This window comes from Macaca nemestrina, chromosome 5 (assembly GCF_043159975.1).
Source record: "Macaca nemestrina isolate mMacNem1 chromosome 5, mMacNem.hap1, whole genome shotgun sequence".
NCBI classification, from domain to species: Eukaryota; Metazoa; Chordata; class Mammalia; order Primates; family Cercopithecidae; genus Macaca; species Macaca nemestrina.
This window is the reverse complement of record NC_092129.1, coordinates 154301798-154372886: the sequence shown is the minus strand read 5'-3', so window position 1 is coordinate 154372886 and position 71089 is coordinate 154301798. Positions and strand designations below refer to the sequence as shown.

At 46.5% G+C, this 71089-nt stretch overlaps 1 protein-coding gene, 2 long non-coding RNA genes and 2 pseudogenes across 4 annotated transcripts; 2 read left to right on the top strand and 3 right to left on the bottom strand.

Moving 5' to 3' along the window:
• Nucleotides 1-1078, top strand: part of LOC105481091 (HLA class I histocompatibility antigen, alpha chain G-like) — a 3552-nt pseudogene extending 2474 nt beyond the window's left edge.
• Nucleotides 1079-2664: 1586 nt separating this feature from the next.
• Nucleotides 2665-3954, bottom strand: LOC139363074 (PR domain zinc finger protein 2-like; annotated as a pseudogene).
• Nucleotides 3955-32688: 28734 nt separating this feature from the next.
• Nucleotides 32689-41910, top strand: LOC105472066 (uncharacterized). 2 transcript variants are annotated; one of them, XR_011622987.1, is made up of 3 exons: nt 32689-33010; nt 35280-35408; nt 37854-41910. It is a non-coding gene; the product is annotated as an uncharacterized lncRNA (long non-coding RNA). The 2 variants fall into 2 exon arrangements; XR_011622988.1 differs by having other exon boundaries at nt 34107-35408.
• An 849-nt stretch (nt 41911-42759) lies between these two features.
• Nucleotides 42760-65239, bottom strand: LOC139363082 (uncharacterized). The gene is made up of 7 exons (XR_011622986.1): nt 63819-65239; nt 60073-60198; nt 57529-57761; nt 56417-56533; nt 46526-46669; nt 46307-46386; nt 42760-44688 (listed from the first exon to the last, which is right to left on the bottom strand). It is a non-coding gene; the product is annotated as an uncharacterized lncRNA (long non-coding RNA).
• Nucleotides 65240-65255: 16 nt separating this feature from the next.
• LOC139363071 (patr class I histocompatibility antigen, B-1 alpha chain-like) lies at nt 65256-70619 on the bottom strand. The gene is made up of 10 exons (XM_071096022.1): nt 70524-70619; nt 69783-69894; nt 69224-69323; nt 68824-69093; nt 68305-68580; nt 67115-67390; nt 66896-67012; nt 66421-66453; nt 66231-66278; nt 65256-66063 (listed from the first exon to the last, which is right to left on the bottom strand). The coding sequence occupies exons 1-7, from the start codon at nt 70607-70609 to the stop codon at nt 66897-66899; spliced, it is 1236 nt and encodes a 411-aa protein (XP_070952123.1). The 5' UTR covers nt 70610-70619; the 3' UTR covers nt 65256-66063; nt 66231-66278; nt 66421-66453; nt 66896.
• Nucleotides 70620-71089: the final 470 nt, after the last annotated feature.

Sequence of the window (71089 nt, the reverse complement as noted above, 5' to 3'; positions counted from 1 at the left end):
AGAAGCACAGATTTATCACCTTGATGATTGTAGTGATGGGGACCTGATCCCAGTAATCACAGGTCAGGGGAAGGTCCCTGGCTGAGGACAGACCTTAGGAGGGCAGTTAGTCCAGGACCCACATCTGCTTTCTTTGTTTTCCCTTATCCTGCCCTGGGTCTGCAGTCACACATTTCTGGAAACTTCTCTGGGGTCCAAGACTAGGAGTTTCCTCTAGGGCCTCATGGCGCTGCCACCTTTCTGACCTCTCAAAGGACATTTTCTTCCCGCAGATAGAAAAGGAGGGAGCTACTCTCAGGCTGGAAGTAAGTATGAAGGAGGCTGATCCCTGAGATCCTTGGGATCTTGTGGTTGGGAGCCCATGGGGGAGCTCACTCAGGCAATATTTCCTCCTCTGGCCATATCTCCTGTGGGCTCTGACCAGGTCCTGTTTTTGTTGTACCCCAGGCAGTGACAGTGTCCAGGGCTCTGATGTCTCTCACGGCTTGTAAATGTGAGACCCTGGGGGCCTGATGTGTGTGGGTTGTTGGGGGGAACAGTGGACACAGCTGTGCCATGAGGTTTCTTTGACTTGGATGTATTGAGCATGTGCTGGGCTGTTTCAAGTGTCACCCCTCACTGTGACAGATATGAATTTGTTCATGAATGTTTTTCTGCAGTCTGAGACAGCTGCCCTGTGTGGGACTGAGTGGCAAGATTTGTTAACTCTTTCCCTTTGTGACTTCAAGAACCCTGACTTCTTTTTCTGCAAAGGCATCTGAATGTGTCTGTGTTCCTGTAGGCATAATGTGAGGAGGTGGGGAGACTAGCCCAACCCCATGTCCACCATGACCCTCTTCCCCACGCTGACCTGCATTCCTTCCCCCATCACCTTTCCTGTTCCAGAAATGGGGCTGGGATGTCTCCATCTCTGTCTCAACTTTATGGTGCACTGAGCTATAACTTCTTACTTCCCTATTAAAATTAGAATCTGAGTATAAATTTACTTTTTCAAATGATTTCCAAGAGAGGTTGATGGGTTAATTAAAGGAGAAGATTCCTGAAATTTGAGAGACAAAATAAATGGAAGACATGAGAACCTTCCACGGTACACGTGTTTCTTGTGCTGATTTGTTGCAGAGGAGGAGACTAGATGGGGCTGTGCACAGTGGGTGCTCAGGCCACCATGAACTTTATGTGGTCACTGCTCAGCTGGGTCATCTTTGCTGCTCTATTGTCCTTGGCCCTTCAGTAGAACCTTGTCCCACCAGGACCTGTGATCACAGGTGTTAGGCAGGAATCTAGACCCAACATGGCGGCGTTACCCGGCGTAGCAGGCCTTTTGTTAAAGACTCCCTTCACCCTTGTACACACCCGCAGACTTACATGCGTCAGAGTTCTGGCTGGGCAACCACACTCCCCCATGACCTGCAGCTCACCTGCATTCCACAAGTTCCTAAACAGCAGTTTCGGTTGACAGTTTCCAAAGATCCCTTCCTCATGACCCTTACTCAACTCCTGCCCTAGTAGTTTCAAGACCCCCCAGTGTTTGCAAAACCAGCTTCCCTACCTCTCAGGCTATAAGAAGCCCCTCAGCGCTAATTCCTTGGCCGGCACCTTTGGACCGAGAAACCTCACCTGCGAGTCCTAATAAAGGCTATTCTCACTGCCATTTGCCTTGTGTCTTTGTTCCCGGTTTTGGCTCCAGCTTCAGTTTACCTTTACAACAGGGACTTGGATATCACCCAGGGTGGCCCCTACACATAGAAGTTCCTGTGTTATCAGAAGAAAAATTTTCAGACCCCTATACCTCTTCCCCTCTTTCCAGGTCTCTTTCAATTGTATTTCCATCTTTTCCCCAACCTTCTTCTTTTTTTTTTTTTTCTTTTTTTTTTTTTTTTTGAGACTGAGTCTCACTCAGGCTGGAGTGCCGTGGCGCCATCTCGGCTCACTGCAACCTCCACCTCCTGGGTTCAAGTGATTCTCCTGTCTCAGTCTCCCTAGTAACTGGGACTACAGATACGTGCCACAACGCCCAGCTTATTTTTTGTATTTTTAGTAGAGATGGAATTTCACCACATGAGACAGGATGGTCTTGATCTCCTGACCTTGTGATCCGCCCACCTCTGCCTCCCAGAGTGCTGGGATTACAGGCATGAGCCACCAAGCCTGGCCTCCCCAACATTCTTAAAGGAAGCAGATTCTGAAACTTCCAGAGGAGAGGTGCCAGAGTTTTTCATCATAGGTTATTTTCTATTGGAACTCCTCTTCTGCTCTCTCTCCTACTCTTCTTCCTGCCCTGAGTTGTGGTAATCCTAGTGCTGGCTCCAATCCAAACTCATGGATTTGTAAAGCAGAGTCTAATTTAGATTCACATGTGGTTGGATAATTGGACCCATAAGCCTAGGGTTATCTTTCCTGAAGAGAAATATATGTTTGTGTGCTGCAGTGTGCAGGAGGGTTGGTGTGGGAGGAGGGAGGGAGGGAGGACACAAAAGTAGCCCTGGCAAGAAAAGCACTGGTGCATTTATGTCCACATGAGATAATATTGTTCTGTAGCTGCTACAAAATGACATTTGACCTGAGGTCATATTAATAAAGGTATTGCCTTTAGAATAGGGAGGTGCTCTGCAGTGATCATCCATTCAACTGACATTTGTTGTCTGCTAGGGATATGACTGCTTTTGCATTTAGAAAACATCATTAAAGTAAAAACAGAATCATTTCTGTCCTTGTGGTGTATACGTTCTAGATGCAAGCTTGTCCAACCCGTGGCTCTCGGGATGCATGTGGCCCAGGACAGCTTTAGAATGTGACGACTTTTTTGTTTATTTGTAGTGGCAGATATCATGAAAATTATCCACGCACCTTTTTTTCTTTTCTCTATTTTTTTCTGCTCATCAGCTGTCATTAGTGTATTTTTTTGTGTAGCTCAAGACAACTCTTCCCATGTGAACCAGGGAAGACAAACGATTGGACACCTTTGTAGGCAGATGATAGATATAGTATAAGCAGAGTAGGAACAAAAAATGCTTGAGTGAGAAGGTGGCAAGTGCTGTGTGGCAGGTGATCCAGAGTGTGGGCTGTGGGGACAGGGAGGTGGCTGTTGTGCTGGGTGGTCAGCATGGGCCTTGTTGCAGATGTGACCTTGGAGTAAAGATTTGAGGGATGTGAGGAGTTGTCCACAGGGATGCCTGGGAAAGTTCTTTTCAGGCAGGGAACCTTCAGTGCAGATGCACTAGGGCAGGAAATTGTCTGTGTTCCTGGAAGGATGAAGAGGTCAGAAGGGTTGAACAGAGAGAAACTGAAATGAGGTCAGAGGTGTGGACAGAGCAGGTAGCCCTGGAGGATGTGGGAAGGGTGTTGACCTTTGCTCTGAATGACATGGGGAGTTAGAGGACAGTGTTGAAAAGTGGGACATGGTAGGACTTATCCTTTGAAAGCTTCTCTCTGGCTGCTGTGCTGAGAACAGAATTGAGAGGTGGGGGACGAGTGAGGCAGTGGGGAAAACAGTGGGAAAGGAGTGGAATATTCCAGAATGGAGATGTTGCTTACCTTGACTGGGGTGTGACAGGGGAAATAGTGGGAAGTGAAGGGATTCTGGATGAATGTGAAGATGGACTTCACAGCACTTGCTAATGGATTTATCTGTGGTGTGAGAAGAAGAATCAAGGGCACCCACAGTGTTGGACTGAGTGGGCAGAAGGGTGGAGCTGCTGTCAGTGGAGATGGGGAGACTCTGGCAGGAGCATACAGAGGAGAGGGCGTCGCAGGCATTCAGTGGAGGAGACATCTACGAGGAATGCAGGTGAGGGGCCCAGATGCCTCTGCAGCTACAGATTCATCATCCAATCACTCTCCTACTTCCACCAGCCCTGTGTCTCAGAGCCAGAGCACTGATTCTCCCCTGGGCTGTCTGCACAGGCAGGTGAAAGTCAGGGAAGTTACGGTCTGCTGTTGGTTATAATAAGTCACAGATTATTGTGCTTTCTTAGATAATTAAAGAAATAATAAGATAATTTTTAACTAGAACACTTATTGAGAAGACCACAATAATGCAAAGATTTTATTCATCTAAAGAAGGCAACATAAGAAAAATAGTTGAGCAAGAAAGAGATAATATTAGAAGGCAGCAAATGACAATGTACAGACTTAAACCCAATGAGGTCAACAATTACATTAAACATAATGGACTCAGACACTCCAATTACAAGACAAATAGTGCAGAGGGGTAAAAATAAATAAGTAAATAAATAAATAACCGTAGGCTATTGACAAAAGCCATAATTTCAGTAGAAGGTACAGAAAATTGAAAAGGATAGAAAAGAAATACCAGACAAACATTCATGAAAAACCACATGGAGATGTCATGTAGAAAAATTACAGGACATGGGTCTCCTGAGACATAGAGCACATGCAGACAGCTCACACTGTGTTTTTCCTTTTTTTCAGAGACAGGGTCTGTTGCCCAGGCTGCAATGCAATGGTGATATCATACCTCACTGTAACCTCAAACTCCTGGGCTGAAGCAATTCTCCTGCCTCAGCCTTTCCAGTAGCTAGGATGACAGGCATGTGCCGCCACAGCTGCTATAATGTCTCATTTTCTCATTTGCTGTGGTGTGATCAAGGAAACAATATCGTGCCATGTATTTGACTTGCAGCAGGTACATAACAAATGTCAGGTGAATGAAGAAATAAAACCATTTAGTAATCCAAGCCATATGCACATTTACATTTTACAGGTGAGGAGCAACATCCCAGACAAGTAAAATAAACTGATTTACAATATCCAGAGCAGAATCGAGAACACATTCCCTGTGCTAAAGGAATCAGAGCTCTACCAGGGGTCATAGCAGGTATCATGCAAGTCAGATACGCTAATTACTAGAATTGGAATTGATACATTTTGAGATATAGTAAACAAAGGGTTTGGGAGGATTAATTGAATGCAGAAATAAAGGAAAAAAATAGATTTGTTTAAAAGATGGATAAAGTCTTTAAAGAAACAACTTTTTTTTAAAGTGACGTTATGTGGACCAAAGCAGAGATGAGCTCAAGTGTCAGGTGGGAAAATGCCTAAGTACAGCTTCCAGACCCAAGGGAGAACCAAAAATCCTGGGACGTTTTCGGTTGTCATGTGGGGATTGGTGGGAGGGGGTGAGTGGGGGTGCTGCCGGCAAACTTCCCACAATGCACAAGGCAGGCCGCGCCACAAGAGAGTCTCTGTCCCAAACTGTTAATAGTGCTGCTTTTGAGAAACCCGCCCCAGAGGTAAGTGCTGTAGTGTCCTCACCATTTCACCGATTAAGAAACTGAGGCACCAGGAAGAAAAGTGTCAGTAGGACCAGAGCTGCAGGTTGAATCCGGGCCACCTGGCTGTAGGGTCTTGGCTCCCCTGATTAAGTCAGGGACCCGGGAGCCGACCACAAACAATCCCAGGTGCGTGGTGCCTTCATGGTCTGTGGGCGCCCCCTGGTGTTGACACTGGGCCTGTGGCCAAATGAGGCTTGAGAGAAAAGGAAACACAGCTTTGGGTAGCGGGATAATCCTTCGGGCTCTCCAGATTTCAAGCCATGACTGACACTGAGAAAAAATAATGTCCGCCTTAATTATCTGTCCAACCTTGTTTTTCCCAGTCCCGTCCAGTTCCCTCCATCGACTCCATCAACATCAGTACCTGCCAGATGCCCGGTACCCACCATGTGAGGAGTGAAAAGGCCCCAGGACTAAAGGACAAGATGAGGTTCCACCCAGTCATCCCTCCCTTCCTAGAGCTCTAGCTCTGTGCCTTTAGTGTTTAGGCTCTTAACCTGGGGTCCGCGAACCCACTTTCCTGTGACACTGCATGCAGAAGTGATGTTACATGCACACATGACTTCATTACAGGACATTGGATATTAATATTCATCAGATCAACGGGGGGCCCAAGACACCACTCTTCCCCCAACAGTTTGTGATCCTCTAAATTAAAGAAAGGGTAGAGATTGAGGGAGGCCCTAACTCCAAATCTTCTACCACTTCTAGGGAAGTGCTGAAAAGAAGTGCAAAGTACTCAACCCGCCCTGGGGATACACCGGGAAAGCAGAGGTTTGATGGATTTCAAATTCCATCAAAGAAATACAATTTTGGCAAAATATCCAAGTCACTTTTCTAAGCCCCGGGCAGCAGCTCAAAAGAAACAACATCAAAAACAAAACAAAGTATCAGCCCAGGTGAAATCATTGAAGCTATAAAACTTTGTGAGACCTGTAGTTACAGAGGACAATTCAATTTAGGGGTGCAGCAGAAAACCCCTACCTCATATAGTGTGGGGAAAAGAAAGAGAGATCAGACTGTTACTGTGTCTATATAGAAAGAAGTAGACATAAGAGACTCCATTTTGTTCTGTATTTGAGATGCTGTTCATCTGTAACCCTACCCCCAACCCTGTCCTTGCAAGAGACATGTGCTGTGGTGACTCAAGGTTTAAAGGATTTTGGGCTGTGCAGGGTGTGCTTTGTTAAACAAGTGCCTGAAGGCCGCTTGCTAGTTAAAAGTCATCACCATTCTCTTAATCTCAAGTACCCAGGGGCACATACACTGCAGAAGTTCGCGGGGACCTCTGCCTAGGAAAGCTAGGTATTGTCCAAGGTTTCTCCCCATGTGATAGTCTGAAATATGGCCTCGTGGGAAGGGAAAGACCTGATGGTCCCCCAGCCTGGCACCCGTGAAGGGTCTGTGCTGAGGAGGACCAGTACAAGAGGAAAGAAGGCCTCTGGGCAGGTGAGATAGAGGAAGGCATCTGTCTCCTGCCCGTCCCTGGGCCATGGAATGTCTCCGTGTAAAACCCGATTGTATGTTCTATTTTTTTTTTTTTTTTTGAGACGGAGTCTGGCTCTGTGGCCCAGGCTGGAGTGCAGTGGCCAGATCTCAGCTCACTGCAAGCTCCGCCTCCCAGGTTTATGCCATTCTCCTGCCTCAGCCTCCCGAGTAGCTGGGACTACAGGCGCCCGCCATCTCGCCCGGCTAGTTTTTTGTATTTTTTAAGTAGAGACGAGGTTTCACCGGGTTAGCCAGGATGGTCTCGATCTCCTGACCTCGTGATCCGCCCGTCTCGGCCTCCCAAAGTGCTGGGATTACAGGCTTGAGCCACCGCGCCCGGCCTGTATGTTCTATTTACTGAGATAGGAGAAAACCACCTTAGGGCTGAAGGTGGGACGTGCAATGCTGCTCTTTATGCACTAAAAAGGTTTATGGAGATATTTGCATATGCATGTCAAGGCACAGCACTTTTCCTTAAATTTATTCATGTCACAGAGATCTTTATTCATATGTCTTTCTGCTGACCTCCCTACTATGATCCTATTGTCCTGCCACTTCCCTTTTTCTAAGATGGTAAAGATAATGATCAATAAATACTAAGGGAACTCAGAGACCGGTGCTGGCGCGGGTCCTCTGCATGCTGAGCGCCAGTCCCCTGGGCCCACTTTTTCTTTCTCTATACTTTGTCTCTGTGTCTCATTTCTTTTCTCAAGCCTCTCCTTCCACCTAAGGAGAAACACCACAGGTGTAGAGGGGCAGGCCACCCCTTCAATATAGGGGGGACCTTCAGCAGTGCATAGTGAGGCCGCTGCTGTGTAAAAAGATAGAATCTCCTTGATTCCTGATGTTTACATTTACTACTCACTTCTTTGACTTTTTAGATGCCAATTTCACATTCGACATCTTTCAGTTATTTTCCTTACTGTATCTAAGCAGAGGATTTCAACTTGTTTCTGAAGCAGAAAACCAGGGACTGGTTATGAGCTATCACCCCACTTTGTGGCTCTCTTATGCAATAAGCACAAGAGATTGTGGGCCAACAGAATTTGTAGCAAGGTAAACATAAACCCTTCATTTCAGCCTCTTTGTCTGGTGATGTTCTAGTCTTGCTCCAGTCTTAACATTTTAAAACATATAATTTTGCTCAAATTTCATTTTATAGGAAGTCATATATATTCATTTCTGTTGGGTTTGTCAGTGAAAGCCTTCTGAAAACAACTGTGGAGGAAAGACAGGTAAATAAATGCATGGTGCTCCCATGTGTTAGTGCTCACTGCATCTCACCAATGTGTTGAAAGGACACAAAGATAGATGTGTACCCGCCCCTCTCGCTACACTCTTTGTTCTGCTTTCTAATCTCTGCACGTACCAGAGGTTTCGTAAGTTCTGTAAGTACATGTTTTTCTTTCTGAGGCCAGGTCACAAGGAATGTTTAAGTAAGATAGCCAGGTCACAAGGTGTGTTTAAGCAAGATAGCCATAAACTGCTTGTGCAACCTGACGCAATATAATTAACTGCCTTTGTGTAGAACTGCTCTTCCGCCTCAAGGGTTGTACTGAAATATCAGAAATGGCAGGAACCAATCATAGTTTGCCAAATCGCTTTGTTCAAACTCCAGCCAATCATACCTCTAATTTGTATAATGATTCTATGCCTACTTTCCTTAGACTATATAACATTGTTCGGAGCTGAGTGGGGGAGCTCTCCTGCCCGTCTCGTTTCGCGAGTGAGGGAGAGTTCCAGGTTCGAACCTGTAATAAAAATCCTTGCTACTTAGCTTTGACTCTGGACTCTGGTGGTCTTCTTCGGGGAATAAACGGTCTGGGCATAACAAATGGGGGCTCGTCCAGGATTTCCCCCAAGCCCACCAGACCCCCAAGTCAATGGATCTTAATCTGTAGGTAAGCTGGCTTTGTCACTGTCTCCGTCTTTGCCTCTGTCTGTCTCCCTGAAATTTCGCGAAATCCGTAATCTGTAATCTGTATTGGTCTGTTTTGTAAGTGGCATGGTCTTGGCGGACGCGCTAAAAGACAGCCACTCGGGACTGGTGGGAGACGTCCCCCAGTGCCCATCTGGGGGCCTCCATTCTTGGTTGCCCCATCTGACTCAGGTCGGAAGTCCGACACGCGCTCGCGAAGGCTCATCATTTCTCACTGTCTGTCCGTTATTGTTAAGTGTTAAGTGTAAGTCCAAAACGAAACAAAACCTTTTCTTCCCCTTCCAGGACCGGACCTGTCGGATACTCCCCTCTGCTTCACACTCATTTTCGTCCCTCCTTCTCTTTGTAGGAGCAATCCAAAGATAGGCAACAACCAGAGCTCGCCGCTCTCACTCCTTGTTACCAATTTTAAGGATGTGAAGGCTCGGGGGCGTAACTTAAGCGTAGAACTAAAGAAGGGAAAGCTACTTTCTGCCATTCAGAGTGGCCCTCTTTCGGCGTAGGGTGGCCCTCCGAAGGAACTTTCTGTCTCTCTATTATTACTAAGGTAAAAACTAAGATTTTCCTGCCAGGGCAGTCAGGACATCCCGATCAAATTCCTTATATTCTAGTGTGGCAGGATCTTGTGGAAAACCCACCGCCCTGGATAACTCCATTCATCCCTGAGCCCTGCAAGGTCCTAGTAACGCGACCTACAAGACAAAGGACTCCCTCTGCTCCCTCGGCCCCTGTGCTGCCAGACAGCCAGGACTCCCTCACGTTAGAACCCACACTTCCCCCACCATATCCGCACCTTATCCCGCAGGACCCAGTCCCCCAGGGTGGTGCTTCCATAGAGGGAAACGGAGAAGCGGAAGCAGCCGAGAGCGAAAGTAACCCAGGGGGGCCAGCCGGCTGAACGCAAGGCCGCGTACAGCGGGACCAAGCTTCCCGACTCCCTGACTCCACCGTAGCCCTGCCTCTCAGAGAAATAAGATCGCTCGATGATACCGGGCTCTCCTGTCTCATGTATTGGCCTTTTTCCACTAGTAATTTATACAATTAGAAGTCCCAAAATGCTCGGTTCTCAGATAATCCCAAAGATCTAACTTCGTTGTTAGACAGTGTCATGTTTACTCACCAGCCGACCTGGGATGACTGTCAACAGCTCCTCCGAATCCTGTTCACAATGGAGGAGCGGGAAAGAATCCAAGTTGAGGCCAGAAAACTGGTTCCAGGAGATGACGGCCAGCCAACTGCAAATCCTGACCTCATTAATGCGGCTTTTCCTTTGACCCGGCCCAGATGGGACTACAACACGGCAGAAGGTAGAGGACAACTGCTCATTTATCGCCAGACTCTAATGGCGGGTCTCCGGGCTGCAGCTCGCAAGCCCACCAATTTGGCTAAAGTATATTCTGTGTTACAATGTAAGACAGAAAGCCCCGCTGTGTATTTAAAGAGATTAATGGAAGCCTTCAGACAGTTTACCCCTATGGACCTGGAAGCACCGGAAAATCAGGCAGCAGTAGTAATGTCCTTTGTAAACCAGGCAACACCAGATATTAAAAGAAAACTCCAGAAATTAGAAGGTTTAGAGGGAAAGCAGATTCAGGACCTCCTTCAGATGGCCCAGCGAGTTTATAATAATAGGGATACTCCAGAAAAGAAACAGTTCAAGGCAACCAAAGAAATGACCAAAGTCTTAGTAGCAGCTTTCCCCCAGGCAGGGAATGGCCAAAGCAGAAAGCAGAAAAAGCAAGGCTCTAGGCAAGGATTAGAAAAGGATCAGTGTGCTTATTGCAAGGAATGTGGTCACTGGATTAAAGACTGCCCAAAGAAACGGAGACCAGCTAACCCTACCTCCGTGCTCGTTACCCAGGACTCTGACTAGGGGGGATGGGGTTCGGACCCCCTCCCCGAACCCAGGGTAACTTTGCAAGTGGAGCGGTCCCCAGTTCGCTTCTTGATCGATACTGGGGCGGAACGCTCAGTCCTAACCAAACCAATTGGAAAAATGTCTAAGAAAACATCCTGGGTGCACGGGGCCACAGGCATCAAAAAATACCCCTGGACAACCCAGAGGACTGTAGACTTAGGAATGGGAAAAGCCTCCCATTCCTTCCTAGTCATCCCAGAGAGCCCCTGCCCTCTACTAGGGAGGGACTTGCTGACAAAAATGGGGGCCCAAATCCACTTTGAGCCAGAAGGGCCCAAGATAACTGATTCCCAAAACAGGCCAATATCTATCCTGACTGTCACCTCAGAAGATGAGTACAGACTCCATCAAGAGCAAAAGCCCCCCGATCAGGAAATTGACTCTTGGCTCCAGCGTTTCCCGAAGCGTGGGCAGAAACTGGGGGCTTAGGGCTAGCTAAACATCGACCTGCCATATTTGTGGAAGTTAAGCCAGGGACGGACCCGGTTCGAGTTCCGCAATATCCTATGCCCCTGGAGGCAAGAGAAGGAATTACGCCCCATATCCGCCGACTCCTAGACCAGGGAGTCCTACGGGCTTGCCACTCATCCTGGAATACTCCACTGTTACCTCTTTGTAAACCCAACAGTACAGACTACAGGCCAGTACAGTATTTAAGAGAAGTTAATAAAAAGGTCATGGACATACATCCCACTGTGCCCAATCCATACACCCTTCTGAGTGCTTTACATCCTGAAAAACAGTGGTATACCGTTCTTGATCTAAAAGATGCTTTCTTCAGCCTTCCTCTGGCTCCCAAAAGTCAAGAACTCTTTGCATTTCAATGGACAGATCCTGAGAGGGGCATCAACGGTCAGCTAACATGGACCAGGCTGCCACAAGGGTTCAAGAACTCGCCAACTCTGTTCGATGAAGCCCTTCATGAAGATCTAGGTGAGTACAGGTGGCAACACCCTGAAATAACTCTTTTGCAATATGTTGATGATCTCTTAATAGCGGCCAGGTCCCCGGAAACTTGTGTTCAAGGGACTGAGGACCTCTTGAAGACTCTGGGGGAGCTAGGCTACCGAGCCTCAGCAACAAAGGCTCAGATCTGCAAGTCAGAGGTAACTTATCTGGGGTACCTATTAAAAGGGGGGCAACGCTGGCTAACCAAAGCCCGAAAGGAAACAGTCCTACGCATCCCTAGACCTCAGTCGACATGGCAAGTGAGAGAATTCCTGGGGTCGGCAGGGTTCTGTAGGTTATGGATACCCGGATTTGCTGAGTTAGCCAAGCCCCTATACCAGGCAACAAAGGAACGGCAGCCCTTCAATTGGACGGAAGAGGCTGAGCTGGCCTTTCAACAAATCAAAACTGCCTTGTTATCAGCCCCCGCGCTGGGGCTCCCTGATGTCTCCAAGCCCTTCCACTTATACGTAGATGAAAGTAAGGGTGTTGCAAAAGCCATGTTAACACAGTACCTAGGCCCCTGGCAGAGGCCAGTTGCCTATTTGTCAAAAAAATTAGATTCAGTGGCTGCTGGCTAGCCACCCTGCCTGCGGATAATCACGGCGACTGCCCTAATGGTCCGAGACGCTGATAAACTTATCATGGGGCAAGAGTTGTGTGTTATAACCCCGCATGCCATTGAAGGCGTCCTCCGGCAGCCGCCGGACCGATGGATGAGTAACGCCTGGCTCACCCACTATCAAGGACTGCTGTTAAACCCCCTCAGAATAACTTTTCTGCCCCCAACCTCTTTAAACCCTGCTTCACTGCTGCCAAATCCAGACTTAGACGCCCCATTCCATGAGTGCACTGAGATACTGGCTCAGGTGCATGGGGTGCGGGAGGACCTGCAAGATCGTCCGCTCCCCGACACAGAACTCATCTGGTTCACTGATGGCAGCAGTTATGTCCACCAAGGCCAGTGGTATGCAGGAGCGGCTGTAACGTCAGAGACTGAGGTAATCTGGGCGGAACCCTTGCCTCCAGGGACATCGGCCCAAAGAGCCGAACTGATAGCACTCACACAGGCCCTCACCCTAGGGGCAGAGAAGAAACTAACAGTATACACGGACAGCTGCTATGCTTTTGCTACTGCGCACATACATGGGGCCATCTACAGAGAGAGGGGACTATTAACAGCCGAAGGCAAAGAAATAAAAAACAAGCAAGAGATCCTAGCTCTATTAACTGCTTTGTGGAAACCAAAGAAATTGGCTATCGTACATTGCCCTGGGCATCAGAAAGCAACTACGCCAATTGCTCGAGGCAACTTCTTAGCCGACCAAACTGCAAGGAGCATAGCAAAAGCTCCCAGTCAGCTCCTCGCGCTCCAGCTCCCCGATCCTGCCCCGCGAAAATTGCCATGTTTTCCCGACTATACTGAACAGGATCGCGAATGGATGGACACGCTTCCCCTAAAACAGGTTCCAAATGGGTGGTGGACTGATATAAATGACCAAACCATCCTGCCAGAGAAATTAGGACGGCAGGTGTTGGAACACATCCACCGGACAACTCACCTGGGTGCCCGGCGAATGATAGACTTAATCAGGCATGCCAAGTTCAGAATCAGGCGCATAGCTGAACTGGCCAGCGATGTCACAACAAATTGCAAAGCCTGCCAACTGAACAACGCTTGCCCCCAAACCCAGACCGCTGCAGGAATTAGGTGTAGAGGAACTAGGCCTGGTACCTATTGGGAAATAGACTTTACTGAGATAAAGCCTGGAAAATATAGGTATCAGTACTTACTTGTCTTTGTAGATACTTTTTCAGGATGGACAGAAGCGTTCCCAACTAAGAGAGAAACTGCTCAGGTTGTAGCAAAGAAAATTTTGGAAGAAATCCTCCCCAGGTATGGCTTTCCCGTCCAGATAGGGTCAGACAATGGACCAGCCTTCGTTGCTAAGGTAAGTCAGGATTTGGCTTCCATTCTTGGGGCAAATTGGAAATTACATTGTGCTTATAGGCCCCAAAGCTCAGGACAGGTAGAAAGGATGAATCGGACTCTAAAGGAGACCTTAACTAAATTGACCATGGAGACTGGTGCTAATTAGGTAGTACTTCTCCCCTACGCTCTTTTCCGGGCCTGAAATACCCCTTACAGACTGGGCCTCACACCATATGAAATCATATATGGCAGACCCCCACCCCTGGTCCCCAGTCTAAAAGATGACTTACTCAAACCTGAAACTGAAAATGTCTCTGAGCTCTTGTTCTCCTTACAAGCCTTACAGAAAATTCACCAGGAAATTTGGCCCAGACTACGAGAACTGTACGAGGCAGGACCTCCGCCGACGCCTCATCCGTTCCAGCCGGGAGACTGGGTCCTAGTCAAGCGCCACCGGCAAGAAACTCTTCAACCCAGGTGGAAAGGACCACTGCAAGTACTCCTGACTACTCCCACCGCTCTCAAGGTAGAAGGCATCGCTTCGTAGATCCACTACACACACGTCAAACCAGTAGACCCAACATCCGACCTTCTCGGGCCGTCTGGAGCACCGGTTACATGGACTGTAGACAAAGCTAAGAACAATCCCTTAAAGCTAACCCTGCGCCGTCATCCCCATAGCCGTAACCATGTCTAGCTTACCTATGCTTTTATGCCTTATGCATCTGACTCTCCTCACTGCTGCGCCGTCTAATCCCTATGTCTGGAGGTTCTGGCTCTATGAAAACAAAACTCATCCTGGGGAAACCCCCCAGGCGGGTAAACTGCTGGCTAGTGCAGACTGCCCCCCCTCAGGGTGTAATACTATAGTTTACCTCAATTTCACTAGGTTCCAGATTGCCCAACCAGCAATACCCATGATCTGTTTTGAATATGATCAAACTGAATATAATTGTAAAAATTATTGGTGGCACCAGAGTGCAGGTTGCCCATATAGCTACTGTAAGACGCACTCTGTCCGATACTGGAGAGAACAACAAGGGTGGTATTTTTACAAAACTGAGTCTCCCGTCACTTACACTTGGATAATTAGAGACCCATAGGACTCTCGGTGGACAACCCCACAACATGGGGGAGTATATTACTCATCAACTAGTACCTGGCCCAGTAGCCGTTTATATCTGTGGAGAAGTCTAGTCCAGATTCAACCCTTAATCCATACACAAATCCACAGGCAAGAAACCAAGCTATCACAAGACTTGCAGCCCTTCTCCTGGCTAACCCTACTACAGGAAGGGCTAGCATTCGCCAACCTCACCGGTTTAGGCGACCTGTCCTCTTGCTTTATGTGTGCAACCCTAGGAAGACCACCATTAACGGCTGTTCCTCTATCCTCCCCTCCCACAAACTATACAGGTTTTAACTCGTCAATAGTCACGATACCCGATGTGGCCCTGTACCGTGACCCATACCAAGAGAAATACCCCTATTGTTATTCGGCATTTAGCAAAAGCCTCTGTAACCAATCGGCTACATACCCTAATAGTCCCATATATGCTCCCCCTGCTGTGTTCTTCTGGTGTAATATGACTCTGTTAAAGACTCTGTCCAAAAGCATCTCTGACGGACAGTTGTGTATCCCTGTTACCCTAGTTCCCCGACTGACACTGCTAACCCCGGCAGAGTTCATAGGCTGGGCAGGGACCGCCCCAACTAAAACTGTGCGACATAGACGAGCAGTTTTTCTACCACTAATTGCCGGAATATCCTTAACCACCTCTGTCGTCGCAGCGGGGTTAGCAGGAGGGGCCCTACAACACTCCATGATAGAAAACGACAAGCTGTTACAACAATTCTCTGTTGCTATGGAAGACTCCGCCTATTCCCTAGCCTCCCTTCAGCGGCAGCTCACCTCCCTAGCACAGGTCACCCTTCAAAACCGCAGAGCCTTAGACTTACTCACGGCTGAGAAAGGAGGTACCTGTATGTTCCTCAAAGAAGAATGCTGTTTCTATATAAATGAGTCAGGGTTAGTTGAGGAAAGAGTCCAACACCTACACAAACTAAGCTTAGAAATGAAAAAGCAACAATTCACTACAGCCGCTAACAATTGGTGGAGCTCTTCGATGTTTTCCCTTCTGGCACCCCTTTTAGGCCCCCTAATGTCTTTACTACTTCTATTCACTATAGGCCCCTGTGTGGTAAATAAAATTTTACAATTTGTCAGAGAAAGGTTTGATACCATCCAACTAATGGTCCTCCGTAGCCATCACCAGCCTCTCCTGCACCCAGAAAGTGAGGCTACATTATAAGACTCTAGAAATCCAAGATTGGACATCCAGTTACTTATGGGAGGGGGAAATGAAAGGACACAAAGATAGATGTGTACCCGCCCCTCTCGCTACACTCTTTGTTCTGCTTTCTAATCTCTGCACGTACCAGAGGTTTCGTAAGTTCTGTAAGTACATGTTTTTCTTTCTGAGGCCAGGTCACAAGGAATGTTTAAGTAAGATAGCCAGGTCACAAGGTGTGTTTAAGCAAGATAGCCATAAACTGCTTGTGCAACCTGACGCAATATAATTAACTGCCTTTGTGTAGAACTGCTCTTCCGCCTCAAAGGTTGTGCTGAAATATCAGAAATGGCAGGAACCAATCGTAGTTTGCCAAATCGCTTTGTTCAAACTCCAGCCAATCATACCTCTAATTTGTATAATGATTCTATGCCTACTTTCCTTAGACTATATAACATTGTTCGGAGCTGAGTGGGGGAGCTCTCCTGCGCGTCTCGTTTCGCGAGTGAGGGAGAGTTCCAGGTTCGAACCTGTAACAAAGATCCTTGCTACTTAGCTTTGACTCTGGACTCTGGTGGTCTTCTTCGGGGAATAAACGGTCTGGGCATAACAGTGTCAGCCCCACTGCAACACATGGTGCATCAACAAATGGTGCTGGAAACCTGGATATCCACATGCAAAAGAATGATGCTGGACAAAATTCATGCCCTTCCATTACACCCTTTTCAAAAATCAAGTCAGAATGACTCAAAGAACTAACCTTAAGAGTTGAACTTGTAAAACCCTTAAGAAAGCACTGAGGAAAATCTTATGGACATTAGAATTGGTAGTGGTTTCTTGGCTGGTGACCAAAAGCACAAGTAATAAAAGAAAAATGACAATCAGACTTCATCAAAATGTAAAAACTTTTTTGCATCAAAGGACACTATTAAAAGAGTCAAAAGAAAATGCACAGAATAGGAGAAACTATTTGCCAATCATATATCTGATAAAGAATTAATATCCAGAATATGTAAAGAACTATAAATCAACAATAGCAAAACAATCTCATCCAAAAATTGGTGAAATACATGAATAGACAATTATCCAAAGAAGATATACAATAAGGACATAAAAATAAGGAATTCCAACAAGGACATAAAAATATGGTAAACTTCACTAGGCCAAGTGTTGAAGATGTGGAGAAATGGGAACACTTGCACACTGCTGGTGAGAGTGAACAGTGGTGCAGCCACCATGGAAAACAGTATAGTGGTTCCTCAAGAAAGTAAAAATAGAATTACTGTATGAGACAACAATTCCACTTTTAGGCATATCGTCAAAAGAACTGAAAGCAGGACCTCACACAGATATTTGCACACTCAGGCCCATAGCAGCACTATTCCCAGTACCCAAAAGGTGGAAGCAACCGAGTGTCCATTGAGGATGACGGGATAAACGACCCACGGTGCACATACACATGGAATATTATTCAGCCTTAAAAGCGAATAAAATTCTGATTGAATGAACCTTGAAAGCACTGTAAGTGAAATAAGCCAGAAATAAAAAAACAAATATGATATTTTTCTTATATGAGGTAGCTAGAATAAGCTAATTCATAGAAACGGAAAGCAGAATAGCGGTTACCAGGGGATGGGCAGTTACAGTTTAACGGGTACAGTTTCTGTCTGGGAAGATGAAAATGTTCTGGAAATGGATATTGGTGGTGGTTACATAACACTGTAAATGTGTTTAATGCCATCAAACTGTATACTGAAAAAATAGTTGAATGGTAAATTTTATATTATGTGTCAGGCCTCTGAGCCCAAGCCAAGCCATCGCATCCCCTGTGACTTGCAGGTGTATGCCCAGATGGCCTGAAGTAACTGAAGAATCACAAAAGAAGTGAAAATGCCCTGCCCCACGTTAACTGATGACATTCCACCCCAAAAGAAGTGAAAATGGCCGGTCCTTGCCTTAAGTGATGACATTACTTTGTGAAAATCCTTTTCCTGGCTCATCCTGGCTCAAAAAGCTCCCCCACTAAGTATTCTGTGACCCCTACTCCTGCCCGCCAGAGAACAACCCCCCTTTGACTATAATTTTCCTTTACCTACCCAAATCCTATAAAACGGCCCCACCCTTATCTCCCTTCGCTGACTCCTTTTTCGGACTCAGCCCACCTGCACCCAGGTGAAATAAACAGCCATGTTGCTCACACAAAGCCTGTTTGGTGGTCTCTTCACACGGACGCGCATGACAGTATGTTTGTTTTACCACAATTTTAAAAAATGTATCAACACTAAATCCAATCACAGCTCTCATCGAGATTTTTTAATACTGGTGTTTCAACATGCACATTGCCGCTGTGGAGGGGAGGTCCTTGGAGTTCTTATGCCACCATGTGCTTTTGTGTCACTCCTCAGCCACTTTTGAATTGTGCTTATGCATCACATTCCTTATCTGCTAAGCACTTTCAAGAAAGTTATTCATATGGTCAAAATTCATCAAGCACCTAACTTGTTCTTGGGGCTGTACTCTATGGAGTTGATCTCAGAAAAAAGAATCAAATTCGTTGGACCTCATAGATGGCACAGGTGGGGGGTTGGAATACGGGTAAGGAAATCATAACACAACATGTTACAGTACTTTATATTATTTTTTCCTTTGAATGCTACATTATTAATATTTTATAATGACTACTGGCAGGTACCAATGATTACAAATTAAAATTTCTGCTTTCTTTCTCTGTTTCTTTCTTATATATTTCTCTGTCTTTGTAAATATTTTTAGACTGAGCATTTTGGAGATAGTCCAACAGTTTCATTTATACGATGATATTTTGTTTTACTCTTATTCCTTAAAGAGAGATTTGCCAGCCACAAACTTCTGGTTGGACATTGGTTTTCTCTCAGCTCTCGATCATTATGCCTCTTCCGGCTGCTGTGGCTGACAGGGAAAAATCGATTACATCTTAAACCAGTTGCTTCTTAGATGATCTGTGTTTCTTCTGTGGCTACTTTTAAGATGACCGTTTCCCTTTAACATCTGAAGTTCCAGTGCAGTGTGAGTAAATGTGGATCTCTTCATTCACAGTGCTGTGTATACATTTGCTTCATCTTTACCCATAACATTTTTATGGAATGCCTCATACATTTACTCACTTTTTGATATGTAGGAATTTGACTAGACTAATGTTAAATCTCATTTGACCACCATGTACACTGTGAAATCTAAAATAATGGCCCCACAAATATCTCCAGACCCTAAGCCTCATCATCTTTAGATATGTTACCTTCCAAAACAAAAGAGAATTTGCCAATATGATTAACAGGATGGACCTTTATTTGGGGAGATTATCTTGGATTTTCTGGGTGAGCCCAATCTGATCCTGAATCCTTAAAAGTAGAGATGACTGAAGAAATGTGGGTCAGATGGAGTGTTGAATTTCTTTTACAGTAATTTCTTCATCTACTAAAATATGGTCATCTCTGTTTTTAATTCTTTAAGTGGTGAAATGCATTAAAAGATTTACAGTTTATATATTATTGCATTCTTGGAATACATAACTTGGTCAAGATAATCTGTTCATTGCACACAGGTAGATATAGTCTATTAATATTTTTCTCAGGATTTTCACACATAATTACATAAAAGTGAATTTCCTTTAATAATCTTTCCTTATTGATTTCCTAGCTGATTCTAGAACCAATGTTATTCACGCCTAATAAAATTTGAGTTGTTTGGATTTTCCTTTGTTTCCCTATATATCTTTAATATTTTATGTAAGTCCAGTATATATTTGATATATGAGCGTACTTACAAAACTGGATATGTTCGAAGGGAAATAGAATATTTACAATTGTTTTAACTTGTTTACTTGTAGTAAGTCTTTCTGTTGACAAAATTTTTTTCAGTTTCAAGACTCTTTAAATTTCTCCTATATCTGCAGTGGTATATTTGTCTGTTATGACACTGTCTTGTTCTTAATTAGCATTGCCTGTTTTATTTCTCCGTTCAATGAACAGCTGCTTTTGGCAGGCTGGGTTCTCAGCAGTGGCAGCTGCCAGGTCAGCCTTGGTGAGTCGAGTCAGTTGCTGTGCCCATGCAGTGTCCATCCCAGCCACCACGGCCACTTTGTGCACAGACTCCGTGAGCAAGCCCTGTGCGGCTGAGTGGCATCGTCCATCAAGCCATCTTGCCCATCTGATTACAGGGAGTCCCAGCCCCTTTGAGCCCCTCTGTTAGGCATCCATGTGCAACCAGTATCATCACAGGCTCTGTACATAGCAAGAGGCGTATGCAGACCCCTCTACTCTATCTCCTAATTTTTCCATCTTTATTTTTCCCAAGTTCCTGACTGGCAAGCCGATCCATGAGCCACTGCCCATGATTCATTCACTCATGCACTATTGGGGCATCATTTCACACCCCCCACCTTCCATGGGCCTATTTGGGATTTGATTTCTAGTTCCTGGTTCAACAGCCATTACTAAAGCTGTATTTGTGTCAGCTCCCAAGCCTACTGCTCTTGTTGTAGGCTTTCCTCTTTATGTCTGAGTCACAGGCATCTATTTCCTGGGATTTCTAAAAATTGCACTGATTTGTTCAATGCAGCATTTCTAAGGACTTCCAGCAAGGGAGATTCTATATTAGCTGAGAGAGAATTGTTTCAAAACCTCAGAAATGTATACTGGAATGAAGGACAACATGCTTGGAGAGAGGTAGAGAAACCTTGAGTATGCCATGGATTTTCATAAAGTGAACAGTTGAGTAAACAACACTCACATCAAGGTACAGCATTTCCAGCCTCCAGGAAACACCCTTAGGTTCTACTTGATCATAAATCACCCTCCCTGATGCTAAAGTAGCCACTTTCTTCATTTCTAACACCATAGACGAGATCCATCAGTTCTGAATACAGTCACCCTCATGTCCCGGGTCTTCCTGTATGTGATTGTAGCCTATTGACTCCCATGGCTGTCAGTGCTCCATTTTACAAATAGCTCACTCTTCTCCACTGTTGATAAACATGTGTGTTATATCCAGATTTTACAAACTGTGCTACTATAAATAATATTTTCACATATTTTGGGACACAAATGCATGCATTTCTATTGGTATATAACCAAGAGTGCAATTGCTGGGTCATAGGTGAGTGGATGCTTGGTTTAGTCTCTCAGAACACAAGTGTCTATGGAACCGACAAATAATAGACAGGGGTAAATCTCCTGTTCTACAAATTATTCAGCTAATACATGAAAGAAATAACCATTTGGCAATCCACAGTGAACTAACAGATTTCGCCATTGAACAGCAATGGCAATTAACATCACAAGAAAAGAATTAACCAGTATTACATTATTCTTCTTGATGAAAAACACCATATTGTACTATGAATCCTGAAAATGTGAGACAGATCTCAGTTTCAGAAAGTTTATTTGGCCAAGGTTGAGGATACATGCCCATGTCACAGCCGCAGGAGGTCCTGACGACATGTGCCCTAGGTGGTCAGAGCACAACTTGATTTTATATATTTTAGGGAGACCCGAGACATTGACCAACATATGTAAGCTGAACATTGATTCCACCCGGAAAGGCGCGACAACTTGAAGCAAGGAGGGAGCTTCCAGGTCAGGGGTAGATGAGAGACAAATGGTTGCAGTCTTTTGAGTTTCTGATTAGCCTCTCCAAAGGAGGCAATCAGACATGACTTTATCTCAGTGAGCAGAGTGGAGACATTGAATAGACGGGAGGCAGGTTTGCCCTAAGCAGTTCCCAGCTTGACTTTTCCCTTTTAGCTTAGTAATTTTGGGGCCCCAAGATTTATTTTCCTTTTACAGAACCATCAATACTTACAGAAAAAAACCCTGAATATGCACAAACCTGTATACCAAACTACCAATTTATAGAAAATACAGGTAATAGAGATAAATGTCAAATCACACCTTGGCATGCAACCACAAAATTCAAACAATAGGAAATCTTACCATACAATATAAATTTCAAGGAGGAACCTATAGAACAAATGAGAACACAAAACATATTTTAAAGGTAAAACTAAACTCTAATTTTGGATGATGAATATATAAAATAGAACAAAGGAACGATGACCATAAAAGTCAGGATGTGATTGATTTTTATTTGAAAAGGGGAAGAGTTTATTGTTGAGCTGGGGCAATTGATGGGGCTTCTAGGTCAGCTGCCAAACTTCTCCCTCTCTGATGGTTAAAGGGTGTTTACCTTTGATTAAAGGTCACCATTTTAAGATCTTTTTTCTTTTGTGTTACCTGTGTTTTATTTTATGACAAAAAGGCCAATGCAGAGTAAAATAAGTTATGGGGCATGGTTCCTGTTCCGTACAAAGCCTCCACCCCATCCTCCTCACTGGACACTGAGTACCCAAAACAACTGGCAGCCCCAGGACCCCTGCCAGGACTACCTCATTTCTGAGTGTGCACCCAGCTCCCCATCACTGGAGGCAATGTCCATGATCTATTCCTTGAGGCCTGGATGAACCTGATAGGACACAGCTGAGGGGAAGTCTGGCCCCAGTCTGTAGGCTTTGTCCATCAGCATAGAGGGAACAGGTCCTCACCTCTCCACAGGCGCAGTTACAGCCAGAGCCTCCTCTCTGCGTGGGACTGAGGCTTGGTCCTTCCCCTGAACAGGGTGACAGGGATCTCTCCAGAGGTGGAGATGACACCATTCCTCCTCTAACATGGTCCCATCTCATGCTCGTTCTGCTTTACAGGAAAATTGACTCATGCTGGTGTCCAGTGAAGAAACCCTGGCACAGAGGAAGGACCGGTGGATTTCAGGGCTGTGCTTGATCTGGGAATAGAAGAGCACAGACCACCAGGTGGCGCCGCTGCACTGCTTCTGCGCCCAGGAGGTGGATGCTGGGGCTGAGATTGAAGGTGGGGAGAGGGATGTCACAGCTCATCGCACAGGTTCCAGGTAAAAATCCTCCTGCCCAGCCCATCTGGCTCTCCCTTAACCAACTCTAGTGAAAACTGTCCCCTTCTCACGTTCCTCAAAGGTGCTTTTTTACATAAGGAAGAGGATGTGATCACTAGATTGTCCTGGTTTATTGTGTTGTCAGTAAAGTGAAATCAAAATACACACTTAATAAATAATAAAATAACCCATAATAAGCCAAAGTTTATAATGTACTGATACCACTGAGCCAGTGTTTATAATGTACTGACACACTCCAAGTGTGGGCACAGCTGCAGACATGCCTTGTCTCTTGGGTCAGGAATTGGGGTAGAGTGAAATGGGAAGAAACCCCAGTCACTGCAGAAAAGGGCCCCCATGGAAGAGGCCGGGCAGGGAGGCCAGTTGTCCCAGGGCCACCATATTTTGGGATGACTCCCCCTTTCTGGACAGCACTGTTTTTTATTCTTTTTGTATTCACAGTAGTTCTGTGTAGGAAATTGCAGGATGCTGAGACCCAGCAGTGGTCAGTTACACTGTCTCTTTCTTCACCATTAAATGCTGTGCCAAATAGCACCTTCATACATTTCTATCCTCTTCCAGGAGAGAATCAAAACAACAATGGACACATTGAAACATGCAAACATACCTTAAATATGTGCTGTCACAAGTAGCTACAAAAACATTAATTCCACCAAAATGAGAAAGGTGTGAAAACGGAAAACATTGCATACCCGTATTCACAGCAGCATAACTCACCATAGCCAAGGCAAGGAAGCAAACAAAGCAGCAATCAACACCTGCATAGATGAAAAACATGTGGTCTATGTAGACAACAGAATATGATTCAACCTTAAAAAGAACGAAATTCTGTTATATGCCGCAACATGGATGAACCTGGAGAACAATGCTAAGTGAAATAAGCCAATCATAAGGAAATTCCAATACTGCACAATTCTAGTTATATGAGGTGTCTAAACTCTTAGAACCTGAAAGTAGAATGGCACTGCCAGGGGTTCAGTTGGGGATTCATGAGGAGTTTTGGGGCATAGAGTTTCAGTTTTGCAAAATGAAACGTTCTAGAGATCTGTTGCATAACAATGGGTTTACAGTTAATATGATAGTACTCTATACTTAAAATGGCTATGATACAAAATTTTACATAATATGGTTTTCGGCACAATAAAAAATAATTAGCTCTCTTATTAACTTAGGAAAAAAGCACATGAATTCATTGAAAATATATTAGTATGTGCTTACTATGAAAAAGAGACACAGAAAACTTGAGACAAAAAGAGAGATCCTTGCTACCCCAGCTATCACCCATGAATCAGCAGAATCAGCATCTCATGAAACTAGACAGAAAGGCTCACAGGCCCAGCCTTGACATCTTGAATCAGTCTGCATTTGTCAGGACCCCAGGTGGCTCCACTGCATGTAAGGCACTGCCCCAGATGGTGGTGGAGGGACATCCTAGGATGGTGACTCTGCCCCACAGGTAGGAGCCTCCAGTCCAGATGGGAGCAACCACAAGGGCCCAGGAGGGACATTTCCAAGAAAGTAAAATTAATAGACTGTCCAAAGTCTCTAACTTCTTAAAAGAGTCACAGAAATGGAACAGATATCAAAGTTAAATTAATGAGCGTTATCAAGAAAATAAACAGGCCAGGCGAGGTGGCTCATGCCTGTAATCCCAGCAGTTTGGGAGGTCGAGGAGGGTGGATCACGAGGTCAAGAGATGGAGACTATCCCAGCCAACATGGTGAAACCTCGTCTCTACTAAAAATACAAAAATTAGCCAGGCGTTGTGGTGCATGCCTGTAGTCCCAGCTACTCGAGAAGCTGAGGCAGGAGAATCGCTTGAACCTGGGAGGCAGAGGGTGCAGTGAGCCAAGATCGGGCCACTGCACAGCCTGGTGACACAGCCAGGAAAAAAAAAAAAAGTAAAAGAAAATAAACAAAAACAAAGGCAAGTATTACCTTGAGGAAGAGCAAATACTACGAAGCAAGTGAAAAGTAGTCAAGTTGTCATATGAGACGATTAGTCACAGAAAAAGAAGCAAGGAATGGCTGAACTTGTGATACCTTGCCTTGTTTTTACCTGAGTAACTCTCTCCTAGGAGAGACAGACGGACAGACTCCATTTTAGTTTCTTCACTTGCAGCCTCCTTTATCCCCATTAAGGGAATAACTAGTGCAAACTGACTCCAAGCACATCCAGGAATGCACTTGCTGATAAGATATTGAGGCAGGCTGTACCAGCAGCTCCTGGGAATGTGCTCAGTGGATGGTACCTAAAGCGCCTGCATTTATCTTTTAATGATATTGGTTTAAGCCCCTGCCCCTGGAACTGTTTATTTTTTGTAACTTCTTCTATAACCAATTAATTTTTTTTTTGCCTATTCTACTTCTGTAAAATTGCTTCAGTTAAACCCCCCTCCCCTATTTAGACTATAGTATAAAAGAAAATCTAGCCCCTTCTTCGGGGCCGAGAGAATTTTGAGCGCTAGCTGCTTCCCGGTCTCCGGCTAATAAAGGACTCCATCATTTGTCTCAAAGTGTGGCGTTTCTCTATAACTTGCTTGGTTACAACAAACTAAACATAATTACTATATAAATATATCGGGAAGAGGAAGGAATGGGAAGAGTGAAAGAGAACAAGTGATGGATGTGGTGACGTCACGTTCTCCCGGGCGGGGCAGGAGGTACCACACATGAGGGACTGACATGGCTAACGTGACCACTCTTCCCCTTCTGCCTGCAGCCCATAGTCTCTCCTCCCTGCCCATGGGTGCTGCGTGGGAGACAGGGGTGCGGAATCCGGCCGACCTCGCTGTCCCCGCCCTCTGCCTCGTGGCGTCGGTGGGGATGGGGAGATGAGTCCTACCCCTGCTCATCTCCTGTGGCTGTTGCCTTTTGGGCAGCCCCTCTCCGCGGCGGTGGGCCTGTCCTGCTGGCCTGTGGCGCTGCCCTTCCCTGGGCCTGTGAGGGTTGGCTCCGCCTGGACCTTTGTGGTGTTCCCGGAGCCCTCCACGTTGTCCTTCAGGTGCCCGAGGTCAAGCGGTGGTGTCCTTTCTGTTCCCAGGGCCCTCTTCTCCGGTCGCTGCTGTAGTGCCTGCCTGTGGGTCCTGAGGAGTTTTGGGGAGGTAGAATTTTTATTTATTTATTTAAATTTAAAATTTAAATATCCTAGGGGAGCTCGCATATTCCTGGAACCAGAAAGCAATGTCCCAGCATGTTCATTGCAGCAATGTCTCTACTAGAGACTATGTAGAGGTCAATGAAAAGGGGAAGAGATAAATTGTAGCACATTCCTGCCATGGAATACTATCCTGCAACCAAAACAAATGAACTATTTGTCTGAACATTGATTCGTCTCATAGACCACGTTAACTGAAAAAACAAGCAAAAGAATTGTTGGGAACAAGCCGGGCACGGTGGCTCAAGCCTGTAATCCCAGCACTTTGGGAGGCTGAGACGGGCGGATCACAAGGTCAGGAGATCGAGACCATCCTGGCTAACACGGTGAAACCCCGTCTCTACTAAAAAATACAAAAAACTAGCCGGGCGAGGTGGCGGGCGCCTGTGGTCCCAGCTATTCCGGAGGCTGAGGCAGGAGAATGGCGTAAACCCGGGAGGCGGAGCTTGCAGTGAGCTGAGATCCGGCCACTGCACTCCAGCCTGGGCGACAGAGCCAGACTCAGTCTCAAAAAAAAAAAAAAAAAAAAAAGAATTGTTGGGAACAGGCCCCCAAATCTGGCCATAAGCTGCCCCCAAAACTGGACATAAACAAAAATCTCTGCAGCACTGTGACTTGTTCGTGATGGCCATGACGCCCACGCTGAAGGTTGTGGGTTTACCGGAATGAGGGCAAGGAACACTTGGCCCACCCACAGTGGAAAACTGCCTAAAGGTGTTCCTGAACCACAAACAATAGCATGAGCAATCTGTCCTTAAGGACATGTTCCTGCGGCAGATAGCTAGTCAAAGCCCATCCCTTTGTTTCGGCCCATCCCTTTATTTCCCGTAAGAAATGCATTTAGTTATCTGTAGTACAGCTTCGTGGGAAAGTAAATAAGTATAACAGTTATGGAAAACAGTATAGTGATTTCTCAAAAAAACAAAAAATAGAACTACTATTGGATCCAACAAAACTCTGCTCCTGGGTATTTATCCAGCAAAAGAAATCAATGTTATCAAAACAGTACCTGCACCCCTAGGTTTATTGAAGCACTACGCACATAGCAAAGATACGAAATCAAAGGGTGAATCCATCAATGAGTGAATGAATAAACGGTGGTATATATACACAATGGAATGTGATTCAGTCATAAAAAAGAATGAAATCCTGACAGTTTCAAGAACCTGGGGGGAACTGAAGGTCATTACCTTAGGTGAAGTAAACCAAGCAAGGAAAGGCAGATATCACATGTTGTCACTCATATATGTGAGTTAAAAAGGTTAACCGGCCGGGCGCGTTGGTGAAAACCCGTTTCTACTAAAAATACAAAAAAAAAAAAAAAAAAAAAAAAAAAAAACTAGCCGGGCGTGGTGGCGGGCGCGTGTAGTCCCAGCTACTTGGGAGGCTGAGGCGGGAGAATGGCGTGAACTCGGGAGGCGGAGCTTGCAGTGAGCCGAGATCGCGCCACCGCGCTCCAGCCTGGGAGACACAGCGAGACTCCGTCTCAAAAAAAAAAAAAAAAAAAAAAAAAAGATTAACCTCAGGGAGGTAGGGAGTGTAGAATGACAGTTACCAGAAACTGGGAAGAATAGAGGAGTGAGAAAATATTGAGAGGCAGATTAATGGATACAAATGTTCAGTTACATAGAGAAAATAAGTTCTAATGTTTGATAGCACAGCAGACTGACTAAAGTTAACAAAAATGTATATTTCAAAATAGCTATAATAGTGGATTTAAAATGTTCCCAACACAAAGAAATGATAAGTGCTTGAGGTGATGGATACCCTAAATATCCTGACTTATTATACACACATTCTACACATGTATCAAATGATAACATGTACCTCATAAATATGTACAAATATTATGTACCAATAAAGCGTATTTAAAAATAAACTCAACACAATATGGGGCATTTTAAAAGGTACAAAAAATATGAGTGTGATAAAAATTTGGCGAATATTTTCCTTTTTATTAAGATCTTTTACATTCTTTAAGTTTAAGGAGAATAAAGCCCATACAGCATCAGAAGAGGTTACTCTCCTGAGAGAGACTCTTCTTCCCAGTTAAAAAGACAGAAACAGAATCATTAGAGTGAGTAGGACTTTGGGGAGCTGCGCAGCACCACGTCTTAGTGTCTGGGATAACCCAGAGTTAGAGAGGAGGTTCACCTTCCAGGAAGAATTAGACTTTGGTTCTTTTTCTTGTTTGTTTCTATTGTAAGACCAAAATTTCAGAAAACCAAGAGAAACAGTTAAGCCAAAGCGATGTACCATGTTTTAGACTTTAGACTATCCACAGCCAAAGATGATCCATACCATTAGAAGAAGAATTGTGTACCTATGCCACCAAAATCCATATGTTGAAACCCTATCTTGAGAAGGCAGAAGGAGAAGTGGCCAGCTACAAGCCAAGGAAAGAGACCTCAGAAGAAATAAACTCTGCAGCACCTTGACCTTGCACCTTTAGCCTCCAGAATTGTGAGACAATAAACATTTATTACTTAAGTCACCCAGCATTTGGTGCATTAATATGGCACCCCTATCAAATTAAAACAGAAATATTACCTTTTCTAACCTATCATGTCTGGGAACATGAGATCTTTTAAGAGTATGACTTACCTGGTATTCCAAAGGATAGAGAGGATAGAGTGAGTCAATTGAAAATGGATGATATAAGGTCATTTTCAAGCTTCTGAGGGTCCCCTGGCCACCACAGAAAAATGAAGACGTTCCCATTCTCTTTCGGTTTCACACAAAGGAAAAGCTGTAGACCTAAACTGACATAGAATCACCGACTGTATTTAATTTATTTGAAATGTTGAGGGAGCTAGTTTTGCCCAAACTTTACAGAAAGATGATGAACAATTACAATTAGTAAACTAAACAGCCTTTTTTGGCAGGGGATCACAGGTACTATATGTTTTTCTCCTTCCTTTAAGGTACATTCTCCTAAAAAGTTTTGTCTAGGAGTAAATGTCATCACTTTGCTGTTTTCCTCCTCATTGATCACTTGTTCCTCCCTGCATTTCAGTAATGTTGCTAGAATGGAGGATTTTGTCCGTGATTCACAGATGTATCAAAGAGGCCCTAGGAATAGAGAGCTTCTCCTGAGGTCACACAGCACCTGAGTGGAGGAGCAATGACAGGCACACGACTCTCCAGGTCCCTAGTCCAGTTTTCTGGGTTCTATGAGAATTGTAGCCCTTGGTTTCTGTTACATGTGGTTCTCTTTTGAGCCAGAGAAGGAGAGCGCACAGTGAGAAGAAAGTGCCAGAGCCCCAAGTCCTGGCTTAGATTTACTGGGCTGCGGCATGGAGAGAGAGAGGCTGCCACTGATTCTCTTAACTCCAGCTTCTATTGTCAGTCACTCAGCCGAAAGCAGGAAGGTTTATCTTCTGCACTTGGCCCATCAGAACCAAGATGACAGAAAGCCCCACTTTCTACCGTGGAAAAGGCAAGGGTCCTCCCACGCCTTGAATCATGACCCAGGTTTCTAACTACATATGCTTTTCTGCACATGTAACTACTTCTGTTCTCATCAAGCCCCAGTTCTCACAGTGCAAATACAGGAACTACGGAGCCTGATGCTCTGATGGAAGCTCTGAGTTGAGATATTATTTTACACTTAGGTGCCTCTGAATCATTGCAGAGTTTTGCCTGACTCCACTCTGGCCCCATTTTGATCAAGGTCTATATGCTCTGGGACCTCTCCAGGTTCTTATCAGAAATGATTAAAAAAAAAAAAAAAGAAGGTCATATCCAGCTCCTGGGGTCCCTGACAGCAGTGAGAGGTAGCTCCTAATTGGGGAGAGCCTTGGGGTGACCAAGGACTCATAGACTTCATTACTGCTGGACCACATGGCTCCAGCCTCCTGACCACAATGGATCAGTGGTCCTAGATTCACTTCTGATATTTAAAGTCTTTTGTTCTTCAGCCTCCACAAATGCTCTTTGGTTGAGATGAAGGGAAAGGACACAGAGACCCAAACGCTGTGACTGCCTGGAACTCTGTCCAAGGTACCTCCCAGTGTTCTCTTACTTACGTTGGCCATGTCCCCATGAATTTAGTAAAATAGCAAAATGGCCAAATGGCCATGTTGTCCCTCAGTGGAAGTGAGGGGAGACCACTGGGCAGAGCTCCATGGAAGGGTGGCTGGTGTCCTCTACACCCTTTACCTACACCTGTTGGGGTTTTTCTAGCATGAAATGTCCCAGAGGCAGCCAAACCTGAAGCTTGGCTCCTCCAAGGAATGAGTGTGAGTATCATAGCCCTGGCCAATGAGCACTGAATTCTAGAGAGACCAAGAGACCTTCTAAGTATTGGGACACTTTAGTTCTGAATCCCAGAAGTTGGCTTCTTGCCTGGGAGGCAGGTGTCACTGCATCTGGCCCACAAAAGCACCCCACAGCTCAAGGTGCTCTTCTGGTTTTCTGCCTCTTCCTGGTTCCTGAACTGGCAAATCTTCACTGCTTTGCTGGCCCATCTATAAATTCAAGCAGACTTTTCAAATATGTATTTTCCTCCCACTTTTCCAGTGGTACTCAATGGGAGAGCTGGTCCAAATGACCTAATCAGCTATTGCTGAAAGCCAAAGTTCACTGTACAATTCTATATGTTAATGTAATATGCCAAGAGAGAAAATGCATAGATACCAGTAGTAGCCATTTAAGCACTGTAATAATATCTATCTTTATTCCATGAGTATTATATATATATATATAAATCATAACATAAGAAAATAATCTCTATGTGTAATATGTAACTATGGCTCTGATAGACAAACCTGGGTGCACAGTATGAAGACACTTCTCATCACCTTCATTTGTGAGCCAAATAGTGTGAAATGAGAAGCAGAGATTTGAAATGTGTTGCAAAACTCTCTCAAAGAAAGTGGAGTAATACTCCCCAGGACCCAATCAAAGCAATCTCCTCACAAATGACATTGGACTTACAATGTGTGGGATGTGCCTTTATTAAAATGGAGTTAATCCTAGGTATGTGGTCTTTCAAACATGAACTGTACTGTCACTGGCTCACTAGCTGTCGATCCACCAACAATTGTTCCATTTAATAAAAGGAAGATCCCACCACAGGCTAGCATTCTCCCAGTGGAGGTCTCTTGCAGACATAATCTTCCAACAGAGAATTCTCTGGGAACCCAGAGGGAAGAGAAGAGGCTTGGGCAAAAAGGACTAAATACATAGCAACAGTGATAATATCATACACTGTCATGGTGCTATGTGTTAGTCTGTGTCCTCAGCACTTTAAAAATACGAATTCATGTAATTCTCACATCTGTATGGGGTGCTTTCCGTTTTCAGGTAATACAATAGGAATGAAGGTCGCCACGGTGGAGCTGGGTTTGCATGCAGACAATCCTGACCCGGGGTCATGCTCACGTCTCTGCATTATCCAGAATGTGAGGGAGGGTGGAGAGTCCAGCTCAGGGAGAGAGACTGGAGAGACAGAAGAATAAGAAGAGAGGGCAGAGTGGATCACTCTGGTGGTTCTGGGGTTCCCCTTCCAGGAGAGAAGAAGACAAAAATTATGTCACCATCAAGGAAGATATCCAAAGTCTCTGGCTTAAACCTGAGTATCTCCAGCTCTGGGACAGGTGGCTGGGCAGGCAAGACAAACTAAGCCAAGGACCCAGCTCTGAAGAGTTTCCTCGCCTGAGAATTCTGCAGGAGTTTCCCGGACCTCATGGCCACCTCTCATACTTTGCTCTTGTTTTTCCCCCAGGACTGATGAGGGCGTTGTATCTGGTTTCCACTGGGGTCTAGAGAAGTCATCAGAGTGAGTGGAGAAAGGGCTTCATAAAGTGGGAGATCTCCATGATTCTCCCTGAACTCCAAGATAACCAGAGAAGCCGGATGCCGCGTCCCGGAACCCCCCACCCCTGCTCCTCTGTGGGCCCTGACCTTGGGGAGACCTGGGCTGGTGAGGAGAGGATCAGGATGAACTGGGGCTGAGGAGGCAGGAGGGAAAGGGCGACCTTCAGGGCTCAGCAGCTTCCGCCGTGGCGCCTTCGCCCAGAGCTGGCGTCTGCAGACTCCTCAGGTCATTTCTCCAGGCGCCGATGCCCCACGCCACCCTCCCCTGGTCCCCGTTCCTTTGTCCCCTCCCCAGCTCCTCCCACACAGTAAGAAGCTCCTAGGTGAGCAGCTCCAGGGCCTGGGACGTGGGAGGGAGTCCAGGAGGCTGGGTCCTGGCAGGGAGGCGGAGCGAGCACGTCGCGGAGACAGGTGGCGGATGGGGACCCCAGAGATGTGGGCCAGGGTCCCAGGCTCCCTGCGCCTCTCCCGCCCCCAATGTGCCCCTTCCCAGGGTCCAGCCCCGCATTCCCGGGTACTTGGAGGCCACCGGACTCCACCTCCACCGCGCGAGCCCTGGGATCCTCAGCGGCGCCTTTGTGGACCACACGCGGGTTCTGCGCTTCCACAGCCGCAACGAGGATCAGAGTGTGAAGCTGCGGGCTCCGCGGGTGAAGAAGATGGGATAGGACTGTGGGCGCCCTGAGGAAAGTTCTCGATGACCGCAGGGAATGTGTTACTGAGGGTTCCTGGGCCGGCACCACCCACCAGGGCCAGCCGGTGAGTGACGTCAGGCTCGGGGCACAGGTGTCCCCCCAACCCCATTGGGAGGGGCCGGGGCGTCAGCTGACTCCTCACGGGTGTGGAAGCACTGGGGAAATTTTGCTCCAGGTTTCGCCTTAAGTCTGGTTGGTGACTGACTTCTGCTGTGACTAATCACAGAGGGAGGGAGGTGCTGAGGTGTGCGGGGCGAAGCGGGGATTCCAGCCCTGCCTTGGGCTGACCCATGGACAGGTCCAGAGCCCCGCACCTGCAGTTGCTGCTTGGCTGCATGGTGGCACCAGTTGAGAACTTCCTTGGGGGACACTTTCAGCCCCCTGCGACAGGGAATAATGTCCCTGAACCAGACGTAAAGACCTGGACAGCGGCGCGACCTGCCGCTCAGAGGATCAAGCGCACCTGGGAGAGGTTCTGAATCACGGAGGCTGCGAGGGAACCGGTAATGGGTCACTACACTAGGCGCAGAAGCCCGGAGCATGGCAAGGAGACGGTGCTGCTGGAAGGTACTGTAGTCCTCGGGGCCGCACGTCAGGACCTCCTGAAGCTGGAATTATGTTACCGGGAGACGTCCCTATAAGAGGGAAGGAGGCCCATATCGTGCCCCTTCCTCCTCCTCCTCAGCATTTCTGTTGTGGGTCTGGGGATTCTGCTCAGGCTCCTGAGGCTGTCCTGAGGGTGGGTGGGGAGAAGGGACAGGGAGGAGGAGTGCAGGGAGGGAACTAGGAAAGGACAGCAGTTCCCCTTGTCAACAGTGATGTGTTTGTCAGTAGTGGTGTACTTCACCGGGGGATCTTTCTCTTCCCTGGTCTTCTGTGCCCAACAATTAGAGATCACCTTTAACACAACCGGAAGATAAAATGCCAGGAAACCGAACCAGCAGAGACACAGTGCATGAAAGTACCACAAACGACTGCTAGTTTCTAACATCACAATGTAACAGATAGTATCAAAAGGTTGCAAAACCTGAGTGCAAATTAGAAAAAAAAATCATAGACATTTTAAAACTGAAAAAGAATATCATCAATGTTAGAAGCATAATAGTGGCTTCACAGACAATGAGACACATGTGTAGAGAGAGAGAGCACTAGAGATTAGGTAAACTGTTTATCCTGAATCCACTTTTAACTTTGAAAATTTCTGCTGGACCTCTGGCAAGGAGGCCGAGAGCTGGGATTCTCATTAAATTTTTTCCACCTCTGAGACTCTCCTCAGAGCAGCCATCAGCACTTGTGACCCATCACCTAATGGGAAGGTCACCTTGAGGTGCCGGGCCCAGGGATTCTACCCAGCAGAGATCACGCTGATTTGACTGTGGGAGGGCAGACCACACTCAGGACGTATAGCATGGGGACCCCGGGCCTCAGGGGAATGGGACCTTCTAGAAGTGGGTGGCTGTGCTGGTGGCTTCTGGGGAGGAGCAGGAATCGCTGTGCTGTGTGCTGCATGAGGGGCTGTTCAGGCCTCTTATACTGAGATGAGTACAAATGGGTATAAGATGGAAACCCCTTCACAGAACTGGCAAGCAGGAGCTGTTCTGGACCCTGTGACAGGGTCAGAGTTTTGATCTGAAGGTTGAGACTCCTTTCATTCCCTTCTCAGAACCCCCTTCCCAGCTCATCCTAATCATCATGGAAACAATTTCTGACTTAGAGCTACTTCCTGTTCTAGTTCTTGGAACTGTGATGTGCAAGAAGTTGTCAGGTATGGGAGGCACTAGAATGATGGTTTTGCCCCATCTCATGTGTAGGGATCCCACTGCTATTGGGGGATTTGCCCAGTCACTTCTTCCTGTTCCTGGTGGGGCTGGAGATGGTGAACCCAGTCAAGCCACAGACCCTGAGAGGGAACCAAGCAAACAGGCAGACTAACAAGGAGGGCACTGCCTGTCAAGTGGCCAACGGCCCCGATCAGAAGAGGTGAAGGGTGAGAGAGGAGGCTGCTGGGAACCAGAAGCTTGGCAGCCAGGAAGGCTGGGAAAGTTCAGGCTGACATTAGAGGATGGAGGCTGGAGACTCTGGGAGTCAACTGTGCTGTTTGCTCTGAGCCGCAGGGTGCAGGGGAGGGTCCTTTACACCAGGGAGCTTCAGGCCTCATGACTGTTTCTGGGCTCTGTACTCCCCTGATCCTCCATGAGAATTTTAAAGAGTGAGATAAGGGATCCAGGGCCCCAGGAATCGTAATCACTTTTACCAAAGAGATCATCCTTCCTTTTCATTTATTATAAGATATGAAATATTAAATCAAACTGATACAGGATTAATGTGAAGCTAGCAGGTGTTTTGTCGATGGATTCCCCTGGTTGTTTTATTGGAGGAAGAAATGGGTCTGGCCCCATCCACAGATAAGAACAGCAGGGTAGCCATACACAGAGGACCTCAATACTGGGTGCCCCAACCCTGCAGGAAAGACCCTCCCTGCAAACAGATGTCCAGGAGGGTGACTGCAGGGTCCCATGCTGGCTCTTCCTCCTCTCCTGCATCCTGGGTTTACCTTCCTAATCTCAGCTAAGTAGCAATGTTAACCAGGTATCCAACGCCCTCAGGACCCCTCTGTACCATGACACCTAACAGGGTCTTCTGTCCTCAAAAGAACTTCAGGAGGGGTCTATACTATAAAAAGCAGCATGGAAGGGGCAGCAGGAGCAGCCCATCTCTAACCCCTGGAATAGAGAGAATGGAGCCACAGTCCTTTTCCTCGCCTATCCCATGGTCCTACCTCAAATACAGTCTCCTTCTGCAGGCTCTGCTGGGTCTTTTTATTGTCATTCTCCAGGTGGTGACAGGATCCTGGACACTGATGTGGTGCTCACATCTTGCTGAAATATGATCCCTCGGACCTGATGCCAACAGGAGTTGAGGACGAGGAGCAGCTTTGGGCTATAGGGGATCTTTGGATTTGAAGGTAGGGAATGGTGATGGGCTGCCCTAGTGCTCAGGGTGTTAAGGCTGAGAGTGGCTGAGCTGAATCTGGTCATTAACATGTTCTCCACAGTTGAAAGCTGCCTTGTACAGACCAGCAAGAAACAGATTGTTCTCAGTTCCCTGTGTCTCTGTGTACACCCTGCCTTCTCTTCCCCGAGCTGCGCAGCTGATGAGCTCTGTCTCCTCCCAAGCATAGCACAGGGAGGATGGCGGGAGTAAGGCCCGTGCCCCTGATGCCTCAGAACCCCTTCCACATAATCCCAATATCCAGGCCTGGGATCTCTCCCAGGACCATCATTTCCTTTCTTGGAATGAAAGGGTTACAGGGTCTCCCTCCCAGATTTCCACTGTGACTCACTCACCCTAAATAGATGTGTTGTTCTACAGCTATCTTCTGCATATCATTGATGGAAGATGCCATAAAACATTATAAGCCATTAATAAAACATGGAGGTTAGGATCTCTTTTCGGATTCTGAGGATCTGCTGTGCTGGGGAGAGAAGGGCAGGTAGAGAGGCAGGTGCTGAGTGGTGTACGGCATCCCTCTGTGCTCAGTAAAGCTCCTGCTGTGGTCATTTCTTGTGTATTTGTCTGGATCCCTCCATGTGCTGGGATTTGTGCCTGGTCTTTAGGGGCGGGTGCTGCTCCAGGTCGGAGGCCTCACACATCTCCAGGCTGAGCCTTTCTCCAAGTCCATGGAGGTCAAGGGCTGAGAATGGCCAGTCCCACTCCTGCCTTGAGTTCACACTATTTGGCATATTTTTATATGTTGATCTGATCCTTCTCATAAGGGATGTATATGAGCATTATTTCATAGGAGAGCCGCTATCATCCCGCCGTGGCCACACTCTGTCCCTGACACCAGCATCCTGTGTGCTTTGTTGTTGCTGTCCCCTAAAGACTCGGGACAGCCTCTGCACGTGGGGCTTTTCAGATGACACAGATTGATCTTTCCCACCTTTGCCTTCTTTCCTGCTCCATTTCCAAAATGCTTCTATTGCTTCCCTTTCATTGTAGTAAGTCAGATTTTTGAATTAAGTCCTGGAAACACTCGCTCACGCCTATAGTCCTAGTACTTTGGAAGGCTGAGGCAAGGGGATTGCTTGAGTCCAGTAGTTGAAGACCAGCCTGGGCAACATAGCAAGATCCAATCTCTACCAAAACAAACTGAATTAACATTGTGAATAGATGTGTTATTCCATAAATAAATTCTTGTCACTTCTTTTGTGGGAACACCCTGTGGTCCGGGTCCTGGCAGGAAAGAGATGAGGCAGAAGGAAGACACATATTACAGAGGTGCTGGCAGGGCTAAGAAAGCCACAAGGGGGCGCTGAAGCTCCCTGGGATGATCTGTACCAGGAAACTGCAACTCTGAGCTTGAAAGAGCAAGGAAGGGAGCAACTTCCAAAACTCAGGCCAACCTGCAGCTTTCAGTAGGGATAGTCCCGCATCCCTGGGGCTGTAGGTAGAGGCCTGAAGTGATTACAGAACCACAGCTGCCCAGAGGGAGTGAGGGAATGAAAACCCTGAGTTACTTCTCCTCCCACACCCCCATCCCCTGGAGGTGTCTGTTATCATCCAAACCCAAGCAGAAGCCAGATGCCAAAGGAGCATAGGCCGTGCCCTTTGTCATGGTTGCCTCCCAGTGCAGGGGATGGGATGGAATAAAGTGGACGATGGCTCTGTGAGGAGATGGAAGCTAAGAATAATGCACTCACCTACAATGTTCACATTCTTCACAGAATTTACTTAAATATATGAGTGTTTGCTTTAATCCAAAAGTATGGCTTTAAAAAGCAACATTTCACATATAAATGCTTAGCAGGTAGTAACATTGAAAAGTACCAACTCTCCTTCCCTTTCTCCACATGGGACTGTATAAGTCATAAATTAATAACTTGAATTACTTGGGTACAAGCCATAAAAGCAGAGTCGGGCTCACATAAGCAAAAGGAAGTTGTTGGGCAACCGTGGGTGAGTTTCACAGAATCACAGACGCTTCTAAAGTACCAGGACAGCACCAAGCAGCAGGCAGCAAGCCCTGACCAGTCTCACTGGCCTCACCTGTGGAGTGGGAGAATTGTCACTGTTTCCTGGTATCTTGTCATTGCTGAGCTTTAAATTCTGGAATAGTTTACTTAAATGGCTTAGTTTGAATCTCATAAATTTCTTATTTGCTCATGATTTAATTTCAGGGATAGAGTCAATATTTGAATTTGACTCTACCTCTGAAAATGATTTCAATTTGAAACTGAATCCAAATTCCATTTCAAGGATAGAGTCAATAGAGATAGAGTCAATGTTTTCCCTTAATGGGAGCTCCTTTTCTCCGTTTATCTTGTTAGAGTAGGGGGAAGAGGAAGAGTCTTTCAAGTTCCCATGAGAGCAACCTAATTGCCCTCATCTATTTTCCTTTACTTTCCAGAAAAGAATCAAATTCCTTTCCACCCAAAATATGACAGCACCTGTGGTCCAGGGCTGGAGACCATAGTGGATGCCCAGCAGACAACTTCCTGGAATTATGGCATCCCCAGCAGACCTGGAGGTGAAAAGAGAAACTAGGCTCCAAAGGGGACACCAGTGCTGTGTTGGGGAGAGAGGAGCACACCATGGCACCCCACTCTGAAGAATGCGAGTGAGAAGAGAGGACAGGTGAACCCGACACAGCTCCAGTGAGATGGGAGGGGGGAATGCCCAGGAAGGAGAACAGCCATGGGGTAGCCCAGCCAAGGCCACCAGACATCATTACATGTCTGGGGCCCTCTCAGGCCGGCGTGGGTTTTACTGCTCCACACACTCTTGTGTTAACTGTCAGTAGATCAGTGAGAGAGCAACTTTGATACAGAGGAAACCATGGCCTGAAATGGGTCAGCCCAGAAGAATTTAGTAGTAGGTTCTATGCTTCCCTCCAGAGCCTCATACACGTAGGCAACTTTTTTTTTTTTCCAACCACACACCCTAGGTAATGAAGAAAGCTCTCTGAACTGTGTCCTTGCTGGGCACACAGACACCTGCCACATGCACATGGTATGGGAGTCATGGCTGAGGCATAGTGAGACTCCTATCTGAGCCCGGGAAAAGCTAATGACCCCACATTTGGTTCAGTCCTTGTGGGGTCCTGACTGGGGTGTGTGCCGCTGTGTTCCCACAGATGCTCTGTTAGTCCTTTGGCTCTAAGATAAACAGGCAGATGTTATATTGAAGCCTTTGTTTCTCTTACACGGAGGCAACACTACTGCAGCAGAGCAAACCTTATTGTATCAGTGCATCAACCCCAAGTTCACATTCATTACAGTAGGAAAAACTAACACGCGGTGAATTCTGCCTCCACAAGGCACAAAGACCTTGATCAGGCAACAATGATCAATGGCCTCATATCCATGTCTTCTTGCAACTCAAGCTTTACCTGGGCACCACCTCCTTGCCCCGACTCCTTGAACTTCAGCGCTCCAAGGACAGCCAGACATATGAAGAAAGTGCCAGGCACAGATGGCAGGCTGCATAATTGCTGGCCCCTGAGCGCCTGGAGAGGTTCTCAGGTCCTGGCTGGTATGGAGTTGTTGCTTCCATATTGGAGAAGGTCTGTGAGTCTGGGGCCAGACCCCATGTCACACTCTGAGATGATCTTAGTGATCAACCTGCAAGTGTTTCTACAGATTTATTCTCAGGACAATTACTTTTTTTAGACAAGTTTCTCTTCTTTCTCAGGGTTCAGCCATGACTGTTGGTGACCAAACAAATGTTCACAAATGGCAGTGATCTTTTCAATGCCAGCTTATGAATCCACACCTCACCACCTCCAGAGGTGGGAAAAGGCACCTCAATCCATGATCCAATAGTTCTTCCTGCCCTTAACCTCCTCACACACATTTGGACACTCGGAGAGTGTGGAGGGCACCCAGGGTGCATGGTGGCAGTGGAGGCCTTGGGAAAACTGGCCAGGAAGCCAAGGAATGCACCTCAGGTGACTAAATTTTTCTATACTTCTGCACTTGCTGGAGAATGACCCCAAAATATTTTTAAAGACAAATTATTTGACTACCAACCTATTCAGCTGAGCCATGGACACGGAGCAGGTGAACACTGCCTTTACCTATGACATGCCTGAAGATTCTGAGACCTACCTGCATCAGGTGAGCTGCACATGCAGAGGGACCCCCACTCTCCCACCTCCGTACTTTCTGTATCTTTTCACACTTTACATCCTCATCCCTGTCTCTGAGAGTCTTCCCTCTTTGGAGTCTTCTAGTCCTATCCTCTGCCTCCTTCCAGATGGCACATGGCTTGGCCATCACGTTTTTATCAGATGAGAATGATACCAGCATCCTCAGTATGGGCAGATCCCCTTGAGGTCAGTGTTAGGAGCTGTATGATGAGACAGGCATCTCCTCCACAGTGAGTGCTGATCTCAGGAAGCCCTTTAGGTCCTCCTAGTTCCTTAGTAGTTTGTCTTCAATCCTGTCATGTAGGTCATGGGCACCTCATGCATAATGGACACTTGACTGGTTCATGCCTGTGGTCTTTCATGCTGTGTTGGGATTTTTTTCTGACCCTGATGTGGGGTATCTGTCTTCTCTCATCATACAACATCTCTTTCCCCACTCTCAAGTCTGTCCTCTGAACCCGCACAGTACACCAGCATCTGCATGTGTGCCATGTGTTCATGTCTCATTTTCAGCTTTTCATGCCTTATTCTGACCATGCCACATTTCCCCTCAGTTGAACAGACACGATAGGGGACTCACCCATTCTGAAATGTGACCATCTGCCCTTCAGGAGAGGACAGCAGTGTGGGTGGTACATGGCACCATATTCAAGCTTACTTACGTGGCATTGGATGTCGGGACAAGGAAAAATACTGAGGCACTGTGTGCATGTTATTTGTGCAAGAGAACGTAACTCCTTGACCGTGAAATCAGGACAAGGAGTGGAGTGTGTGATAAGGAACACTGAAAACAGCCTCCTGAGAATGCAGTTGGAGTGCTTTTACAAGGCCACAGGTATCTCATGACCCAACCTCAAAAAGCCATCTAGTGGATGTTACTAGTTTAACAAGCCCTTTCAGTAAATACTTGGTGGAGGGATGCTGGGGCACTCTCTCAGAAGAGTTGTGCCCCGTCCCGCTCAGCTGGAATTGTCTGAAAACTCATTCTTGGTGTTCAGTGCAAGATATAAGCTTTGCAAGCAGAGTAGCGGTGAAGGAGACCGTGCTACCCCCACCCCTGACATCGTCTTCCCCCACCCCCTGGTTTCCCTCTTCTGCATCAGCACCACTCCTGATTGTCAGAATGTTTAACATAGCTAAACATGAAACACAAGTGCATCTGCATTATGTGTGGGTGCTCTCTCATTTTATTGTATTTGGGGTGAGGTTATTTTAAGGCATGGTACAGGGTAAATTCCTGTAAGGCCTGGGTGCCCTGCTGTGAGGTCAAAGGGGGATGGGACCAAGACTGCAGAGCCCTGGCTCCCCAACTACCTGCCAATTGCCAGCCCTTCGTGGAGGTCTCTTCTGCTTTCCCTGGCCTGGGAGAGGCTGGGGTGTTTCTGATCCTGGGGTTCCTGTGGGGGGCGGTGGGCAGTATTTCCAGGGATGGAGGGTGCCGGGGGCATCCGTGGGAAGCTTGGGTGTCTGCTCCCAGGTTCTCTCAGTGCCTCTTCATCTGTTTTTTCAGCTTTTGGATCTTGAGCACCAGAGCCTGGGCCCACCAACCCCTCCTGCCCTTCCAGCAGGGCCTGGTCCAGCTCCAGCTGCTGCTCTAGCAGCTCCTCAGCTTTGGCCAGCTCAGCTGTGTTGGGGGCTCAGGATCCTGGTGAGAGGGAGTGGGGGAGGGAGCATCAGCCAGGGAAGGGGGCTGAGGCCTTAGGAAGCTGTGGTCTGGCTGCAAGTGAGGAATTCAGCCTCCCTTTCTCTTTTTCCAGCCCATTAGCTTAAGTCCACCTGTACCGAGAAGTCCAGGGAACTCCCTGTCTCGGGCATAGGCTTCTGCAGGGCAGGTAGAGATCGCTGGATCAGGATTGTAACTGGACGCCTTCAACAAGGATATGGGGTCACTGGAAAAAGATGACTGACTGTCCCTCCCCACTAAGAAATAATTAATTGTTCGATGAGGGGTTATTCCTGTTCAAGAAAATCTCTGGACTGTGCTGCTCTGAAGGGGACGAGGTCTGGGCTGGGCTAGGGTGGGAAGGAGCTGAGAGCTGGAAATAGGCAAAACGCTGCAGGGGTGAGGGTGGTGAAGGGTGGGATTGAGAGGCTTCCCCCACTCCTGTGCTGACCCCCTTCACCTCCTCCACTCGCACCCTTGCAGTGACATGGGAGCTGGCCTTATCTTCCCACTGCCCCTGAAGCTGTTTGCTCTTCCATGCTTGCCTTTGGGCTCTGGGAGTAGCAAGTTTAGGAGCCGTGGGGTCCCAGGGACCAGGAGGGCAGGAGGGGAAAGAAACAGCACCGCCAGAGCCAAGGGAGAAGGAGGCAGTGGCAGGTGAGGCAAGGAGCTGTTTGAGCCACTGAGCAGCCACCAGGAGCCGGCTCTCTCCAGGCCTGTCTTCACTTCAGTGCCTGGCCCTGCCCAGAACCCTACTCCTGCTCTGCTCTCAACCTGGCCTCAGACAGGATCTTGAAAAACTCCTATTCCTAATGTGAAAAATGTTTCTACCAGTTTAGGCAGAACTTGCTTTAGAGCACTGGTGCCCAGCCTTCCACAGGTCGTGTCTGTTTTTCTTGACACTGTGTCTTTTTTCATTTATTCTTCTGCGAGGAAGGAATTATATCACTGGTTTGCGGATGAGGAAATTCATTCAGCACTCACCCACTGGCCAAGTGTCTGCTTGTGCCAGCTGTGGCTCAGATGTACTCAAGGCTCTATAGCTAACTGGTGGAAAGGCCTGGAGGGCTCATATTCAGGTTCACTTAACTCGAAAACTCATATTGACCTTATTGAAGTACTGATTCCTGCTTTGCAATCCATGCCACAAACTTCATTGTCTTGTTTTAAGAAATTGTCACAGAAGCCTCTAGGAACCACCTCCTGATCAGCCAGCAGTCATCAACATTGAGGCAAGACCCTCCCCCAGCAAAAAGATTAAGATGAGCTGAAGCCTCAGACGATCGTTAGCATTTTTCAGCAATAGAGTAATTTTAAATTAATGTATCTGCATAGTTCTTTTACACATAATGTTATTATACATTTAGTAGGCTACAGTAGAGTATAAATATAATTTTTATATTCACTGGAAAAACAAAAATTTGTGTGACTTGCTTTGTTGCCATGGTCTGTGATCTGAAACCAAATCTGCAGTGTCTCAGATGTATGTCTACAATTTCCCTTTCCCTCTTCTTGCGGCCTAGAATGAACTTGTTTCTTGTCCCTGTCTAGCCCTGCATGCTGTCGGGGTTTGCCTTCTCTGGTAGGTCTGGGAACATTGTATCCCTTGTAACCCTGGCTCCTGGCATATGACACTGGTACCAAGCTCTGTCGGACTAGTGAGCCTCCCCACACACCTCCTGAACGAGAGCAAAAGCTCTGTGCACACACCAAGCATGTGTGAGCCTGTGAGGAGATGCCGCCTTCCTGAAGGGCGTTCTGAAGGGGTTTTCTGTTGTGACTGGAGGACACAGCCATGAGCCCGCGGGCAGAGGTGGCTCAGAAGGAAGTGGATGGCCCCAGTTTTGATAATCTGGGAACAGGAAGATTCTCTGATAAAAACCCATGTTTTAGAAGACAAAACTGCCCAAGAGAGGACAGCAGCTAACCAGTTTGTTATCTGAGACATCGCTGTGCACTGGGAGGGAAGATGGCCTCTGCCATGGGGTAGGGGTCCTGGACCAAGACAAGGAGGCCTTCCTAGGGGGCAGTGATTCTTCGAAGCACCTTTAAATGAGGACAGAGACCTCATGTTCATCATTAGCTGACTTGTACCCACTGAGTGGAAAAAGAAACCAGAACTTTTGCAAAATTTTAGGAGAGGGAGACTGTCCGTCCTGTCTCTTAGTCTTAGGGTTATGCATGACTCATACTTGAATTGCAATGTGTACACAGCTTAAAGTCTTAATTATTAGAATATAAGACACCCAAACTACTGTTGTTACAGATAAGGTTAAGCAACCCACAACCAACTAACTACATTTGTAAATTTAAAACAAGATTGGCAGTCACTTAGAAAAACAAAACAAAACAAATGAGACTTTTGCAAGACAATCTAAATGGTACACTACTAACAACCCTTCATGAAAGTGACGTTTCAACCATCTGAGTTTCTGCTTTAAGTTATGGACTCCAAAATGGACTAGCTGCCAATAATGTACAGTAGGGAGCCCTAAGCCACAAAGAGAGGTGTCAGGGCAGACCTGAGACCTGGAGGGAGCACATCCCCTCCCTCAGGGTCACGAGTGAATCTTCTAAGCCTGCTCCTCCATCAGACACTCCATCCAGTCATCAGGAGGTCAAGAAAAGTTCCCATAGCACTAAGACCTAACCACCTCACTGTCCTCATCTCCACTCCATCCAGTCATCAGGAGGTCAAGAAAAGTTCCCACAGCACTAAGACCTGACCACCTCACTGTCCTCATCTCCATGGACAGAGCCCAGCTGAGAGCCACCCCTGCTCCTCCTCCCTCGTCTCCCACAGCCTTAGCACCACCGTCTGCCTCGAGTCCACCAGGACCGAGCTCCTCCTGTCATTTCCCTGTCTGTGTCAGTCACACTGGGTCCCCCACATACCCTGTACTCACATCCCCACAAGGCTCTGCACACCCCTATTCTGTCTCCCCCACCTCCCCAGCCACAGAAATCTTTCCAGTGTACCCCATGGCATTCTCAGTCCACAATCAGCAAAACCTCCACACCTTCTCTCAGGATATGCCTGCCCCTCCCAGCCCCAGCAGCAACCTGAGTCTCCCTGAGGACATGACCCCCTCTGAAGTCCTCCCACATCGGGGAGTTTCCCCAGGGACTTGTCTCCCTGGGTTCAGAGGTGAGGTGGGGTTCTTGTTCTTGCTCCTCACTGTGGGTCTCAGACCTTTCTGCCTTCCGCCTCCCCAAAAACCCTAAGCTGTCATCAGATTAGGCCCCCATTTCCTCATTGTAACCATTCCCTGTAGGCCCCAGACCATTCCTCTCAATCCTGATGATTGTAGCTGCTGCTTCACTGTCACCCTCTCCAGCAGGGCTGTCTCCTTGACTCGGTGACTTCAACATACGCAGATGTGCTGGGCTGAGTAATGGTCCCCAAAGGTGTCCAGTCTTAATCCTTGGAAGCTGTGAACAGGTTGCATTGCATGGCAAAAGGTACATTACTCATGTAATGAAGATTAAGGACCTTAAAATAGGGAGACTATCCTGGACTATCTGTGTGGGCCCAATCAAATCACATGAGCCATTAAAAGCAGAGAAACTGCCCTGGCTGGAGTCAGATTCTGCAGAGGAGGAGGCAGAGGAGATGCCAGCCCTCCCCTGGCCCAGAGCAGCACAGTCCAGAGTCCTTGAACAGGAACTCCCCCTCATCTAACAGTTAATTATTTGTCAATGGGGAGAGACAGCTGGTCCTCTCTTTCCAGTGACCCCATGTCTTCGTTCAAAGCATCCAGATACAACCCCTGAGCCAGGGATCTGTATATGCACCCCAGAGGCCTATGCCCAAGACAGATTACTCCCTGAGATTCTCAGTACAGGTGGACTTAAGCTAATGGGCTGGAAAAAGAGAAAGGAAGGTAGAATTCCTCACTTACCACGAGACCTTGCAATACAGGTTCCAAGGGCCTCAGCCCCCTGCCCTGGCTGATGCTCCTCCCCTACTCCCTGTCACCAGGGCCCTGAGCCCCAGACATAGCTGAGCTGGCCCAAGCTGAGGAGTTGCTTGAGCAACAGCTGGAGCTGGACCAGGTCTTCCTGGAAGGGAACGAGTGGGTGGCGGCCCAGGCCCTGGTGCTCAAGATCCAAAAGCTAAAGAAACAGATGAGGAGGCACTGAGAGAGCCTGGGAGGAGACACCCAAGCTTCCCACCAGTGTCCACAGCACCCTCCATCCCTGGAGCTAATGTGCACCACCCCCCAGGAGCCCCAGGATCAGAAACACCCCAGCGTCTCCCAGGCCAGAGAAAGCAGAAGAGACGCCCACAAAGGGCCGGCAATTGGCAAGTAGCGGGGGAGCCAGGGTTCTGCAGTCTTAGTCCCATCCCCCTTTGACCTCACAGCAGGGCACCCAGGCCTTACAGGAATTTACTCTGGACCGTGCCGTAAAATAAACTCACTCCAAATACAATAAAGGGAGAGTGCACCCACACATAATGCAGATGCATTTATGTTTCATTTTTAGTTATGAGAAAATTCTGACAATCAGGAATGGAGGTTCAGGAGTGGTGCTGATGCAGAAGACGGAAGCCAGGGGGTCGGGGAAGAGGATGTCGTGGTGGGGTCAGTAGGGTCTCCTTCATCCCCAACCTGCTGTCCCCTCTTGAAGGGCAGTCACATTCCAGAATGGGTGAGTCCCCTACTATGTCTGTTCAACTGAGGGGAAAATGTGGCATGGTGAGAATAAGGCATGAAAAGGAAGAAATGAGGCAGGAACACATGGCACACCTGCAGAGGCTGGTGTACTGTATGGGTTCAGAGGACGGAGTCGGGAGTGGGGGAAGAGATGTAATATGATGAAAGAAAACAGAGACCCCACATAAAGGTCAGAAAAACATCCCAACACAGCATCAAAGACCAGGGTGCATGAACCAACCAAGTGTCCATTATGCATCAGGTGCCCATGACCTACATGACAGGATTGAAGACAAACATATTAAGGAACTAGGAGGACCTAAAGGGTTTCATGAGATGGGCACTCACTATGGTGGAGACGTCTGTCTCATCAGGCAGCTCCTAACACTGACCTCAAAGCAGTGCTGCCCATACTGAAGATCCTGGCATCATTGTCACCTGACACAAACATGATGACCAAGCCCTGTGCCACCTGGAAGGAGACAGAGGGCAGGACTAGAAGACCCCAAAGAGGGAAGACTCCCAGAGGGAGGGATGAGGGTGTAAAGTATGAAAAGATACAGAAAGTAAGGAGGTGGGAGAGTGGGCGTCCCTCTGGGTGTGGAGCTCACCTGATGCAGGTAGGTCTCAGAATCCTCATGCATGTCATAGGTAAAGGCAATGCTCATTTGCTTCATGTCCATGACTCAGCCAAATCAGTTGATAGTCAACAAATTGGTCTTATCTTTTGGGGTCATTCTCCAGCAAGTGCAGAACTGTAAAAAAATTTAGTCACCTGAGGTGCATTCCTTGGCTTCCTGGCCAGTTTTCCCAAGGCCTCCACTGCCACCATGCACCCTGGGTGCCCTCCACACTCTCCAAGTGTCCAGATGGGTGTGAAGAGTAAAGGCCAGGAATAACTATTGGATGGTGGTTTGAGGTGCCTTTTTCCACCTCTGCAAGTGGCAAAGTGTGAATTCATAAAGTGGCATTGAAGAGATCACTGCCCTTTGTGAACAGTTGTTTGGTCACCCACAGTCATGGCTGAGCCCTGAGAAGGAAGATAATCTTGTCTAGAAAAAGTAATTGTCCTGACTCTTAATAGACTTTCTGGTCTGCGTTTTATTTCAAGTGTCTGGGAAGGGATAGAGTGTGAGGTTCAGGAGAGAAGGAGAGGTCTGTCTTGATGCCTTGACACAGCACAAAGAAATCTCCCCTCCTCCCCCACATCTCCCTGTCATTTCTCAGTGAGGGACAGATTCACAGCAATACAGAAAGGGCTGGGAAGAGATGGGGGATATCTGGGGCCAGTGTTCAGGGGTTGATCCTGTGTGGGACACCTGCTTGCAGAGTTGGAGCCCACATGTGATGATGTAGAGCTGAAGGGTGATATCAGGGAGGGGATGGAGAGTGCTTTGTGGTTTCCTGATTATGAAGAGTAGAGGTCAGCCTGCTTCTTGGGTGAAGTGACTGCTGGGGAGATTGGATTGAATTAATGAAGAATAATGAACAGGGAATGAGGATGAGTAAAGCAAGCATCAGTATCTCCTGCCATCAGTTCAGACTGATTGGGGAAGTGGGAGAGTTACTGACCCTGTTGCGTGATTCCTCCTAACTTCCTGGTCTTGGGGGCACAGGTGGGTGGTGCTGTTCTTGGTCAGGGCAGCCTCAGCTCCACCCAGGTAAGGCAGTGGAAGCAGAGAGAGTTAGGGGAGCACCTGTGAAACAGACCAAGGCAGGGTGGGAGCCCTCTGTGCAGCAGGAGTGGATGCAGGACCTGCCTGGAAGCAAGAGGATGAGATGAGGGAACCTAGCTGGGTCCTGTTCCTTGCCTGCCTGTGTTCACAGGGTAACCAGTAAGGGAGCTGGGGTAGGGAATTCGTTCATAAGCTATCTATCCAGGGATGTGTTTATAGGCATATTCGTTCATGTTTATATTCAGGTTTATTGTCACACAGACATTTGTCCATGCATGTTTTATGTTTAAGTTACTTCACAATGGCTCAGTCACAAAATCTTAATCTCTTCATTCCTGCTGCCTCTCTCTACACACACATACACAGACACACACACACGCTATGCAACATATCTCCCTGTATCTACAAAAAGAGATATTACTTTATTTTACAATTTTTAGATTCGTATGTATTCATGGGGCACAGGTGCAGTTTTGCTACACTGCTATATTGAGTTGCGGTAAAGTCGGGGCCTTCAGTGCATCCGTCACTGCAGACAGATACACTGTACCCAACAAGAAACCCCTCTGTTATACACCCACCGCCAGCCACCCTTACCCTTCTGAGTCTCTATTGTCTATCATTCCACATGCTGCTCTCATGTATATAAAGAGATATTAATCAAATATATCAGAGTGATAACTTGAATTTTACTGCACTATTCTTTCAGCTTCTTGGCACATTTGAAAATTTGTACAATTACAAGTTGGAAGAATGAGGGGAAAAAGAGAGAGAGAGAGCGCTGAGTTGGAACAGGTTAGGAGTTGTGTCCCACTAGCAACCATAATTGATCTTTGCCATTTTGAAGGTGTGTCCCCTGAGCTGCCTTCAGAGAGTCCAGGAGGGAAACCTGTTTTCACAGTAATACCAAGATGCCATCTGCCTATTTCATTATGTTGACTTTTCCATGAATGCTGCAAATGCCATGGTAGGTAACACACCCAGCACCTCGGCAGAACCAAGGCAGTATCATCAAATTGCATTCCCTCTTAAGAATGTCTTTGATGGAGCAGTAAAAAATTTATGTTCATTAAATTTGGATCCTTGAGTACATGTCTTTAATATTCTTTGTTTGAAAATGGGAAATACGCATAACACGCTTATTGCACAGATAAGCAAGATGGTAGCCTTGAGAAAGGGCACTTGTGTGACTCAGTTACGAATTCAAACAGCAGATCTCATTCACCCACTGAAAGACAATTGCATTATTTTGAGTTTGGGGGTATTATGAATAAAGCTGCAAGAGTATTTGTGTACAGATTTTTCATGAACTTTAAGTTTTCCCTTGTTTGAAATAAGTGCCCAGGAGGGCAATTGCTAGTCATATAGTAAATTACATGTTCAGTTTGAAGAAAAATGCAATATCCATTTCCAGAGTGGCTGTACCATTTTCAAATACATCCCTACCAGCAATATAAGAGTGAGCCAGTTTCTCTGCATCCTTGCCAGCACGTGTTGTTACCTTTATTTTGTATTATAGCCATTCTCATCATTGCAGTTTTAATTTGTATTTTCCTACTGAATAATGATGCTGAGCATCTTTTCATCTGCTTATTAATTCGGTGTTTATCCTCTTCAGTGAAACGTCTGTTCATGTCTTGCTCATTGCCTATTTTGTAATTGAATTTCATTTTTTACTGTTGTTTTTACATTTCTTCATATATTCTGAATACAGTCTTTACAGAATATGTTGTCTGTAAATATCTTCTCTCGTGCTGTAGCTTGTCTTTTTAGCTCTTCACAGGTCTCTCACAGAACAACAGTTTTTAGTTTTGATAAGATCCAATTTATTAACCTTTTCTTTTATGGATCATACTTTTGGTGTTATGTCTAAGAACTACTTGTCCAGTCTTAGTTCTGATGACTTTTTCTTCAAAGGTTGTAATCAAAAATTTTTAATTTATTATTTATTTTAGAAAAAAAATCTTGCCTAGGCTGTCCTTGAACTCCTGGGGTCAAGGAATACTCCCACCTCAGCCTCCCGAATAGCTGAGAGTACAGGCCTGTGACACGACGCCTGACTCAACGTTTGTAATTTTAACTGTGTGTTTTACATTAAAGCTTTTGATTCATTTTGAGTTATTTTTTGTATAAAGATGAGGTTTGGGCTGAGGTTATTTTTTTCCACTGTGGTTGTCCAGTTGCTCCAGCACCATTTGTTAGGAAAGCTCTCCTACCTTCATTGAATTGCTATTATGCTTTGTAAAAGTCAGTTGAACATATTTGTGTATTTTGCTCATTTTTAGTTGAGTTGCTCGTCTTCTTACATTGAGTTTAATAACTTGTCACATTCTGGATACAGGTTCTTCATCACAAATGTAATTTGTGATAAATTGTGAAATATTTTCTCCCAGTCTATGGGTTGTCTTCTCATATTCTCGACATCTTTGGAGAGCTGGAGTTTTAAATTTTAACTAAGTCCAATTTCTCTCTCTCTCTCTCTTTTTATTTGTAGATCATGCTTTTGGTATTTTATCTAAGAATCTTTTGCCTAACTACCCAAAGTCACAAAAATTTTCTCCTGTATTTTCTTTTAGAAATTGTATAGTTTTGCCGGGCATGGTGGCTCATGCTTGTAATCCCAACACTTTGGGAGGCTGAGACAGTTGGATCACGAGGTCAGAAGATCGAGACCATCCTGGCTAACGCGGTAAACCCCATTTCTACTAAAAACACAAAAAATTAGCCAGGCGTGGTGGTACTTGCCTGTAGTCCCAGCTACTCAGGAGGCTGAGGCAGGAGAATCTCTTGAACCCAGCAGGTGGAGGATGCAGTGAGCCGAGATCGCACCACTGCACTTCAGCCTGGTAACAGAGTGAGACTCCAACTCAAAAAAAAAAAAAAAAGAAATTTTATAGTTTTAACTCATCGATTTTAGCTGGTTAGTTCTCTAATTTGTTTGAGCTGATATTTTATATGGTGTTAAATGTGACATTGTATTACCTATGCAACTTCATTGAAAATCAATTGACAAAAAAATGTAAGAATATCTTTCTTGATTCTCACTTCTGTTCATTGATCTCTGTGTCTCTCAGTTTCACGCTGTCTGGATTATTGTAGTTTTATATGACAATCCATTTTTTTTTTCAAATTTGTGTTGGCTCTTCTGCATCCTCTGCATTTTCATATACATTTTTAGGATTATCTTGTCAATTTTCTATAAAATCCCTGCTGGGATTTTGATAGGGATTGTGTTGAACCTATAGATCTACTGCGGGAGAACTGCCATCTTAACAGTATTACTGAGCTTTCCAACTCGCATCTCTTCATTTATTTAGACCTTTAATTTCTCTCAGGAATCTTTTTTTATTTTCAGTGAACGAACACTGCTCTCTTCCTAAATTTATTCCTATTTTGCTCTTTTTGTAACTAGTGTGACAGAAAAGGTGAGATTTTCATTGCTTGTATAGAGAAATACGTTAATAATTATTTTTTATATTGATTTGATACCTTATGGGGCCTTCTGGATTTATTTCTTAGTGCTTAGTGCTAGCAGGCTTTTATCTGCTTGTGAATTCTACAGACAAGGTCATGTTATCTGTGAATAGAGTTTTATGTTTTCGTTTTTATCTGGATGCCTTTAATTTTTAATTTTCTGCCTTATTGCACTGGCTGCAATCTCCAGTACAATGTTAAATAGAAGTGATGGGATTGGACATCCTTGCACTGATCCCCATTCTTAGGAGAAGGCATTCAGTCTTCAATCTTTCTTCATTAAGCTTGATTTTAGCTGTGGGTTTTTTATACATGTCCTTTATCAGAGTGAGGAAGGTCCCCTCCATTCCTATTTTGTTGAAACTTACGAACATGAGTGGTGTTAACACTTTTGTCAACAGTTTCTTCTGCATACTTTCAGATAATTATGTCTTTTATTTCATTAATACAGTGCATTCCATGAGTTGATTTTCAAATGTTAATCCATCCTTATATTCCTGCGATGAATCCCATTGGTCATGGAGTGTAATTCCTTTTTTATGTGGTATTGTATCATCTGCCAATGTTTGCTAAGGATGTTTTCACTTATGTTTATTGGTGATACTGGTCTGTGGTATCCTTTTCCTGTGAGTCTTGCTGTGACTTTGATATGAGGGTAATGCCAGTTCTGTAAATGAGGTGGAAAGTCTTCCCTCCACTTTTCTTGTCTGAAAGAGCTTTCAAAATAGTTGATAGAATTCACCAGTGAAGGTATCTGGGCTTTGGCATTTCTTTTTGAGAAGGTTTTTAAATTACTAACCTAGAGTACAGTTCTCTTCAGCTTTTCTGGCTATTTTTTAGTCAGTTTTGGCAGTTTCTATCTTTCTAATAATCCATCCTTTTTATCTAAGTGGTCTAACTTATTGGCTACAGGTTTTTCAGAGTGTTCACTTACAATGCTTTTTAACTTCCTAAGGATCATTAGTAATAATCTCTCTTTTGTTCACAATTTTGGTAATTTATCTCATTTCTCATAATGTCTGTTTTGACTGTTGGTCAAGAAAACAGGCAGAGGCAGCAGATGGCTCTGTGACAGAGTCCCTAGTGGGAAGGCTTTGATCATACATAGCTGGCAAGCCAGACTGATGCCAGCAACCCCAAAGGAGCTGCCAGTGAATCTTGACAGGAAAGTCACTGACTCTGGATTGTGCTATGCTCAACCAGGGGAAGAGGTCAGTACTTCAAGGGCTGTGAAAGAACCGGAAAAGGAGAGATTGGACAAATCTGAACTGGTGAGTTCCATTTCTTTACACAAGAAAGCACACTTTACAGCCTCAAACTGCCAACAATGCACAAGGAGATGTCCGCCTCAGAAGAAAACTTTGATAGAAAATTGAAATAGTCAATTAAAACATTGGTTGTCTAAAAACTGCCAAAATAATTGTTGGGCAATATAAACATGAAGGACTGGCTTTTATATCTCCATGAATGCGCTCACTGTCAACATGGGTGGAGCTGCAAGAGTGACTCCACTAGGTAGCTCCCTCTCTTTGTCCTGATGGATCAGGACACTGCTGTTATGACTATACACACAATTCTTCCTAAGGGGAGAGGATGCTGGAATAATGACTACACTTCACCTCAAATTTCTTTTTTTATATGTGATGCCGTGGTGTCAGGAATAGGGATGTAAATAAAAGTGCCAGAAACAGGAATTATCCCTAAGCCAAAAACCATAACTATACTTTTACACCTTTATGTAAGAATTCTCAAGCATTCATTTCACCTGGCAAAGTTAGTATTAACAGTAAGTAGAGCTACATAGCCTGGTGGTCAGATAGCCGCCACTAGTTCCTTACCTATGTAACCTACCCTCTATGATCAAGAGTAGACTTAGGGAAGACATTCTAGAATACTACTGCTGCCTGCGATCTAGACCAGCACAGCAGACAAACCAAATGTCACTTCCAAACCTGGAAAAGACTGATATAAAGGGACAGAGGGAGGAATAGTGGCTGAGGGTAAGTGAATAAGTCAAAGGGTTATATGAGGAAAATTCAATATTAGTTTAACTCCTCAAAGATGGTGTGAGCAAAACAGATATTTTCTCTTAGGACAATTATACTGGATGCCTAAAAGTGTGAAGCCATATGTCCCTGAGACCATTCTTGTTTTTGGAACTTGGTAAGATTGAGTGGTGTCTGCAAACCTGAGTGACGTCATTCTGGGAGACATATTCTTACAAGAGGATGGTGAACTGTTCTAATTTTGAATGACTGAAGGAGACTCTGATAACATGACAATACCTCTTTACTGTTATAATCCTTTTTCCTATAAAAGATATGTAGTCAAAGAAAAGTGGGTAATCTGAAGTATAACAAAAACATTCCGTCTTTGTCCCTGGTTTCTTCTAAAAACCTTAGACTCTTGAGTGATAAGAGCATCTTTAGAGTACTGATGAGAAAACTCTTGGCTGAGCATATCCTGGATATCTTGAGAATTGGGGCTGGCTGCCAGAGACACATACCTGTGATGAGAAAGTTGTCTTATTCCATATTGTGTTGCTATAAAGAAATGTCTGAGACTGACTAATTTATACAAACAAGGTTCATGTGGCTCAGGATTCTGATGGCTGGAAATGTTTGAGCATTTAGTGAGGGCCTCAGGCTGCTTCCACTCATGGCAGAAGGCAAAGGGGGGCTGGTATGTGCAGAGATCACACGGTAACAGAGGAACAGAGAGAGTAGGAAGTTGCCAGGCTCTTTTTAACAACTAGTTCTCATGGAAAATAATAGAGCAGCAATTCATTCACTCCTTAGAGAGGGCAGCATCTCTCTGTTCATAAAATATTGGTCCCCATGACCCAAATGCCACCCATTAGGCCCCACATCCCACAATGGGCATCAGATTTTAACATGAGGTATCAGGGGGTAAATATTTATATCACTGCATCCTGTCCCTAGTCAGCCAAAGCTCGTGTTCTTCTCACATTGCAAAATACAATAATTTTCTCCCAATTGTCCCAGATGTGTTAGGTTGTCCAGCATCAACTCAAACTTCCAGAGTCTCATCTGAGATTCAAGGTGAGTTCTTAAAGCTTTGAGCCTACAAAATTTAAAAAAATGTTATTTACTTCCAAAATATTAATACAACAGTGGAAGAGACATTTCTTATATATTTCCATTCCAAAAGGTATAAATGGGCCAAAAGAAATGAATGCGGTTTCCTCACAAGTTTGAAACTCATCATGGCAGACATTAAAAAGTTAAAGCTCTAAAATAATCTCCTTTGACTCTATATTTTGAATCCTGAGCACACTGGCTGGTGCATGTGCTGGGCTCATAATGCCATGTGCAGCCCCACATTTATGGCTTTGCTGAAAATAACCCATATAGCTGCTCTCAGGCGTAAAAATTGAATGCCTATGGCTTTTCCAGGCTGAGGCTGCACATTGCCAGTGGCTCTACCATTTAGTAGTCCTGGCAGGGGTCCTGCTGCTGCAGCTCCACTAGGAATTGTCCCGGGTATTAAATTTCTCCTTTAAATATCAGTTCTGGTTTCTTTGCTCACACATATGTGCATAGGCTATTACAAGCAGCCAGGCCAAATCTTGAATACTATGCTGCTTAGAAATTTCTTTTGTCAGATACCCCTTAATCATCACTCTCAAGTTTAAAGTTCCACAGATCCCTAGGGAGGGGGCAGAATGCATCCAAGTTCTTTGCCAATGCATAACAAGTGACCTTTACTCTAGGCCCCAGTAAGTTCCTCATCTCCATCTAAGACCTCATCAGTCTGGACTCTATTGTCCATATCACTATCAGCATTTTGGTCACAACAACTTAACAAATCTCTACAACGTTCCAAATTTCCACTCATTTTCTTGTCTTCTCAACTCTCCAAACTCTTCCAACTTCTGCCTGTTACCCAGTTCCAAAGACATTTTCACATTTTCAGCTTCCTTTACAGTAATACGCAAGTCCTGGTGCCAACTTTCTGAATTAGTTGATTCTCACACTTTTATGAAGAAATACCACAGAGTTGGTAATTTATAAAGAGGTTTAAATTGGCTCATGGTTCTGCAGGCTATACAAGAGTATGATTCTGGCATCTGCTTAACTTTCGAGAGGGCCTCAGAAAACTTCCAAGCATGCTGAAAGGTTAAGGGGAAGCAGGCATGACTGCCTTGCCTGGAGCAGGAGGGAGAGAGAGCAGGGAGGTGCCACACACTTTTGAACACCAGATCTTGTGAGAACTATCATAAGAGCAGCATCAAAGAGATGGCTCTAAACCGTTCATGGAGGATCCACCCCCATAAGCCAATCACATCCCATCAGGCACCACCTCCAACATTAGGGATTACAAGTGGACATGGGATTTGGGTGGGGACAGAGATCCAAACGATATCAGGGGTCATAGTGGACATGAGGGTGGGCTGGTCTCCCTGCATCTCACCTGTCACCAGGGACACAGACACATTCAGACGCCTTGACAGAAAGAGAAGGCAGAGGCCCTTGAAGTCTCAAAGAGGAGCCATGAACAAATCTTGCATCTCAGTCCCTCACAAGGAAGTCTTAGAAAAAAAATAGTCGTGAACAAATTCAAGTCAGTCATGGTAAGTGGTGACACTGAACAGCCCAACACATTGAAAAATTCCAAATCAAAGAAGCTCCAGAACCCAGTTGTGTCCCATCTACCCCAACTCCTCCTTCACTTCAGGCCCTCTAAGGTGTCACTTTTACAAGCCTTGAGGGACACATCAGAGCCCTGGATACTGTCCCTGTTCGGGGTGGAAGAAAAACAAAATCTGGTCAGAGCTCACAGGTGATGTGACTAAAGGAGGAATTGTGGGGTGGGTGAGCTCCCCTATGGGCTCCTGTCTACACTATCCCAAGGATCTCAGGGATCACTCTCCCACCCCTACCACACTTACATGAAGCCTGAGCATGGCTGCTCCTTTTCCATCTGTGGAAAGAAAACAAACTGTGAGAGGCCAGAGAGGAGGCAGGGCCATGAGATCCCAGAGGAGTTTCCAGAACTGTGACTGCAGACCCAGGTCAGGATCAGGAAATCCGAGGGAAGAGGATGTGTCGAAGCTGGACCAATTGTCCTCCTGAGGTCTGTTCTTAGCAAGGAACTTCCCCTGACTTGTGACTGCAGAGAGTCAGGTTCCCATGACCACAATCAAGGTGATATATTTGTCCTTCAACATCACAGGTGCTTTACAAAAGAGTAAGAATTGACAGGGCATCTGAACAGGGTAAACGTGCATGGAGATGGTGCCTCACAACTGGCAGGAAATGAGCCAACTTCCACGTGGGACTTGAAATCCACCAATGGAAGAAGAAAACTTGGAGCTCAACTCTTTCCTACCTGGGCTCTTTTTCTTCCACATCACAGCAGTGACCACAGCTCCGGGGACAACAGCACCAAGAACAGCCAGGACAGTAACGATGCCCATGATAGGGAGTGCGGGCTGGGAGGATGGCCCTGAGAAAGAAGGCGAATGTGAGGGGCCCTGACCCTCATGCCTCAGCCCTGAGCCTGGTGAAGGGCTCCAGAAGGGCTTCTGCTTTCCCTGGGAAGAGACATGACCCCTCATTCGTCTCCTTACCCCATCTCAGGGTGAGGGGCTCTGGCGGCTCCTCAGGCTGCACATGGCCTGTGTATCTCTACTTCCCCCCAGAAGACACCACCACAGTTGCCTACTTCTGGAAGGTTCTGTACCCTGCAGGTCTGGTCCCCAGAAGTGTGCATCCTAAATTTGGTCCTTCCAATCCTGCTGCTGGGTCATTGTGATCTCTACAGGGTAGAAGCCCAGAGCCCAGCACCTCAGGGTGGCCTCATGGTCTGAGATGGGGTGGTGGGTCACACGTGTCTTTGGGGGATCTGAGGGGAAGAGTCAAAAAAAATCAGGCACTTTGCATTCCCCATGGGACACGCCAGCAGCACCCGTATGACCATCCTGAGAATGGACGGGACACCCGGGGTGGGGAAGGAAGCACAGAACCCAGACACCAGCCTGGACACAGGCAGTGTCCAGGATAATCTCCTATTTCTTGGAAAGTTCTAGTCTCTGAGGCAGGAACAGAGATTTCTGGCCCTGGCCTGAGTGGAGGCCGAGGGACTCAGAAGAGCTGGAATCAGACCAACAGATACACATTGAGTGTGAGGCAGATAACAAAGGCTGAGAGGAAAATTCCTGGTGCCCAAGGCTGCTGCGGGGTCAAAGGGGACAGCTGATCAGTATTCCAGGGATTGGCTTCCCCTCCTTTTCCTCAGAGACTTCATTCCTTAATTGTACCAGAGTGCAGGGCGGGCCCTCAGTCATTCTTTGGTATAGGATCTGAAACCCAGGAGGAATCTTTTTCCTCAGGACAAGAGGGAGAGGGATGTTTTAGCGTTGGTCCCATTTCCTCCCCTTCTTTTGGAAGGTGGGTCGGGGAGATCTGCAGATCAGGGAGGTATCCCGTGGCCCCTGGTACCTGCGCACTGCAGCGTCTCCTTCCCATTCTTAAGGCCTTTGCTGAGCCGCTCTGGCCACCTTCCCTGCGGGTAGGTTTTCAGCAGCTCTGCATGTTCCTATGCCAGGGCATCTGAGCCACCTTGTCCGCTGGGGTCCAAGAGCACAGTTCCTGGTTTAGGACGAGGTAACTGGCGCCCTCGTAGGTTATGTTCATACTTGCGGAGGAGGCTCCAGTCCGGGTCCAGGTCGCAGCTGTGTATCCATTGCAGGGTGTGAGACCGTGTCCCTGGGTCGCTGACAGCCCAGGCCGCTGAGCCCCGCCTCTACCCCGACCAACCCCCAGGGATTTGGGCCTGAACTGAAAATAGAATCGGGTATGGGCGCTTGGGGCTCCTGTCGGGTCGAGGGGCTCCTGTCGGGTCGAGGGTCTCCGCGGGTCCTGCAGCCTTGGGGTGGGTCTCCGATTGTGCTACAGTGGGTAGCACTCACAAAGCTAAGTTTTACTTTCCCAGACTATGTATCTGTAACTCTGGTCTGTTGTATTTTTAAGCTATCTTTACTTCATAGTCCTAAGTTTGTGTGTGCGAGTCCAGGACATCACAAGACAAAGCACAATGTGTTGCCATATATTGCAACCGGGAGCCTGTACAGAATTTAATCACCTCAAAATTGCAAGTGCTCAATGCAGCCAAAGTGCCCTTCACCAGTGCTCATGAACTGCCTTTGTTTATTTATTTGTTTATTTATTTCTAGGCAGGGTGTCACTCTGTTACCCTGTCTGGAGTACAGTGGCACGCTCATGACTCACTGAAGCCTCGACCTCCTGGGATCATGAGACCAATGCTCCTCCCTCAACCTCCCAAGTAACTGGCGCCACAGGCTTGTGCCACCACTCCTGGCTAATATTTCTAAAAAATTATCTGTAGAGATGCGGTCTCCCTATGTTGCTATGGCTGGTCCTGAACTCCTGGGCTCAAGTAATCCTCAGCCTCCCACAACACTGGTATTACAGGCATGAGCCACAGTGGCCGACCATGCACCTGCCTATTTTTATGAATTATTCACATCTAAGCTATGTGCAGGTTTTATTGGGACACTTGGTATTCTTTTTTAACCTGTTTCACACAGGGAGTTAATTAGTTTTTACACAGTCCCACAGAATGTATTAAAGACCAAGGTGCAAGTAACACTGTGCCAAGTTCTGCGGATAAATGCATTAAAAATCTATGAAACACTATGTTTAAACCTGAGAATTCCACTGCTTTAGAATTCTTTCTCTCTCTTCCTTTACCTCACCTCCTGCTTCTCCAGCCCTTCTCTCTGTCCCTGTCATCCCTCAGGCTCTCCTTTACCCTTAGTATCTACCACCCTCTCACTACTGAATTGTGGCCCTTGCTCTGTCCCCTCTCCTGCTGCTCATGACTGTTCTCCCCACAGTGATCAGCAATCCTGCTGATGTGAGTCAGATTGTGTCATTTCTTCACTTAATACCCTCCAATGGCTCCATCTCACTCTCAAGAAGCCTCTAGAATGGAAAGCACAAGCACAGGGTCTTTGGGTTGTTTTGATCAAAGTTGTGTCTACAGAATATAAAAGCATATCTGCCACATAGTAGGCACTAAGTTAATTTTTGTTGAATGAATGAATGAAATATGATTGTGTTAAAATTTGTATCACACAAAAATCACAAAATGAAAAATGCAAAGCAAGTTAGCGAACATTTGGTCTCATGCAGCTACTGTGCATATCAGTTCATAAATTCATTCCAGTGGAGAACATGTCATATGTTTAGCTGTTGAATCTGTTTATTAATTTTCTATTAGTACATAACCAATTACCACAAACTTAGTGGCTTAAAACAGCGCCCATTTATTTGTCTACATTTCCTTCATCAGAAATCCAGGCCTAGTGTGACAGATTCTTTGTTCAGAGTTTCGCAAAGCTGTACCCTCATCTTAAGATTGAGATTCTTCCCCAAGCTTATATAGAGCTCATTGGCAGAATTCGGCTTCTCTCAATTGTAGGACTAAGATTCCTGTTTCCTTCGGGCTATCAGAGTAGACAGTGGGGAGAGTTTCTAATTCCTATTGGCTACCAGTGTTCTTTCCCCATGATGAGTCTCTGTTCTCAGGAAGAACCCAGTCCTTTTCAGAGCTTACCTGATTAGGACAGTCCAAGCAGGATAATCCCCATCTTCAAGTCAACTGACTGGGGACCTGAAATCTATCTGCAAAACCCCTTCACAGCAGCATCTGCATTAGTGTCAACTGAGTAACTGGGGTAACATGAGTAACCAAGGATGGTTATTGGGGTGTCATCATAAAATCAGCCTAGCATAGCTTGGATCTTCCTTTTGTGTTTAAATAGAACATACAAATTGGAGGTCAAAAAATCGGTCACTGTTAATGATAATAAAATATATCTCATATAGCCATGGACAGTTTTCTAAAATATTAAAAGCAAATGACATGTTTGATATCTTATCACGAATTTAGAGCAAATGAAAAAGTTCAATGACAAGTCACCTCAAACTTAGCAGCTCAGATCAAGAAATATTTATCACCTCCCACAGTTTCCAATGGTCAGGAATCCAGGAGAGGTTTCTCTGTGAGCTTCGGACTCAGGGCCTCTCACCAAGTTGCAGTCTAGTTGTCATCCAGGGCTGAATCATCTGAGGGCTCAGATGGGCCTGGGGATTCACAGGACACAAGAATCTCTCACATGGCTGTTGGAAGAGGCTTCAGGTTCTTCTTGTCTGGTCCCAGGAGGCCTCACTCCTAGTCACATGGACCTTTCCACAGGCCTGCTTATGACACAGCAGCCAGCTTCCCCCAGGCTCATGATCCCAGAGAAAGAGAGAAGCAAAGGAGAAGCTGCAGTGAATCTGGTGTTCTACACCCAGAGTCACAGATTATTATGTCAGCATTACTCTATCAGTTAGAAGCGAGTCATTAAGTCCAGGCCACACTCACAGGGAGGGAATGAAGCTGCACCTCTGGAAAGGAGGAGAATCAGAGAATTTATATGCATGTTAACAGCAAAATTAACATTATTATTTCAGGATTTTGTAAATCAAATACTTCTTGTATGTGACTAATTTTCTTTAATAGCTTAAAATTCTTTTTTGTAATGATTAAAAATTTGAGACAGAGAAAGGAGATACAACAATGTCTCAGATTTTTTTGCAAATGCCTTTAATATTAATGTTCTCTTTGATGAGTTGCAACAAAGTTAAGGAAAATACAGTAGCTAGATCAAAGCGTCCCAAGACTTTGATGCCATGAAATAATGCCTTTAAAGTCATAACTACCTTCGTTTTTCTTCAGAAGTTTCTAATTCAGTTTAAGAATGGCCAAAATGCAAATTTTCTTACTCAAGCATCTACAAAAATATTTGCCTAATCAGGGTGCTTTGCAGTTAGAAAATTGTGAGTCTCATATCTTTGCCTGTGTAACTAGCTTAGTTAGCATCATGACAGTGATTTGGTCTGATGTGGTAGATGGAAATGGTTAACTTCAATCTAGGAACAAGATTTTTCAATAACTGGCTATTCAGTGAGCATCCTATGATCAGTTTAACATCTTTCACTGTGTTTTTTAATTAGATGTGACAGAAATGATTTGGACTCCAGTATGATTCTGAAAAACACTGTTATTTTGTGCTTCTAAAAGCAGCTCTTTTGTGTTTTCCCTTCTTATTTCTTTTATTATTTTGCTCAACAATGCTTTTTTTCTATTCTGTAAAAGTTTAATTCACTTGTATGTGTGGTAACACATGAGTAACATATCAAATTCTCAAATTCTTTGCAAGATACAATTACCTTGCACATCAAATTGAACATTGTATATCAGAAAATGTAGAGAGTTGCCAATTAGCCAAGGATCAAATGACCTATTTCTAGCCAAGGCTATTTTTCATGTTTTTCATGGCATCCTGGTCCTCTCTGTTATATGGCTCCTTACAATTGGCTGTGGCTTGTTTTTGTTGTGGTGATTGTTGTTTGTTTGTTTGTTTTGAGATGGAGTATGGCTCTGTTGCCCAGGCTGGAGTGCAGTGGCACGATCTCAGCTCACTGCAACCTCTGCCTTCCGGGTTGGAGCAATTCTCCTGCCTCAACCTTATGAGTAGCTGGGATTACAGGCACCCACCAACACATCCAGCTAATTTTTGTATTTTTAGTAGATACCAGGTTTCACCACGTGGGTCAGGCTGGTCTCGAAATCCTGATCTCGTGATCTGCCAGCCTCCAGTTTGACCTGTTTTTTTTTTTTTTTTAACTTCACCGTACAAAGAACTCACACTCTATGTATTCTTCTGTGATGCATGTTGTGTGTAGGAGAGTTATCTCTGATGCAGCATGGTGTTTTTCCTTTTAATTCTTTTTTTTTTTTTTTTTTTTTTTGAGATGGAGTTTCGCTCTTGTTGCCCAGGCTGGAGTGCAGGGACACCATCTCACCTCACTTCTCAAAGTGCTGGGATCACAGACATTAGCCACCACGCCCAGCCAACTGCGGCTTTGTTTTACCAGGAGTAGTTATTGCTAAGGATCCTTGTGATGAACTTTGATGTTTTCTTTTCTCTTTCATTTCCTTTTTTTTTTTTTGAGACAGAGTCTTGCTCAGTCGCCCCGGCTGGAGTGCAGTGGCCGGATCTCAGCTCACTGCAAGCTCCACCTCCCGGGTTTACGCCATTCTCCTGCCTCAGCCTCCCGAGTAGCTGGGACTATAGGCACCCGCCACCTTGCCTGGCTAGTTTTTTTTGTATTTTTTAGTAGAGACGGGTTTCACCGTGTTAGCCAGGATGGTCTCGATCTCCTGACCTCGTGATCCACCCGTCTCGGCTTCCCAAAGTGCTGGGATTACAGGCTTGAGCCACCGTGATCGGCCTTCTCTTTCATTTCCAAATAATCAGGAAAGGCACACAAGGTGCATTTTGAAAAATGCCACTATTGTTTTGTTTTTCTGGGCCAGGAGCGGTGGTTCATACCTATAATCGCAGCAATTTCATAGGCTGAAGTGGGTGGATCATCTGAGGTCAGGAGTTTGAGAGCAGCCTGGTCAACATGGTGAAACCCGTCTCTACCAAAAATAGAAAAATTAGCCAGGAGTGGTGGTGTGTGCCTGTAATCCCAGCTACTTGGGATGCTGAGGCAGGAAAATCCCTTTAACCCAGGAGGCAGAGGTTGCAGTGAGCTGAGATTGCGCCACTGCGCTCCAGCCTAGGCAACAAGAGCGAGACTCAAAATAAATAAATAAATAAAGTTTTATGATCAAGTAGCTAACTACCTGGGCATCCCCTCCTGGCATAAGAAACAGAACCTATGGAGCCACGCTAGACTGTTGTCAAATCCTATCCCCCAGAAGGAACCTATATCTTGAGTCTTGTATTTATTATTCCTTTGCTTTGTCACTAAAGATGTTTACAATAAGTATATATATACCCAAATCACAGTTTGACCTGTTTTTTTAACTTCCACATACAGAGAACTCACACTTTATGTATTCTTCTGTGATGAATGTTATGTGTAGGAGTGTTATCTCTGATGCAGGAGGCTGCTTTTCCATTTAGTTGTCTTTTTTTTTTTTTTTTTTTTTTTTTTTTGAGATGGAGTTTTGCTCTCGTTTCCCAGGCTGGAGTGCAGGGGCGCAATCTCAGCTCACTTGATCTCAGCTGCTTGGATGAGCTCCATCCTGCATCTTTCCCTGTCACCCCCAGCACCAAGGATCTGAGGGATGGTGACTGACTGCACCACAGCCTGGGTCTGCTGCAGTATCCTTTCTTGTCCAGGCCCCACTCAAAGCTGGCCTCCTATATTACCCAGAGAGTGGGCCAAAGCAATATACTTAGATGTGGAATGCGGTGTTGCCAGAACGCAGAGAGGATCACCAGGTAGTGTGCGTCCTTCCTTCTGGTGAGGATACAAGATGCAAGTGTGTCTTTTACTTTGGAGGGGAGAGCCCTGCATGCCTGTAACCACTGGACCCATCACACTTCACTGCAGTGGCCACTCTTGAAACTCTGTAAGGTTTATCTTCACCTTCTGTAGTGCACATGTTTTGCCAAGGAATTCAGTGTACTCTCCTCTTCTTGCTCATCCATCTTGATTTATGTGATATTGCCAATGAAATGAACAGATTTAGTATTCTGCGAGATATCTGATTTTTCCAGATCTCTGAAGGTGATATTTATAGAAGGTTGAGGAGTTACGGTAGCCCTGAGGCAAGCTATCAATAAATGTATTAAAAATCCCATGTGAATGTGAATCATTCCATATCCATTTTCTAAATGGAATGGAAAGAATGCACTCACCAAATGCATGGCTGCCTGCCATGTGCCTGAGGCATTATCAATCTCCCCAAGTACTGATATCCAGCTGCAATCAGGGCTCCTACTTGGTCAAGTCTGGAGTAATTCCATTCATTCTTGATCCATATCAGGCTTCTCCAGGGACAGATGGCTGAATTATATGGAGATAATAGGCAACCCCAACATCACCCCATCCTTCAGATCTCTAATGGCAGTGCTACCCCTACAGTAACCTTCACAAGACCCACCTGGGGCACAATATTGCTTCTGGCTAGGTTGGGACGAGGGAAGTTGTAGAGGATTCCCTTTGGGCTTCAGCACAATGAGAGCCCTTACTCTCCAGACTAGGGACACAGTGTGGGGGTGACCAAAGTTGCCAGTGCATGAAGGCCAATTATGCATGTGGGGAATGGGGAGATAACCAGGACTGGGTTAATGGACCCAGTGGTCCCACTGTGGGCCATAGTGTGTCCAGGTTTATTTTCTGGCCTCCTTAAGCCCCACTGTGGATTATGAATCTAAAGCTTGACTGAAGTCTAGGTATTGAGACTGGGATCACGACTTTGTATTTGGTCAAACACCCTCGGCCTCCTGCTCCTCAATTCTTGCATTCTCATCATAGATATGAAGCAGTGCCCTCGCTGGCCGCCCATCTGTTCTGACCCTGGGACACCACCTTTTATTAACCTTCCTCACAACTCCTTGAGGGCCGAGCCCCCTCGGCTGCTACTCTGGGTTCTCACAGTAACAGTGCCTTCTATCTTTTGCAGGTCACTGCAAAGGAGGGTTCCTAAAGCATTCACTCCTGATCCTGAGTGAGGCGGGTACACCCACTCCAGGTCTCAGGTCCGCCACAGAGAATCAAAAACTCCTCACACTCAAAACTGTCCTGGGCCACATTCAGCCCACGAGCCGTGGGTTGGACAAGCTTGTATCTAGAATGTATGTACCACAACACCAGAAATTTTTGTTTTTACTTTAGTGATGCTTTCTAAATGCAAAAGCAGTCATATCCCTAGCAGACAACAAATGTCAGTGGAATGAATGATCACTGTAGAGCATCTCTCTATTCTAAAGGCAGTATCTTTATTAATGTAGCGTCAGGGCAAATGCTGTTTTGTGGCAGCTAAAGAACAACATCATTTCACATGGACATCGATGACGCCAGTGCTTTTCTCACCAGGGCTGCTTGTGCGTCCTCCCTTCCTTCCCCCTCCTCCCACACCAACCCTCCTGCACACTGCAGCACACAACCATATTTTTATCTTCAGGAACAATAACCCTAGCTTTATGGGTACAATTTTCCAACCACATGTGAATCTAAATTAGACTCTGCTTTATACATCCATGAGTTTGGATTGGAGTCAGCGCTAGGATTACTACAACTCAGGGCAGGAAGAAGAGTAGGACAGCAGAACAGGAGCTCCAACAGAAGGTTACCTGTGATGAGAAACTAGGGGACCCATCCTCTCTGCAAATTTCAGAATCTGGTTCCTTTAAAACGATTGGAGACAAGATGGAAAATACAATCCAGGAAAGAGCCCTGGGAGGAGGGCAAGATATGGACAGGTCTGAAAATTTATCTCTTGATAACACAAGGAGATTTGTATGCAGGGACCACCCTAGGTGACATCCAACTCCCTGTGATCACAGGTCTTGGTGGGACAAGGTTCTACTGAAAGGCCAAGGACAATAAAGGAGCAAAGATGACTCAGCCAAGCAGTGACCACATAAAGCCCGTGGTGGCCGGAACACAAACTGGGCACAGCCCCATCTACTCTCCTCCCCTGCAACAAATCAGCACAAGAAACACGTGGACTCTGGAAGGTTCTCATGTCTTCCATTTATTTTGTCTCTCAAATTTCAGGAATCTTCTCCTTTAATAAACTCATCAACCTCTCATGGCAAGAATTTGAAAAAGTAAATTTATACTCAGGTTCTAATTGTAATAGGGAAGGAAGAAGATACAGCTCAGTGCACCATGAAGTTGAGACAGAGATACAGACATCCCAGCCCAACCTCCCTGGAACAGGAAAGATAAATGGGGAGGGAACACAGGTCAGCGTGGGGAAGAGGGTCATGGTGGACACGGGGGTGGGGTGTTCTCCCCAACTCCTCACATTATGCCTACAGGAACATAGACACATTCAGGTGCCTTTGCAGAAAGAAAGTCAGGGTTCTTCAAGTCACAAAGAGAAGACATGAACAAATCTTGCCTCGCAGTCCCACACAAGGCAGCTGTCTCACACTATAGAAAACATATTTATGAAAAAATTCACATCCGTCACAGTGAGGAGTGACACTTTAAACAGCCCATCACATGCTCAATACATCCAAGTCAAAGAAACCCCACAGCACAGCTGCGTCTACTGTTCCCCCAACACCCCACACACATCAGGCCCCCCAGGGTCTCACCTTTACAAGCCGTGAGAGACACATCAGAACCTTGGGCACTGTCACTGCCTGGAGTAGAACAAAAACAGGACCTGGTCAGATCCCTCTGGAGATGTGGCTAGAGGAGGAACTGTGGGGTTAGTGAGCTCCCCCATGGGCTCCCAACCACAATATCCCAAGGATCTCAGGGATCAGCCTCCTTCATACTTACTTGCAGCCTGAGAGTAGCTCCCGCCTTATCTATCTATGAGAAGAAAATGTCCTGTGAGATATCAGAAAGGAGTCAGGGCCATAAGGTCCTACAGGAATCTCCTAGTCTTGGACCCCAGAGAAGTTTCCAGAAATGTGTGATTGCAGACCCAGGACAGGATCAGGAAACATGCAGAAAGCAGGTGTGGGTCCTGGACCAATTGCCCTCCTGAGGTCTGTCCTCAGCAGGGACCTTCCCTTGTGACTTGTGACTGCTGGGATCAGGTCCCATCACCATAATCAAGGTGATAAATCTGTCCTTCATTGTAACAGGTGCTTTACAAAAGAGTAGGTGCTGGCACACAGGGCCCAGGCTGGGTCAGCCCATGAGTGTGGATGGTGCTTCCCAGTAACCAGACAGGGTACATTTCTACCTGGGGCTTGAAACCCTCAGTGAGACAAGAAATCCCAGACCCCACTCCTCACTCCTTCCTCACCTTAGCTCTTCCTCCTCCACATCACAGCAGCAACCACAGCTCCAGTGACCACAGTTCCAAGGAGAACCAGGCCAGCAATGATGCCTATGATGAGGATGGTAGACTGGGAAGATGGCTCTGGGAAAAGAGGGGAAGGTGAGGGGTCCCGATCCTGCTAAAGGTCTCCAGAAAGGCTCCGGCTTTCCTTAAGAGACATGACACCCCCATCTCCCTCTTTACCCCATCTCAAGGTGAGGGGCTTGGGCAGACCCTCATGTTGCACATGACAGGTGTATCTCTGCTCCTCTCCAGAAGGCACCACCACAGCCGCCCACTTCTGGAAGGTTCCATCCCCTGTAGGCCTGGTCTCCACGAGCTCCGTGTCCTGAGTTTGTTCCTCTCCATCCCGCTGCCAGGTCAGTGTGATCTCCGCAGGGTAGAAGCCCAGGGCCCAACACCTCAGGGTGGCCTCGTAGTCAGAGACAGGGTGGTGGGTCACATTTGTCTTGGGGGGATCTGATGGGAAGAGTCAGAAAATTCAGTCATTTTGCATCTGTCATGGGACACTCCACCAGCACGCATGTGACCATCTTGAGAATGGACAGGACACCTGGGGTGGGGAAGGGAGCCCAGAACCCAGACACCATCCTGGACACAGGCACCTGTGAGAATCTCCTATTCCGTGGAAAATTCTATTCCCTGAGGAGAGAACAGTGACTTCTGCTCCTGACCTGAGTGGAGGCTGAGGGACTCAGAGGAGCTGGACTCAGACCCCCACACACATTGAGTGTGAAGCAGAGAACAGGGCCTGAGAGGAAAAGTCACGGGGCCCAAGGCTGCTGCCGGTGTCAAAGGGAACTCCTGATCAGTATTCGAGGGATCGTCTTCCAGTCATTCCCTCAGAGATTTTATCCTTTTTTTTTTTTTTTTTTTTTGTTGAGACAGAGTCTAGCTCTGTCGCCCAGGCTGGAGTGCAGTGGCGCGATCTCAGCTCACTGCAAGCTCCGCCTCCTGGGTTTACGCCATTCTCCTGCCTCAGCCTCCCGAGTAGCTGGGACTACAGGCACCCGCCACCTCGCCCGGCTAGTTTTTTGTATTTTTTAGTAGAGACAGGGTTTCACCGTGTTAGCCAGGATGGTCTCGATCTCCCGACCTCGTGATCCGCCCGTCTCGGCCTCCCAAAGTGCTGGGATTATAGGCTTGAGCCACCAAGCCGGGCCGAGATTTTATCCTTAATTGTGTCAGAGAGCAGGGCGGAACCTCAGAGTCACTCTCTGGTACAGGATCTGGAAACCCAGGAGGATTCCTCTCCCTCAGGACTAGAGGGAGGGCGATATTCTAGTGTTGATCCCATTTGTCTCCCCTCCTTGTGGGAGGCCAGCCCGGGAGATCCACAGGCGATCAGGGAGGCGCCCCGTGGCCCCTGGTACCCGCGCGCTGCAGCGTCTCCTTCCCGTTCTCCAGGTATCTGCGGAGCCACTCCAGGCACTCGCCCTCCAGGTAGGTTCTGTGCTGCTCCGCCGCACCCGCCGCCTCCCACTTGCGCTGGGTGTTCTGAGCCGCCATGTCCGCGGCCGTCCAGGAGCGCAGGTCCTCGTTCAGGATGATGTAATCCCTGCCGTCGTAGGCGAACTGTTCATACCCGCGGAGGAGGCGCCCGTCTGGCCCCAGGTCGCAACCGTACATCTTCTGGAAGGTGTGAGACCCTGGCCCCGCCCCCGCGGTCAGCCCCGCCCACCGAGCCCCGCCCCGCCCCGACCAACCCGCGGGGATTTTGGCCCAAACTAAAAAGGAAATCGGGTAAAGGCGCCTGGGGCTCTCCCGGGTCAAGGGTCCCCGGGTCCCGCGGCTTCGGGGTGGATCTGGGACCCAGAGACTCGGGGCCACCCGGGCCGTCCGTGGAGGATGTGGAGGGGTCGTGACCTGCGCCCCGGGCCGGGGTCACTCACCGGCCTCGCTCTGGTTGTAGTAGCGGAGCAGGGTCCGCAGGTTCGCTTGGTAGGTCTGTGTCGTGGTCTTCATGTTCTGTGTCTCCCGGTCCCAATACTCTGGACCCTCCTGCTCCACCCACGGCGCCCGCGGCTCCATCCTCGGACTCTCGGCGTCGCTGTCGAACCGCACGAACTGCGTGTCGTCCACGTAGCCCACGGCGATGAAGCGGGGCTGCCCGCGGCCGGGCCGGGACACGGCGGTGTAGAAATACCTCATGGAGTGCGAGCCTGGGGGCGAGGAGAGACTGAGACCCGCCCGACCCTCCTCCCCGCGCGGCTCCCCGGGTCCTGCGCCCCCGCCGGGCGGGCCCCTCGCTGCTCCCGGCAGAGGCCGTTTCCCTCGCTACCCCGCACTCACCCGCCCGGGGCTGGGTCAGGGCCAGTACCCCTGAGAGCACCAGGAGGAGGGTTCGGGGCGCCATGACCGCCATCCTCGGCGTCTGCGGAGAATCTGAGTCCTGGTGGTGAGTGGAGACTTTAGAACCGGGACCGTGGTGACGCTGATTGGCGTCTCTAGAAACCCGACACCCAATGGGAGTGAGAACGGGGTCCGTGTCGTGAGTATTCCGGAAGAAGGACACGACGCAGGTTGTCAGAAGAAGAGAAACTGCGGAGATGGGGAATCCCCAACGCTGGGACTCCCCAATCCATACACCGCCTTCGGGGCCTGAGACCCTGAGAGCCACACCTGGGGCCCTGGGACTTCGCCCTGACCCCCTCCTCTTGTGCCAAGCGCTCTGTCTCACTGTTTCCCTGAGTCTTGGCCCAGGAGCTGTCTGAGAAACCAGGGAGAACCCCTGGGCATGGACCCTGTCACTCTCCCTTCACTTTTCATCCCGGAATCTCCATCCCTGAACTGGACTCCCTGCCTCCCACTCCTTATCTATCCCCTTGGACTCTTCTAGAACAAAACTCACCCCACGGAGCTTGGTGCCAGAGACTGAGCTTACTCTGGGAATGAAGGTATAGAGACTTTTTTGTTTTTTTTTGGTCGTTGTTGTTTTTTTTCTAAATCTGGAAAAGTTGCGCCTGAGTGCATGAGATAGAATAGAGATCAGTTTGCTGTTTGTTTATTAAATACATTGGGTTGTAGAATCTTGGTAACCCCCAAATGATCAGGAATCTAATCGGTAAAAAATGTGACTTTGGCCCCTTGATTTATAAATGTGTCCAAAAGCGTTACAACAGGACTCACAAAGCTCCTAAATTTCACTTTCGCAAACAATGTATCTGTGACTCCCGCTTGTCGTATTTTAAATTTACCATCATTCCATAGCTCTGAGTTTCTGTGTGAGTCCAGGATATTTCCTCAATATAAACTAGCACACTGTGTTACTATATGTTACAACCAGGAGACCTATAGTTTGCAGAGTATATGTCTGCAAACAGTACAGACTATTCACCTCACAGTTGCAACTGTTCAATGCAGTCACAATGCCCCTCACCAGTGCTCATGCACTGCCTGTTTTTAGGAAGTATCCACTTCTAAGTGTTGTGTATATTTTATAGGAACACTTAGTATTTTTGAAACCTGATTAACATAAAAGCAATTAGTTTTTAGGCAGACCCACATAACGTATTAAAGGCCAACTGCCAAGGACACCCTGCTAGGCTCTGTAGATGGATATATTAAAATCCATAAAACAATGTATTGAAACCTAAGAATTCTGCTGCTTTCGAATTCTTTCCTCTGGTCCTTTTCCTCAGCGCCTGCTTCTCCAGCCCTTCCTTCAGTCCCTCTCATCCTTCAGACCCTCCTCTCCCTTTAGTCCCCACCAAACTGTCACTTGTGAATTGTGACACTAGCACTGTCCCATGACCTGCTACGTGACTGTTCTCTTCACAGTGGTCCTGCTCCTGTCAGTCAGAGTGTGTCATTTCTCCACCTAAAACACTCTGGTGTCTCCACCTCGGTCTTGTGAAACTTCTGAAGTGTCAGGCAGGTGAGCATATGAAGGGTTACCTGGTTCAACATAGGCACTAAATTAATTTTTATTGACTTAATGAATGAAATATGAGTGTAATAAATTGCATCCCAGATAATTATGAAGTGTAAAACACTGAAAAAGCTCAGAAAGATTTTATTTTATGTAACTAGTGTGCATATCAATTCATCAATTCATTCATGCACTACCACCCCTGGCAAAACAACACCCATTTATCTACTTCTAGTTCCTTGGTCAGAAATCTGGGCAAGATGTGGATAGAATCTCTGTTCTGGGCT

What these genes read in the sequence shown, in the direction of transcription:
- LOC139363071 (XM_071096022.1), bottom strand. Translation starts at nt 70,609, where the DNA reads ATGAGAGGGACTGAAGGAAGGGCTGGAGAAGCAGGCGCTGAGGAAAAG. An exon ending in CTGGCACCAAGCTCCGTGGG is followed by an intron (nt 69,324 to 69,782) that starts GTGAGTTTTGTT and finishes ACTCACCACCAG; the next exon opens with GACTCAGATTCTCCGCAGAC. An exon ending in CTACAACCAGAGCGAGGCCG is followed by an intron (nt 68,581 to 68,823) that starts GTGAGTGACCCC and finishes GGGCGGGGCCAG; the next exon opens with GGTCTCACACCTTCCAGAAG.